This window comes from Aythya marila (genome assembly GCF_965140915.1).
Source record: "Aythya marila genome assembly, chromosome: 1".
Lineage (NCBI taxonomy): Eukaryota > Metazoa > Chordata > Aves > Anseriformes > Anatidae > Aythya > Aythya marila.
Genome location: NC_139042.1, coordinates 174,715,021 through 174,780,766, shown reverse-complemented (window position 1 = coordinate 174,780,766; position 65,746 = coordinate 174,715,021). Strand labels below are relative to the sequence as shown.

The 65,746-nt window shown below is 40.1% G+C and overlaps 1 protein-coding gene across 2 annotated transcripts; it reads right to left on the bottom strand.

Annotated features, from left to right (window-relative positions):
• Positions 1-6,428: 6,428 nt before the first annotated feature.
• On the bottom strand, positions 6,429-51,918 carry SCAF11 (SR-related CTD associated factor 11). Of its 2 annotated transcripts, none has more exons than XM_082755100.1 (15): positions 51,784-51,918; positions 37,071-37,149; positions 36,074-36,228; positions 27,875-27,952; positions 26,091-26,185; positions 25,014-25,081; positions 24,319-24,374; positions 21,798-21,904; positions 20,788-20,877; positions 19,451-19,557; positions 12,871-15,429; positions 10,831-11,174; positions 8,041-8,259; positions 7,532-7,651; positions 6,429-7,175 (listed from the first exon to the last, which is right to left on the bottom strand). In XM_082755100.1, the coding sequence occupies exons 2-15, from the start codon at positions 37,129-37,131 to the stop codon at positions 7,047-7,049; spliced, it is 4,188 nt and encodes a 1,395-aa protein (XP_082611226.1). In that variant the 5' UTR covers positions 37,132-37,149; positions 51,784-51,918; the 3' UTR covers positions 6,429-7,046. The 2 variants fall into 2 exon arrangements, with proteins under 2 accessions (XP_082611226.1, XP_082611227.1); XM_082755101.1 differs by having other exon boundaries at positions 10,942-11,174.
• Positions 51,919-65,746: the final 13,828 nt, after the last annotated feature.

The following is a 65,746-nucleotide window of genomic DNA, read 5'->3' as shown; positions in this document are numbered from 1 at the left end:
GACTGGAAACTCTGCTCATTGCAACCGGTGGGACAAGTGCTGGGGGCTGCAGTGAGCGTCAGGTCAGGAACTTAAAGAGTTGCTGTTTCAGAGTAACTCCAAGCTTCTTCTTGACGAGCAGCATCGTCTTGGGGGAAAACAAACAAACAAACCAACCAAAAAACATCAACAACAAGAACAAAACCCCACCGTCAAAACTATGTTATACTATTTCCAGGTCAGATGTGGTTTTAAAGCAAAGTGATCTCGTGTGTGTACAGTTAACGCCCTTCTTATGAAGAGTTTATGAGTGTAGCAGGGGTGCCAGTGCTGCCTCTCGCCCAGGTGCACTTTATTCCTCAGTCACCACTCTGAGTTTTCTGGAGGTTGTGAATTTTCTCAGCATAGTGGCAGAATTTATTTGCTGCTGCATGGTCCACTCTGCTGGAAACTGTTGCAGCAGGAGAGCAAGCATCGCAATTGGTGATGTGTAAATCAGCTCCTTCCCCTGTTAAGTTATGGGCAGCTTTTCTGCTTGATGCAGCGCCTGGGGCCCCCCCGTACTGGTGCTGGGGCGTGCAGCCAGCAGTGGCAATGAGCACCCACCTCCTGCTGCCTGGGTCAGAGCGTTTTGTTTCCCCCAACTGTTTGCTTTGAGGTTTTGAAGGTGCTGAGGGTGGTGGGAGCAGAAAGGGTTTCAAGCTGTGGATCCTTTTCAAGTAGTGACGGACTGGAGGCTGAGTGCTGTAGACAATGATTATCGGCAGCTTGCTTGTGCTGTTTGTGGCAGGATCAGAGATCTGGGCTTAAATCACTGGCTTCAAAGCCATCCTCACGTGTGCGTGTTACTGTTTGGTTTCTCTCACACCATCCTTGCCATTTGTGCCTTGGCTTCTCCCCGTCTGTGATGAGACAGCCAGGGAGCAGGCTGGGCTGACACCTTTAAAAAAAGCAGGGAGAACTGATGGCCTTTTGCAGTCGACGGAAAGAAACACAGAATTAGTGCAGCAAAACTCTCCAAAAGGGAGCGATGCTCATGGCAAGGACTATCCACCTGGCAAGGGAGCCTTAAGGCAGGAAGAAGGCCGGGACTACCTGCTTTTCTCTTAGGAATTAGAGCTTAGTCTTGGCCAATTTGCCAATGGCTGACCACAACACACCGGAAACGTAATCCACCTGTTTCATGCCTGCATGCGGGGCCGGGCACCTTCATCCCCCTGCTCCAGCGAAGGAGCAGCTCCTCCCTGCTCCCTGTCAGCCAGCCACGCTCCTTGTGAGCTCCCCACACTGCAGGCTCCCTGCGTGGGGGTCCCGATGGAGCTTGGGGGGGAAGGGGCAGCAGAGTCACAGCTCCTGTCAGGGAGGCGCTGCCCCACGCCGGAGCTGCCCTCCTGGCCCCGAGCTGTGAAAGTCTGAAGAACTGGTGAGTAAACTCCAAGGGTTACTTTCTTCCCTCCCACTTGCTCGTCTCCCGAAGCATCTAGGAATCCCTGGCTATTTCTGATTTATGCACCTCATAAAAACTAAAATTAGTGGTTGTAGGTTTAATTTCTGCAACATCTCAGGAGTAATTGTATGACAGCCTGCTGCCAAAAGGCCTCGGTTTTGGCTCCTGCAGCCATGTTTCTCTGTGTTGGGTTCCCCTCTGGTTTGGGTTGTTTGCTGTGTGCAATGGCATTGACTGTGTCACTGCCATGCCCTGGGCTTGTGGCACGAACAGCCTGTAAAAGCTCTGGCTGAAGTCTTACTGCTGGCTCATAAGGCTCTGGGAGGTGTAATTGAGCAATACTGGGGGATAAAGATTGTCACGTTCAGTGCTCCAGCTGGTGCCCTCTCCCAGACTCATCTCCTTTTTGTGCAATCAGTTATTTGGGCTTTTTTTTTCCCCATGGGCTAGTGATTTGGTTTTTAATATTCATAGATGCTCCACTGATTATTTTGAAAGTTGCTGCTTCTAAGCACTCTTTAATTAGTGAAATTGGTTATTTAGTATTGTCCTTACCATTGTTTCCTTTTAAAATAAACTGTTTATGAATATTATAATACTTGATAATAATGAAAAATCTTTTACGGAGTGGTTTCATCTGCAGGATTCAGAAGGCGCAAGTCCGTGGGGGGGGCACTTTTAGACTCAAACTACTCATTTTACTGATGGCACTGATGTGCCACGACGCCCAGGATGTGTCTCCTGTGCAAGATACAGACTTGTGAGTTATTTATTTTTAACTACTCTCAAGTGCAATGATCTCTTCATGGCAAAACTGAGTAAAGATTTCAATGGGATCGTACAAGCAGGATCCAGAAGGGCTTTGGCCACATAAACCAGACCAGAAGGGACCTGCCTCCTCAAACTTTCAGTCCTAATGTGCTGCTGCTGCACCTGCCTTTCACCCCCACCTCTGCCCCTCGCGTGCTGTGGGCCAGGCGCCCCCAGGACCAGTCCCTCCCTGGCGGTGCGGGGTTGCTCCGGTGCTCCTCGGGCTGAGGAGCCTCAGGCAAACCTGACGCGGGCCCAAGCGCTGCAGGAGCAGCATTGCACAACCAGCGCAGGGGCCGGGTGCCCATGAGCTCGTCTCCAGCTGCAGGCAACCAGCGGGGTGGCACGGGGAGCCACACGCTGGCTGAAGGGTGCTGAAGAGCTCTTCTGGCAGTAGATGAAGTGGCGGTTCCTGCTGTTAGCGTGCCTGAACAGCTCATGGCCCCTGGCGGGTAGGTGGGCATCAGGCTGACTTACAAACCAGGCAATTAATTTTTAATTAACTGCAGTCATAGAGTCATAGGCGTCCTTTCCAACCTGAATGATTCTAAGACCATGGAGTCCAAGCTTTAATGAATGCAGTCAGTTCCCTTACTTTCCTCTTCAAGACCATCTTTTCAGGTCTGTCTGTCTGTCCATCAGCCCCCATCACAGAGATCCTGACCTGCGTGAGGCACCTGCACACTCACCAGGAGTGACAGACCCCTTCCTGCAGCCAACGTGCCCACCGTCTCGCTCACCCAGCTTCACCACACCAACTCCCAGGCACTTCATGCCTCCAAGTACCGGTCCTGCTTCCGAAGAGTTCTTGGCCTCAATGGCTGGACACCTCTGAACCTCGCTCTCTGCAATTAACACCCTCACCAAGCCGCCTGTCTTGGCCTTCATTTCCACTCTTGCTCATCAAAGCGGTGCGTTCTTTTCCTAATCCCCCGCGCCCACTTCCAGCACACACAGAAGCAAGGCAGGGCCATCCATTGCCACCACAAATATCATCAGAGAAGGGCTACAAAGCTGGTGAAGGGCCTGGAGCACAAGTCCTGTGAGGAGCGGCTGAGGGCACTGGGGTTGTTTAGTCTGGAGAAGAGAAGGCTCAGGGGAGGCCTTAGTGCTCTCTACAGCTACCTGAAGGGAAGCTGTGGGGAGCTGGAGGTCGGCCTCTTCTCACAGGTAACCAGTGATAGGACAAGAGGTGCCAGGGGAAGAGTGATAGGCCTCAAGTTGTGCCAGGGAAGGTTTGGGTTGGAAATGAGGAGACATTTCTTGTCAGAAAGAGCAGTCAGGCATTGGGACGGGTTGCCCAGAGAGGTGGTGGAGTCACCGTCCCTGGGCGTGTTTTAAGGAAAGGTTGGACGTGGTGCTTAGTGACATGGTTGAGTGGGTGACATTGGTTGTGAGGGATGGTTGGACCAGATGAGCTTGGAGGGCTTTCCCAACCTTAATGAGTCTGTGATCACCCAGCCCTAACAGCCAGAATCTAACAAAGCTTCTCTGAACCTCACACAGCAGGCAGGCAGCCGCCTTCGACAGGAGGCTCTTGCACAAGCCCTGTGACAATGTCTGCATGTACCTGGGGAGGCACTTCGGGAAGTACAGCAGGCATAGTCCCAGAAAGTAAGGAGGTGCTTGGAATGAAGCTCCCACCCATCGCGGGCTAGGTTCCCCAGGGGCTGTTTGCACCAAGCCCTTTGTTCAGTGCTCCCACCAGCCAGCACGTGGGACAGGTTTGAGTCCTGGCCTTGCCTGGCAATAACCAGTGCCTGGAGTCACCACTGCGGCAGTTCAGTACACGAACATTTTGCCACATGCATTTATTTCTCTTCAGCTCGCAGCATCTTCAGGCAGACAAGGCAGGGTGAGGGCAGGGTAATTGAAAACAAAGAGTGGGGAAGAGGAGGGGGAGCCCAGACAACACAAACAAGATTAAGTATGCACAGGTATAGAAGTAATAGCAATTAATACTGCCTTCTGAATTAAACCACTTGAGCCAGAATCATTGAAGACCAAACACAGACAACTGCCAGCTTAGTGAAAAGAATTTATTAGAAAATGTTAAGCACTACACAAAACTAGTTCTTAGAGTATTTTTTTCAGTAGACAGCACTCCAGCCTTCTGCTACAAACACCGTATCATGGGCTTCGGACAGCCACTGTGCTCCTAAGACACATCTTTAGGATGAGACATTCAAGCAGCATGCACAGTGAGACAGTGGAAGGAGTGCAAGGAAAATCCTTATCATTTGCATAAGTTCACAGAAAGTATACAGTTTTGTCATTATTTACCTCGAGGCAATTTGGATTGAATGAATTACTGATACCCCAGGGGCAGCAGGTGCACTGTGCATTCCCATCGCTTGCCTTCAGTACTAGTGCATGTAGTACAAGGAGTTTCAATAAATAGAAATACAGCTCTCACACTATTTTAACAAAAACATGACTACAGGGTTAAAGTACGTGCCTTCTCGGGCAGTCACACCAACAGAGACCGTACTGCTCCTCAGGAAGAATAGGAGAGTCTATGTATTAAGGCAATGCATTTTGTCATTTTTGTTTTTTTAAATTCAGCATAGAAATTGTAGCGAACTGCATATTTTCTGGTAAGTTCTGAATAATTTCACTCTAAAAAATAAAGTCACTAATCACATTCTAATCTATCCCATATTCTTCATTAACGTTTTGAAATACAGAGGAGCATCACTACAGTCACTGCCCCAACAACACGGCAGCATGTGATGGCTGATCAGCCAGCCAGGAGCAGCTCTCGTTTGTGCACTCCATCCTTCCTTCCCACCCAACTTCCACCTCTCCTCTACAAGAAAAACGAGACACGAACACGTATCTGGCTCCTGAAAGGAGCTTTATAGCAAGGCTCAACTGTATAGAGTAAAAAGATATATAAAAAGTCATTAAAAATCCAAAAATTCGGAGAAGTAAAATGTAATAAAAATAAGTACGCACGGCGTGATAAACCAGGATAGACATAGCAATTTGCTACATTTTTCAAAAAGTGCTAACCAATTTTAGCTTAAAATAGTTCAAGAGATCATACAAATTGCTACCACAGTGTAAAACTGAATATTTTGAAAAATCTAAAGCCTGTCTTGACTGTAGAAAATGTATTATAGCAGTCTCTAATTTACATAGCATTTTCATTTAGGCACACAAAAATAAATATAGACAGTCAGATGCTTCGTTAAGTCTGCAGAAAGTTACAGTTAAAACCAAGTGATCAACTGCTGTGACAAACATCACATTTGTACAGATCTCTCTCCGTATATAGCCACGTGTGTGTACATGGGTGTCTATCCCTTAGCTCATCCTCAGGCTTCTGCAGAAGCTGCTTAGGAGGTAAGACTGAGTTTTCTGTCTAGAAAAGTTAACTTGAGGAACTACTGGTTACTAGGAGAACAATTATCAAAAACCTCTATCAATACTTTGTGTCAGGATGTTTATTCATGCTTTTGGGCCAGGAGACCTTTGTCAGGCTGAGCCAACACTAAAGGTTGTTACCACGCAGCAGGACTGAAGGGGCAGCGCTGAAGTTTTCACTGTACCCTCAGAGAAAGGGAAAGTCTTCCTATCCCAGAGTAAATCCCAGAGAAAGGTTTCTTCCCTACTCTGAGCTGGAAGGATCCCAAGCTATTTTTCCCAAAAGGGGCTCGTATTTGTCTCAGTATTTCAGCAATCTCCCTGCTGTGATCTCAGTAAAGCATGTGCTACATTAGGGGTAAGCATTCCTCTAGCACTTCTCATAACCCTGGATCTGCTTTTAAAATGCTTGTGGTACCTCTACGAACCTCTCTGTAGAAAAGTGGTCAGGGAAACAAAAGCTGCTGCACTTGACTTCACATTGTGCATTTTCAGTGATAGCAGTTTGGCAATCCATGCTACGTCCCTAGCTAACAAGGGCAAGCATTACACAGCCAAGCCTGGCACAACTGTCAGCCTCTGATCAACTGGCAACCTGGAGACAAATCCCTGCTTTCTTGATCCTACGTGAAGTAACAAGAAACTGGTTCGTGCATCTGAACATCCAACACAGAGCAACTCCCTACACTGTTTCACTAGCTACGGGCAGGATTAGACAGGAACTGGGGTTGTCAGTGTGTAGTGATTGAGGGCTTTCAGCACATAAAAATTGATCAAGTTCATCCCCACTACCTTGAAACAAATTGAAAAACATCACAAAGAAAACCAAGCAGCATAACTTTTATTTGGTGTTACAACAGATGGCACAGTGCCCATGATTTTGGGCACTGAATTTCACTGTTTATGATTTTTCTTTTAAAAATCTAAACAGTTCTTCTGTTCAGAGAACTCCATGTGCCTTTTTATATACACATTGTGACCCCTGCATTCAGCCTGTCCAGTTAACGCTAGAAGTATCTGTCAAGGCAATACATTATTTTATCTTTGCTATAATTAGGGAGAAATCAAAAGAAAAAAATTAATCTGACTGATTACATGTACTGTACATACCTGTTCCAAAACCAATGTACTTAGACAGAAGTTTCTAATTTAATGCACTGTTATTCAAGTCAAAATGCTGTACACCTAAGTATCCACACAATCGTACATTCCTAATGATTCTTCTTTACACCTTTTACTTTTTTAGACATCTGTTTTTAAAAAGGAATAAAGAAGTTGCCCTGTAGATCTATATTTCTTTAAACAAAACATTATATACTACATTGAAAAATAATTTTATCAAAAGCAGATATAAATCACTGTCATGTACAGATTTCAGTTAACGGTTTATGTTGAAATTGCACTTTGCAGATAGAATAAAATTAAAAACTGAAAATGTGTTCTATTTCCTGTCACAGGAGACTGCCTCTTCTGGATTTTTCTTCCGAGAATGTTTGTATTTGTCTACATACGCTTTCACTAGATTGGCCACTTTCGCAGAATTAACTTCTCCGCTCTTGCTATGACAAACCTACAACAGTTTTAAAGAAAAACATGTTTGAAATCCATTTGTTGATTTGCTGTTGCTTCATATTTATTTTCCCAATACCCCAGGTTTCTACATCTCAGAGTAACTCTGGAAATCGTCAAAACTTCCCAAGTACTTCCTAATTCCCATTCAACTCTTTCCATCAATAAATTACATATCCACAAGAGCTTCTTCAGCTTGTGGGAGAAGACAGACAAAGGTATTTTTGCTTTTCCTGTTCCCCCCCCCCCCCCCCCCCCCAGCAACCACCAGTAGTTCCCACGTGGTCAGAAAACCCACCCCAAGCCTGCCTCAACTGAAACATACGCATTTCAGATTTTGTTAACAGATCAACTTACTTTATCCACAGCTTTCCGCACAATTTCTTTATATTCTTCCTTCGTGATGTCTTTATTTTGGTAGAAAGGCTTAATAGCTAGCTTGACCTCCTGTGCTGCTTTTTCTTGAATTAACAATTTCTGATGAAAAACAAAACTGGAGTATTATTTTTTAACGCCTGCGTAAATAATCTCATAGTCAATCACAAATTAAAACTTAACAGATAAAAATTACTATAAAAGACTAGAAAACTATGTTCCCTTACTCATATTCCAGCACTTGTGAGAGCTGCCTATGTTTTATTAAGAACGTAATGTTGTCCCACAGCAATTACAGTAATATCCATAACAGTACTGCTTTAAAAACGACTACTCTAAAAAGAGTCAATTCCCTGTTTGTTGTAGCCTGGAGCTGTGACAAAAGTATCACAGAGATGACAGGATTAAAAGATACACAGAGAAGAGGTACTATCAGTCATATTTTTAGTATCTCAAAATGTATGTGCGTATACAGACAACTTTGAACTTGCCTGGTCCTTCTTTGAGCTATCTGCGGTGGCTTCCACTGTCACACTTGCTTTGTTTTCTCCCGGTTTTACAGCTGGATTAGAGCTTTTGACGTGACTCGATGACGTTGCATTACCAGAACTTGGTCCCTGAACTGTTCCCACGTTTCCCAGGACTGCTGTTGGCGCAGGCAAGGCTGGAGCACTCATGTTATTACTCACATGAGCAGCATTTTGCATACCCTGTTTTAAAAAGTTATCAGGCGTTAAAATACATTGGCCTTCAGTATGACAACATATCTTTCTGCATGTTTCAGCAGCTATTGAAAAAGCACCAAATGCTACACGCTTTGACTCATCAACTCGTTTCCATGCCGTTCATTATCGTGGAAGATACGCAAGTGATACCAGATCTACTCAAAGGGGAAAAAAAGCATGAGAAATAAGGCACCCGCTGTGTTTTCACTGTGGTTGCTAGAATCTGGCTCTGATGGAGATCCCAGCGATACAGTGTCCTGCAAGCAGATGTGGAAGGTGTTAGCACATGGGTGAAGGAACCTGATGACTGCAGAACCTTTTTGTCACAGGAGAGAATAGGAGGCCCATAGCTGTAAATCAGATTAACGTCAAAAAATAAAAGAGTCACCACCTAAACATACATACATACAAAAAAAAAAAAACCCTTAACACACACCTGCATTCATGTCTTATATTACACTGCTTTGAAAACATTCATTGTCATGTTTGTTACTGGCTTTAACTTCCATGTGAATTTCAAACATGTAAACACCTACGGCCTAACGCAAGGGAGGTGAAATGCTGGCTGAAGCACCAGGGTCTGTTCTTAAGGAAAAGCCATTTACTACACATTTCAAAACATCACCAAAGGGTACCATGAACACTGTTCAGTTTCTCAATTTCTTCAGAATTTCTTCAGAAATTGAGAAATGAAGTAGATCTTGGCAACTCAAATGGAGACTGTTTTTAGCAAAAGCCAGGAATGTTTCTGGCAGGCTACCCTAAATGCTTCTTCCCCGTCCCACCCTAAGTAATCAGCATTACTTTTTTCAAGTCTGCATGTATCTAGATGAAAAATAATGATTTGATTGAAATCCTGGGAAAAGAGGCAGATAATCAAACTGCTATAATCGGTATACTAAACCTTGCCAGTTCTCCATCTTCGTCTTCCTTTGAACAAGGCAGGAAAGCTTGGAGCCCTGAAGTATTTGTTAATCTGTAATTGTGCTACCACCACGGACTTACTCAATGCAAGCTCAAAGGAAAAGCAGCAGGAACTCCCCACGAACGTTCAGATTCACGGACACCACTCCACAGAAGATAACAGCAACAGATATACCAGGGGCTTTCTTAACACATACCTGTATTTTGGAGCAGTACACAATTGCTATACAATCGTACCTATTGCTGCACTAGATGGTAAATTTTGCAGAGGTTCACAGCCTGCACTCTGCCTTCCTACATTTTAGAAATAAAACATACTGGATTTCCAACTGTGAAAATATTTTAATTACAGACAGCAGGCACAAATGAAATCAACAAAGAATCTACAACCATTTTAATTCAAACAGTACCTTACTGTTTTACTTTCACTATTCAAGTATTCCCCATGGTACTTAGGTTTTTGTTTGTTTTTCCTATGTGGGTATGAACGGTCAACAGCAGTTGAGAGTGAAAAAAGTATGTTAGCCATTTATCAATTCATTTCAATTATTTTTTTTTCAGAGGCATTGCATAAAAACAAAGGTTTAGAACTTGTTATTCTAGAACTTTTTTTTTTTTTTTTTTTTTTAAATTTGGAAGGAAGGGGAAAGCATTTCAGGTTACATCAGGAGGCCTACAACAGAAGAAAAGCACAAACCTCAGTCAAGCCCTTAAGAACCCTTTGTACATCACAGACATGGCATTACATCTTGCATGGCCATGCATTCTCTTGGAAGTTGTTCATTTTCCTTCCCCTGATATATAAACTCCTAATATAAACAGCTGGGTACAGGAGGAGCTCACATACACAAAGACTGTTTTAAGCTATCTTGGAAGGCACAAAGAGTTGGTCTGGTCTGCCCCAAGCACAGCTGAGTTTTTGAAACTGGAGAAATGAAGCAAGAGTTAGGTCTCAAACAAAGCATACAAAACCAGGAGAACTGGGCAAGAAGCAGCAAGGAAAAGGTACCAGAGAAAACTTAGAACTTATTAACAAAAAGGCTCAAAAGATTAAACAACAGAGAATGTGGCAGTGGGGGTGGTAGTGGTGGAGCTGCTGAGACAGTGACAGCTGGAGAATGGAAGTGCGGAACAAACCGATGCCATGCAGGACTTGATGATAGTTTTACTCTGCTCAAACAACATCCCAACGGATGAGAACTGCAACAAAGAGGCTGAGGTCATTTCCTACACACTGCTGAAAGAGGATTCAAGAATTTTCTCCAGCAAAACCCCGATTTTGAAGGGGAAAACTTGAAATTACCTTTTTCTCCTTAGTTCTGGAAACAGGGCAAGGGACAGTACTGAATAAATTTTTCAGTGTTCCATTACCAGCTGGAACATCTCATTACCACAAAACCAAACAAAATCAGTTGTGGTGTTATGTATTATTTAAAAGGTACAGCCCCCAAAAACTTCTCATGTCCTTGTGTATACTTCCACTTAAAATTTGATGTGGGGTGGGAGAGAACAGGCAAGAGAGAAAGAAACTGCAAGTATAAATTTATCAAGTATATAGAACTAAATTTAAGAAACCCTTAACTCATGTGTTGCCTCATTGCTGCTCTTGCCAAGGCTTCTGATAAAGCATACCTGCAATTGTTTTCCATCTTGCTGTGAAGCAATGTAGTTGACTTGTTGAGATGGTGGGGGTGGAGGTGGAGGCGGAGGTAATCCCTGAGACAAATTTGTGGGAGCAGCTACCTGAACGAGAGGCACTCCGGCGTGGAGATGCATGGGCATCGGAGGGTGGATGTTGAAAGGACTGCGTTGCATGTTCATCATGGGAGGATGGACACCCACGGGGTACGGAAACATATTCATGGGTTGGTGCTGTGCGTTCACCTGCGGCATTACGTTCATCTGCTGCTGCATCATATTTACTGGTAACTGAGAGCCATCACTTTGCTGGTTGCCTTGGTCTTTGAGGTTTGGATCTGTCCAAAGAAAAACCAGACCGTATGTAAAACAAAATATGTATTTTATTAAGCAAAAAGTGGAACCACTTGTCTAAACTCTTCACGAAGTATAGAGTATCAAAGAGATTTCTCTATTTGAGTATTTTAAAGATACTGCACCACATCACTCATCACACAGCACTCATCACCAGACAAATACTAGTTTGAGTTTAAGAAGGTCAGCTTACTGTGGAAGCCTGCATTTTGAATTTTTATTTTCTTTACTTGTTCCCACAGGACACCTAATAAATTGGTCCATCACAACGAAACAGGATTTCTCCCGAAGAACAGCAACACAACTCAACTTATCCAGATTCTGCAATTTCAGAAGTTTAGTCTTATGTTATCACATACACTGCTTTCTGCTCCTCTTTGCCCAGGTTATACACACTCACTGTAGCTTTTTCTGGTATCTACAGAAATACTCTGCTGTGTGTTTTCACTGAATAATAAATCACTCTCAACAAACTTTAAAAACATTCATATTCAGAAAGAGTTGTTCAAAAACTTTGCAATGGTACAACAGATATAGCCTGGAAGTAAAAATAACCTCATGAGATGGCACTTCTTTTAAAAACATGGTTTTACTATCTCACTCCACCTTCAACAGAAGCTAAAATGTAAGATGTAGGTATAAACGGCGAGAAATCCAAAAAGTCAAGAAACTGGTTCTGAGAAATGGTTGATAGGTTATGGTTCAGATGCATTTCCCTTCCCTCAGAATCCGTCCCTGGAGAGCCCTCTCGCCTAATTCAAATGGACTTAAAAACTTATTCTGTGCCCCAAGTCACTGCTTTTTAGTTTGTTTTCTTTTTATTATTATTATTCCCCCCCCACACCTAGCCTGCTTGCTCCAGTTTTGAGAGAACACTGTATTGCTCTCATCTGAATTTCAGGTTCCAAAAGTTAGAATGACTGTTACCAAACTATAGAACATGTTACAAGACGCACAGTACTTGCAATTAAAGGTTTGATAAATTTTCCTGCAGCAAATTGAAGGTTGACAAAGCTTCCTTAAAACTAAGAAGCCTTTGATGCAGTTACCTTTGAAAAGCAGAATACATAGAATGAAAGAAAGCAAGATGACAATGGGAAAGGACAAGTGTTGTTGCTTTTACAACTGGATTTTATGATTTTTAAATACAATTCACTCGTGCCATTTACTTCAGAGCATTAACGATCTGTGGATGTCTTCTTAGCTATTTAGAACCTGTCTCAACTACAGTCAACTGATTTTCTACCAAAAAGTTTATTTCTATTAGGGAGCTACCTTTTAGTTGTAAAATACTCAAAAATAATAAAAAACAACAACAACTAGACTGACATTTGGAATTTAGAGGAATTTTAATGCTAAAGTAGTTTTTTAATGCTAAAGTACTTTTGCATTAGTAAACTCCTCTTTTTTAAAAAAATAAAGAGGGAAAAGCTTATTTAGAAGCAAGAAGCACAAATCTATGTTGTTGATCTGCACAGTCAATTGCAAATCTTGTTGAAAAAAAAATTCCTTTTTTAAAACGTGGGCAGATGCTATATGTACCATACACACATATTGCAAAGTGATCACAAATTCATCCCAGTTTATTTTGAAGAACTAAACAACTATGAAGACAACATGAATAGAATTTTACTTATCTACTGAATCTGCAACCAACCTTTCTTTTAAATCTAGGAATACCTTGTTCAGGTGTCTCCTCTTCTTGTCTCATTCCCCATCCAGACTGTGGGCTTGGAGAATTTCGTCCTCTTCTTGAATAATAATTCTGCACATCAGCAGGTAAAGTCTTTCTCACAGCCCAGCTGGAGGCAGATGTCCACCCAGATCTATCAGCAGGTGTATCAAAAGAATAATCCTGCTCATTCTTATGTTTGTATGGCTGATGTTCTGAGAACCTTGTAGATTCATTCCCAGAACCATTTGAGTTCCCTGAGAGAGGTTTTCTGTTTTGCCAGTGATTTTCACTCTGGTCTCCATACATGAAACCGCCTCTGCCACGTCCACCTCTGCCACGGTGACCTCTCCCTCGATTTGGAATCCAACCTGAACCAAAGTTTTTATTCCAACCGTGTCCTGAATTATCATGTCTGCTATCTTCCCAATGTGGTTTGTCTCTCTCTCTGTTCCTGCCCTCAGGTACAGAATTTATCCTTTCCATTACCCAGTCTGGACAATCATTCCTCCGCTTGTCTGAAGAACATTGTTCATCACTGTTTTTTTCTGTATTGTCCTTCTCTTTAAGATTTTCGTTCTGTTTCTCTTGATCACTTCTTCTGTATCGATCATTTCCTCTGGGACTCCTCCAGCTGTCATTTGCCCATCTCTCTTTCCGTCGAGGTGAATGACCATCCCTCTCATTTCTAGAGGACAAAAACCCTTTATTTCTTGTCCTAGATCGTGATCTCGACCTAGATCGTGACCGGGACCTAGACCATCTCCTGTTTCTTCTCTCTCTATCACGATCTCTTCTTTGACCATCTCTATCACTGCTTCGAGATCTAGATTTTTGCCTTGGAGATGAATCCCTAGTTCTTGACCGAGAAGATGATCTCCTGCTTTCCCTGACATTCTCCCTCTTTGGAGATCGAGATGGCGCTTTTTTCTCATCTTTGAGTGCCTCTCTTTTTGGAGACCTAGATAAAGATCTCCTTCCCTCTCTAACAGTTTCCTTCTTTGGTGATCGGGAGCTCCTGTCTATGGTTCTCTCCCTTTTAGGAGACGGTGATTGAGATTTCCTGCCTTCTCTTCTAGAAGGAGACCAAGTTGTTGATGGAGAGTGAAATCTAGACCTTCTTGTTCGAGTCTTTTTGTCTTTTTTGAGTTCTGACTGACACTCTTTTTCTTGAGGAACAGTTTCATCTTTTTCATCAGAAGGCCCTGAAACTGATGTACAGTTTGCTGCATCACACCCTACGGAGTCCATTTCTCCCTGCTCTGTCGTTTCAGCCGGTGGCAACTGTTCAATGTGAGGCTCGTTCTGGTCACTGCAAAATGAGTCGCAATCCATTGGTATCATTTCATTGTTATCTTCTCCAAAATGTTTGTGTTCAGCATTTACCTGAGGTGACTCCGAAGTTCTACTCTCTTCACCTTCTGGTACGGTCTTCTCATTCAAGGATTGTTCTGATGTACTGTCTGTAGGAGTATTGCTTATTAATGTATCTGGTTCTTTGTCTTGAACAGTTTTAAAGCTTTGAATATTTGTACTTGCACAGTCTTCTACTGTTTTTTCTTCTGCCCCAGAATCATCTACTTCTACAGCTTCTGTATGTTCTGTTTTTTCTTCTGCCCCTGAATCATCTATTTCTGCGGCTTCCGTATGTTCTTGCAATTTACTTCTGGGGCTCTCTAACGGCTGATCTTGTTCCAAAGGTTTAGGATACTCCAGCAATTCATTTTCTGGACTATCTATTGACTGTTGTACTTTTGTCAAAGTATCTATGTTCTCCGGTAATTCACTTTGAGGACTGCACAATATCTGATCTGATTTTTCAGATGTTGCATGGTCACATACCTCATCTGTGGAACTAGCTCTTATTTCCATTTGTTTAATAGTGTTTTCACAAATATCCTGATTCTTAAGATCTACATTTTTTTCAGTGAGACCTTTTACTTCAAATTCCTGACTTTCTCCCCCTGAAGTTAGTACTGGAGGTTCTTGGACTGAAAAACTTGTATCTGCATCGCCTGAAGTGTCTTCATCTTTGCCATGTTCTCCTGTAGTTTCCTCAGTTTCCGTATGTTCATTACAGCTTTCCAGTCCATTGGCAGATTCTGTTTCTGCATCATTTTTCTGTGGAAGGCTTGCACTACTGCTTTCATTATCTGACTGCTGGTCTTTATCTACTGTTTGAACTGCTTCAGACTCAGCAGTGTCGTCATCATCTACTGAATCACTGGATGACTTTTCAGAACGTGCAGAACTTCTCAGTTTCTTTTTAGCCAGAGGTGTTTGTTGTTTAACTATTCTTTTAGACTTTCGTTTTGGAAGAGCTTTCTCTGATTCTAAAGAAGATTTATTCAGAGGCTGGTTGTTGCCATCAGGGGCACTGCATCCAGAACTGCTTGACCGAGGTGAGCTCCGAGACTGACCCAGAGTCTCGTTTTTAGTGTTCCGTGCAGACCTTCTTCTAGGAGTAGTATTAACTGCTTTCCTTCTAGCTCCCCTAGTGCCAGATGAACCTGAAGCTTGTTTTTTCTCTTCTCCTTCTTGGGTACATGCAACAGCATATCCTTTGCCTAAAGATAAAGCAAAATACATTAAAGTTTAATAATGACCATTTACATAAACAGAGTTAAGAACATAATTTTATGTTCTCCCCTTAAACAGATACTCTCATATAATGCAGTGTAAGAGTCAGTATGAAATACCGCCAGAGCTTAAGTAGCTAAATACCAGGTGTCCCCCCCAAACCCCAGTAAAGACTGACTCTCTTTAAAGAGCAGAATCAAGCTAACAAAGTGACATGTTAGACATCTGAAGGCACATTCAGAGGCATACATACATGGACAGCATCTGCAATCACAATTAAACTACTATTGATATAAAAGTATTGATATTCAAAGGCAGCCAGCATTTAAACCATTAGAAAAGCAACAAATTAAACACCTGACATTGCTAGAATATACAAATTCCTGTCGTAACATTCAGGCCCTGTTGGCAGTCAAGTGTCAATACTACACAAGTGAAGCTCAATACTCCAGTAAGATTTTCAAATGGCCATCATCAGTGAAGGATTGCATGTTGATCAGAAGTGCCAGTGTCAATATGATTCTCTACAAGGTCTGTAATCAGATTTTGTAAACTCAGTCGCAGATTTTAAGAAAGGCTGTGCACACTCCATGGCAAAATGGACAAACTCTGCTACAAGGCAGAGTCTTAATTTAAGATTAAATCATAATAGAAAAAATATATTTAAATTTAATACTGATTTTGGAACTATATTAATTTGAGATGTCCATTAATTTGTTTTATACTTGGTGTAGACTTCAGAAAGCATCAAGAATTTGCTGTTTAAATTCTCTCTTGACAGCTTCACTTTTATACACAAATAGTAGAAACTTACTTTTACCTAAGATTAATTGCAAAATCTATAGAAACTAATTTATCACATAACACAAACTCACTCCAAATTTTATTTTACGTATTCTTAAATAGTTTATATAAAAAGAGTAAGACAAAACAGCACAAAATCCTCTTTCTACAGCTTACTACTTTGTTAGCAGAATCAAAAACATAAATCTGTCTATTAAATATAAACGCAATTTGATCATTTTAAGAGAATTAACTCCACAAGCACCTCACTAGCCTTTAAAAGGCTAGAAAAGAGCACAGTACTGTAATAATCTCTTCTTTGTCCTGTGTCTACACAGCAATTCAGATTCCCCACAATAATTCGCCTGAATATGAAAAACATATCTAATTTGGAGTTTTGGATGACTACTACTCAGATTAACACTTAAGATAATAAAAAACACTATTGATTGTATAGAAGGTATCTTGTATTTAAAAGCAAATGAGTAGTAGAGAACTCCTAAAGTAGTTTTAGATGACTGTCACTATTTAAAGCATCTACTATGACGGCCTCCCCAGTAATTACACTAGGAAGTGACTACACTATGGTTAATCAGCAGTTACTCATCCACATGTGGCAGTCTCAAACTATGTCTTCAATCCTATTATGATCGCTATGAAAACAAATCAGATATTAAATATTTGTAATGTCACTTAACATCTGTGATAATTTTCTTCAAGGGGGAAGAAATCAACTTGCAAGAATAAAAAAAAATCAAAACAGAAGTGAAACATGGAAATCCTGACAGAGCTAAAAGGCGAATTATTATTGTGGCAGTTTCAAAGGCTACTTGCAAAATACAAGCAGCTTTTTAGCATAGTTTGCTACTTGTAAAATTTTAAAGAAACAACGTTCACAAACTTTGCACTTGGACAAACTGTTTCAGCTCAACAAATCTTTATTTTAAAGTACTTTAATCATGCACAAGAACTGTATAATGTCAGCCTAAGTCATAACAGAATTTGTAGATTCAGTAATGTATTTTTAGGTCAAATTACTAAACAAGGTATTTACGTGCTAAGAGCATGTAAAAAACTGCAGCATCTACCAAAAAGATTTAGGTCATAGCTTTATGACCAGTGGTACTTGTATGCCTCTTTGGACAACTTTGCAAGCAACTATCAACTACCACTCTGATGCTAAACTGCCTATTTTAGATATAACTAAGAGATGAGGGGAGTATAAACAAGCTACAATTTTTCATGCCTGAATTACTAAGAGTCGCAAGGTTATTTTCTCATTTTTTTCCTATTACCTATTTTTTTCATTTCTCTCCTGTTTTTCACCTTTGCAGAAAGTCTGTGTTACCTGTTTCCTCCATCTTCTGCCTTTTTTTTTTCCATCTCATATATTTCCTGTAAAAGGAGAGCTTGCTCCCTTCTTCTTAATGTATTTCCCATGCATCTCTTAACAGTGTTCAGGTTATGTTTCTCCTTGCTTTTGTCCTTAGCATTTGTTGTGCACCTTTATCGTCTCCTAAGCTGCTATACAAAAAACTGAATGGGGAAGGAACACTCACTCACAGAATGTGACCAAATCCTGAAAGGACATCTTCACATCCAATATCCACTAGTTTCACTAGGGAATTTGAAGACTCTGCCTCTTATTCCTGTATACTCCTTATTGGTAGGAAGTCTTCAAGTCAAATCTGAATATGACTTAAAATTTTAGTGTGCACATATTTTAGTGTCTTTTTCACTTTGTCCACAGTATAAGTGATATACTTATATACATCAAACATCTGAACTCTGGTTCAGATGTGGCAAAAACATTTGGAAATATACAAAATATCTTAAGAATTTATTCGCTTTGTCTTTTTAGCATGGTAATTTTACATTTAAAAAAATCACACCTTTGTAAGATAAGCATTCCATTTTGTCTTTTAAGTATTTAAGTTCTAACCAAGAAAAATGAAGAATTAATTTCAGTTCAAATCTAAAATATTTTTCTTTTCTTTCCCTGGAAAGATTCAGATTCAAAATCTCCTCCTCCTTTCAAAAGGCAATGTAAGGGATTTATTTTCATGTTCTGCATTAGGAATTGACAACATTATCACTATTTGCACATCAATTACAGAAATTATCAATGGCAATTAATTATATGTTCTAAGTAGTCTAATGTTGCAAACTAATTAGGAGTTAATTTAAATACTCTTCATCTAGCAAGATTTTTCTTTTCTTCCGGTACATACTAACAAAGAAGCCTGACTGTATAAGTGAGAATGGGAAAGGAAAAATCAAGTTGGAGGAGCTAGCATATACGCTTATGACTACTAAAACCAGAAACAGTTAAGCATCAGTAAATTGCACTGCCAAAACTCAGAGGCCTGAGGAAGTAACCTATCAATTTTTCACTGGCAAATGGGGAAGTGAAACAAGTACCTTTAACAAGAATGCATAATATTAATTAATAAAGTATCTTTTCCATTATCCTTCTACTTCTTTCCCACAATTCACTTCCTCAATTCAAGTAGGCCAAAAGAGACCCAAATCTCTCCTGCCTCTTTGCCTACTAGTAAAATGAAAGTAGTATAATTCCAAATTCAAAGAAGGCATTATCTCTGGCCTTAAAAACAGCACCCCTTTGTTTCCATTTCTTTGAATTTGTGCAGCCAGTGGGAAGAGAATCTACATTCTTGATGAGTACGGAGAGACAGGCAGTTAAAGCAACTGGAGAAAGCTAATTCTTTCTATATCTTGTCTTCTACTACATTCCTGCCCGATCCTGGCATCCTTCACGTTTTTGCCCTATAAAGCTTTCAGGTATACTGAAACAGATGCATATACTGCAGCTTCCTGACTGTTCTTCTCCATCAGGAAATAGTTTGTTACACAGTATACCACAATGTATGTATGTATACTACTTCGTATACCACTAAAATATGTCAAGCAACTCAAAAGTATCAAAATGTAATTTAGACTTAATAGGAAGAATTGCAACATGAAAGAAAATTTTGAATTTAGGAAGAGAACTAAGTTAAATAAAATACTTGTTCTTGGAGTGGCTGGTTCACGTTTTATATTCTGATTTCAGAAATAGGTCAGCTGGTTTTCAAATACCAAACTGCATCAAAACATATTTTTTCCCCTTTTAACTATAACTACATGCTTTGACTTCTGAGAATCATGTTGTAATACTACTCCACATTAGCTATAAATAAAACTTACAAAAAAAAAAAAGTTTACCAAAGTTTTCCAAAGGCCTAATATTTGCTGGAAGAATTGTCCCTGCCACTGTAGTAGAAGTAATAAGAAAGGTCTCAGCTTCAGCTCCGTAAGACATTAAAGGAATTCTGGAAAATAAAATCATTAACATTAGTTGTTTTAGTTGTTTGTAGGAAGTTTTAGAAACAATGCACAAAACCATTACACAAGCATGACACTTCCTGCTCCATTACAGTTGAAGAGACAGTCAAAGCCAATAGAGAATAAAAGTCTCCTTCTTTCAAGCTTACATTAAGGCCTAATCTACTTAAACAGTTTGAAGAAAGTATGCTATGTCGAAGGAACATATATTTGGCTTTCTTCAAAGTCAAACTGAACTGTAACAAGCAGCCTACTCCAAATCAGTAGGCTATACCTACTGGAAATAAAATCCTGAACACTGATCTAGCACTTCAGTGGAAGAACTGCCTTTTCTGCAGAAAGAATGAGAAACAGTCTACAGGTCACATTAATTTAGTCACTTTTTTTTTTTTTTTTCTTTTTAAGCACACTAAATATGTGTTGATTCAGACTCCCACACCAGAAGAACAAACCTGGTGGAAAAAAGAATTTTTAAGTTACCACTAAATTGGAATGGAACTTCCCGTAAAGAAAAACATCTGTAAAAAACAAACCCACTCGTTATTTAAATCCTACATGCCATTTTAAATTTTAATTAAAAATCTCCTTTACTTACTCTATTTTCTTTAGTCTGCTTTATGCCAGAGGTATGTAATGAAATTAATATCACTGACTGAAACATTTTTTTTTTTTTACATGTTTTTATGCTTTTGTCTTATATTCACGAAAACACACTCAGAATACTTTTTAACACTCATCTGCTCTCTGACAAAAAAAATAATTTTATGTTCTGTTTTATTTGATAAAATTCCTCTTACAGAAGAGAGTCAAAACCAACCCATGAAGGAAGTGTGGGTAAAAGGGAATCAGAATCAATCTTCAAGTAATGCAAATATAGTCTGATTCTAATGATAGAAATAATTTAAAAAACACATTTACAGTACCTTCTAAGTAACAGAAAATACATTTAAGCTCTCATTTCTGTGAAAAAGTGTCAAAGATGCATAAGTAGATGGAGTTGCTATGCTCATCATAAGTATCAAAAAAGCACAATATACAGAAACTATTTACATAAAAATAGCATGCAGCAAATACAAAAGATTAGCAACTTACACACAAACATAGTTTAGTTTTACGATCAAATGATATTCTACCTGAAAAGCAATTTGAATTTAATCAAATTCCAAACTTGAAGTAATACATTATAATCCATTGCACTATGAATACAAAACTTGTACCTTTCAACTCTAGCAAGCGCAGATGAACATGACAATTCCAGTTCTTGTCTCTTCTGCCTGATCACTGCATTGACTTCTGTGAATTCTGTACTAAAATACAAATTTCATGCCATTTAGAATAACCTTGTCTGATTTTGTATTTCAATAACTTCTTCCATCAGTTACTAATTTTTACATCTTACAACTTTCAACAGTTACCATGAAAGTATACAGGTATATGGTTTAGAGGGAAAAGTAAATATAAGAGAAGTCCCAAATAAACTTCTAGTCAGAGTGAATGCAAAACAGCAGATGAAATGTGTCTTCTGGGGGGGAGGGGGGGGTGTTAAAAGATGAAAAAACTTTGTATCCCTGACAAATTAATACTGTCGTGTGCATGGCAAAAAGGATTTTTCATTTATAGACTGTTGAAAACACATAGATTATTTTTTTCTGAGTCTGTATTATCCAAATTACATTATTCCAGACCATTCTTTGTCTGTTCTTTTTCTTCTACCTTCTCAATCATAAATATTTGCCATGCTCCATCTTAGGTATTAGGTTCATTAAGCAAAATTACTTCATGTACATTTAAAGTGCTCCTTTTGGAGTCATGGAACAACAGGAACACTTGCTTCTGCTACAGAACAGGAGGTTTACTGTTAACAATTTTACTAACTGCTGTTGTAATACCAGGACTAGCACTTTCCTATTCAAGGCCTCAATTTTGCAAGGACTTTAAATATCAGCTAAATTCCTATTAAATCGATGAGATTAAAAGCACATGCTTAAGTATTTGAACCTGAACACACAACAGATATTGATACAAATATTGAAGAGATATTGAGATGTTGATTTAACTGTACCAATTTTCAAGTGTTTATCTTTTAAATTCTGGTTTACCATGACAAAAAAAGCAGTTGAACTTCAAAATATTTCAAGGCAGTAATACGCAGATAGAAGCAGAAGGAACTATAGTATCTACAATACAGTAACTCATCACTTCATATTGCATGCTGGTATAAACTAACCAGTCATTCCTACAGCTAAGAAAGGATTCTTCATTGCTACCACCGGCCGGAAGTGTACTATAGAAATTAGTCCTGAAGCACTCGTTCCAGCAGGTCTTTCTTCTGGGCTACAATTCGAAACATCCAAAATGAAATAATTAGCATTTAGCACATAAAGATGCATTGAAATTTAATGTCAGCTAGGCTTTAGCTCACAGAATGTTGGCACCATAGTAGCCCCATAGTTTTATACTGAGATTTGCCATTACATCAAACAAGTTTGCTCTATTCAGTCTAAATTTTCAACACCTGCTCTTTGTAGATAAACATTTTTTTTTAATAGTCTTTCAAAAGCAAAGATCTTTAATGCTTCATAAAGAAATTACACATAAATAAGCCCAATCTTCACTATTTCAGAATTCCCATTTCTGCTACCTAATGAACCACAGTAAGTACAATGCTAGCACATTCAGACAGACCCCTTCAGAGCAATTCATTGCATGTTTGGTTTCAAACTAACAAGAAAACCTGATATAAGAGCTGGGATTCTTCTTTGCCTTCAGGTAGAATTAGAAAATCCAAGGTTGACTGGTGTGTCTGTTTACTGCACCCTCACACAAAGAGACAATACTCAGAAGCAGCTTCACATTTCAACAGATACCACTTTCTATTTCAGTTGCTAACAATGTCTAACAAAAACATTGTATGCTAGTGCATCGCCTTTTCATTGTATTCAGAAAACAGCTCGACTCTGTTGATATTGCTGTGCTCTGGGCTGCCTGCAATAGAAAAAAATCTGAACAATAACCCTCCAGACGCTGCTTCCAGACTATGAAACTGACACAGTTATCTACAGTGACCTGTTTTTGCCACTTGTATCATATCACCTAAAGGGCTAATGTCAACCTGAATTTGCCTGAAACGTTCCTGTTCGCTCCCTACCAGTTGTATTTTAAGATGGAAACTTACAGGGTCTTTCAGCAAATATTTACTCTGAAGAAAAATAAGCTTTGTAATAAGACATATGTAAATGTGCACTCAAGTGTCTAGTCATTTTCTACAAGCTCTATCAAACCTCAAGCTTTGGCACAGAGAACTGGTGAGACAGGGCCATGCCTTATTTCATCACTGTAAATAATAAAGTTCATCCTAAAATGCTGTTTTCAGAAATGCTTTATTTTAAAGACATCCTGAATTTGAACATTAGTATTTCCATCAAAAAAGGATACCCAAGTGTCCTGTAAATACCTTTATGAAGTGGCTATTAGTAAATCAGTGCTTTCTTTCAAATTTTGAACATATATTGTATAATTGAGCTCTGTACCTCCTCCCAAAGGTTTGTGGTATTTATCTCTACTTTTTTATGTACGTTTTCTGTAACAGGTCCTGTTTGAGATATTGATGCTATTCACCTGTATAATAAATCACTGAAAACAAGATATGAAAGTTTTCATCAATCTTGAAGCTAAATGAGTGCTCGATCTACCACTCAGCCCTATCTTTCCAGTTCAAAACCTCTTGAAATCAATAAAAGCTTTACTTTAGCTTTACATGGTGACAGAAACAAAATTTCTAAATATCTGACTTAGAAGAGGAAGGCTAGAGTTAAAGGTAGCCCTGAGAATTATGGTGTATAAGCACCAAATAAACATGACCACTCAGGCCACCAGCTACTGAAAGTCACCTGACAATGTATGTGGCCATAATATTACATGAAACAAGGCAGCAGGCAAAATAAGAACTTGAACACAGACTTCCCTCCTGTTCAAACTTAGGTAAGAGAAAATACTGGACAGCAACATTTACACTTCAAAATGAAATCAATTACTTACAACTATTTCATGCAAATATATTTACAGGTATAACTATATACAGGTAATACAGGTATAATTTTCCTGTGATCAGGAAATCATTGATCACCAGCTCATGTCACAGAGACCTGAAATATTTCTGAAAGGAGGGAAAACAAATCAAACAACAGAGCCTTTATAGCTCTTTACTTGTTGTAAGTGGAATTTATATTACAGGTTAAAATTTATGAACAAAACAAGAAGCCTGGGAATGCAAACATTCCTAAAGTAATCTCCCGTTAAAAGCCACCTTGGCGTAAATTAGAATGTCCATGGCTTATCAGACAAATAATATTAACCAAATTACATGGTTAATTACATCTAAGCATTTTCATAAAATGAATGAAAACCTTCATATCCTTTATCTAATGATACTTAGGTTAACAGCTTGCAGCTGATCCCACCTTCAGTTGATGAAGGAAGATGAAAAGAGGTTACAGAGTCTTAGGTAACAATCTAATCTAAATGAAAATACATACCACTACAAAAACATCTGGGAGAGAACCTTATATAACCTAGCACTATATTCTATGAGCTTCCTTCAAGACAAAACAAGACAAACTAAAAAGGTTTGGATCATACTAGAATTAACAAATAGAAAAAAAAAAAACTAACTAAAAATAAGCAGAAAGGTAGTTTAAAAAAATGCTTATGAGAAAAATGTTTACAAACGTCTCATCATCAGAACCAACCTTGTTTATCTTCACAGACAAAGCTTTCCTGTTTCGTTTGTCATACAAAATATTACCTGTGAGAAATAAGAAGCAAAATTTTTGATCCTAGCTTTAATATATTAGTTCTTAATTGCTTGTCAAAATCATTAATGAAATGAGATGGTAATTAAAATGTATCTGAAGTTTATTTACAATGTGTTTACACAAATTCAGTAAAATTAAAATATATGCACCTTCACAATAGCTTTTTATAACATCAACCATTTTTTAACCTCTTCAGATACTTGCTTAACTTCAGGAGTTATGAACACACTTAGAACACAATACCCCCCCCCATCAACCCTCTCAAACTGTTCCCCCCAAAATACTGCCAAGTGCTTCTTCTTCCTGAACCATCAGCAAAATCTTCTGTTTCTTTGCTTATCATTAGCTGTGCATTAACTATCTGTCACAGAAAATGATTCACGCTGAAACCAAATCCAATTCACTTGTGACTGAAGTTGAAGAGGTAGTCTTGCCAGTAAAATGAGTATAGCAATGCCAAATATTGAAACTTTATTCTCTTAATCTCCAAGCTTCTATTCTTTGGCATTTGGTTTACAAATGCAAATGTAAACAATAATACAAAACATTAGCCCATCAAGAAAAGTACTTCTAGAGTTCCCTAATAAAAAGCAGCTTTTCCAGCAAATGGAGAAAAAATAATGACTTACTGTATTTTTTCTTCACAACTTTGCTCAATTTTGCTGTTAAAGGCCCTCTGTTTGGACATAGAGCTCTTCTGTGAGATTAACAAAAGATATTTCAAAAGCAGCAACATTTATGGGCATACCTAAATTATGAGTATATACACCCAAACAAAAACAGTTCCTGTTTCAAGGAAGTTTTACCGTTTTACTTTACGCTCATAAACCAACATTCTGACTGCTATTAAAGCCTGAACTTGTATCCAGTATATCATCTTCCATGACTTAAATGCCTCGAAAAGCTTTAGGATGAAAAGAATCTATGTACACAACAAAAGTTAATTTCCTGTATTAAACCTGAATGCTTAATTTTGCTTTATTTCATGGCAACTTGTGACATGTGTCACAAACTGCTTACATAAACATTAAAAGAATACTGAAGTTAATGGTGATTCAGAGAGTTGCAAAGATCAATCTTATTTATTTTCTAATAATAGCCAAAAAAATGGTAATTTACTTCCAAGTTATCTTTTCTGTAGTGAAGGGTGATTCAAATTTAACCTCAAGGACACTGCATACATCATATACACAATTAAATGCTGGCTTAAGGTTATCACTATTAGTAAAATTTATCTGTGTAATCCTAAACTATTTTATACAGTACAAATGTGACAAAATCTTTCAAAACATGAATGGCATTTCCATACTTCCATCTCAAACTCACTAGACTGAAAGCCGTAGTTGACTACAGCTGTTTTATACTAAAACTTGGAATACCACCATGGTTTATTGTAACATGCAAGAAAAAAAAGCAGTTGTCCCTTTAGATAATTGAAGACTGGTATTACTAAACCATGTCCTAGCCACAAACGTATTAATAAAAATTAGTATGAAATTTGTCAGATGTGCTTGATAAAAATGCTACTTCCAGGTCTGAATGCAATAAATATGTTGCTCCTTACTTCTTGTTTGCCAGAATATTTGTTGGAAATAAATAGATCAGTAAACTTTATTAAAAAAATCCAGGCTATAACATTTATAAGATTTTACTTAACTTTTTGGATATTCCAAATTAGAATGTTTTACATTAAGCGTGCTACCAACCTCAGGAAACTTCTCATCTTTGTATGGCTATACTTTTCCTTATTGCAGGCACAGTTTTCCTCTTCTTTCTTCCTTTGCTGTTGTTTTACCTGAACCTGAATTGAAAAATAAAGTTGATCCAGTCTAGAATCTCAATAAACATGGGCTTTTACTACATTCAAAGTCTTTTAAGGTCTACAGAAAAATAAGCTCAAGCAGAAGGACTTGAAACTCTCAAATCATAGATTCGTTAATTTCTCAATGCACAGATTTCATAAAAAAAAACAAAACAAAAACAGAACACACCTTGATACCTATATTGACTGTGCCAGAGATGCACATTAATTCCACAACTCCAAAACTCCCTGAGCATTCAGCCTGCCATGGCAAGTATCTCAAAGCTATGCATTTTCTTTGATAGTCTGGTAACTGAAAAATTTTAAACTAAGTTGGTTGACCTGAATACCTGAAGGTCAGCTTTGGAAAATGCTGAACTTACATTCAATTTCAAATGCTTCCTCATCATTAAAACAACAACAACAAACAAAAACAAACAAACAAAAAAACAACAACAATTATCCTCTAAAAATAATGTAAGTTACGGATTTCATATAACATTCCCCCTCCAATTTTAAAAATTCTGAGAACATACAACAATCTTTATTACACACTATGAAGTTGCTTTAGTAATTACACTTTCATTAGACATTTTTTATTTCCTTATTCTAGAATCTTGACTTTATATGCAATTTCTGAAGCTATTAGCGCTGTAATTATGAATTCAGTGGCTATCACAGTGGATAAGCTGTCTGTGTGCTGATATTGCCCCTGTGCCAATGTTTCTCTATCCCTACAGCCCCTTTTGACATCAGGACCCTTGTTCTTTGTCTACTTTTTATAGTGTACTTCTGTAAACAAAGAACCCTTCAAACTAAGTTTTGATACGGCCTTGAAACTTCCAAATTAAAACCTTAATTTATCTGGTTTCAGCTGCTTCTGTGATTCTTTAGAGCACAATATACTATTTTTGGTTTTCCCTGAGAAGGAAATATCTGTGGCTGCCAGTCTGGTTGCTCTGCAGCTGACTACCTGGGGCTTCTTGTTCTGGAAGAACGAGAAATGGCTAGAGGGAGCCAGTTTGCTAAACACAGCAAAATTCAAAGCCAGCAGCTTAGGAATTACTTATAACCACAACTTTGCCACAGAGTCCCAGAGCTGAGCAGAGAAATATTAGCATTTTTCTATACATATTTTCAAGATCATCTATCATAATTAAGTTTTATTTTCCTAATCAATAACCTGCTCTCCACAGCAGTGTTATTCAGAAGAACTGAAAGATGAAAAGATTCAGAAATTTACATTCACCAAGGCTTAGCATTAATTGTTTTCTCTTGTTTTAACTAGTTTTTCTTCTATGAATTGAAGACTATGGATGTACAAGATTACATAGTAATTAATCCAGCAATTACTTAAAAAATCTAGTTTAAAAAAAAAAATACTTTGAGACCAATTACTAAACTTCTATTCCTGGATATATCAGGAATGCTCAAAGATAGGAGCAATAGCAACATTATTATTCCTGTATCACTATTACTTCTTGGCACTGATATTATTATACTGTAACTTTTATACAATATTGCATACGTTCTGTTTGAAAAAAACAATTAAGAATAATTCCTAGCTTCAAATATATAATACAAACGTTAAAGCTACTATTATTTTATTAGGAAACCTTATTAAACACAGACATATTAGTAAAATCTTGCAGCATATTTTCTTGAATAGCATATAAGTCTAAAACTTACCTTTATCTGATCTTCTAACGCATTAAGCCTACATACTGCTTGAAATGGTCTGCGATCAATAGGACACGAAGCCTGTGTCTGAAAAATGATTTTTCCTATTACAAAATTTATAGTAAACTGTGAAAAACCTCAATTTTCTGCACTTTCATTCAATATTATAGTGCCTTACAGAAATACAGAAGTTCACAACTTGTTCACATTAAGAACATATTTGCACAAACTACCCATACAATCCAGTACTTTGCTTCATATAATAGATTTCTCCTTATGGGAAAATTCAAAAGGAAACAAGAATGTAATTGAGAATTGCATTAAAAAAAATCATTTAACATGAAGGTTACATGAAATATTTTACATGAAGGCTTGTTTTTTTAATCCCTGTTAAGTAGTTCTGGTTTTATATCAATACACAAACATTTATTTCTTAACGTCAAACAAACAAAACAGTAGCACACAGTATCAAAAAAAAAAAAGAACAGTTCCTTGGCATAGGTGAGGTCAGATGCCATATGAGCGGTTTCACTTCTCCATTTTAGAGTTCTGACAACCGTGGTGGAACTCACTGGCTCATCTCAACGTCTCAGCTACTAACCTTTTAAATTCACCAATGTCTTTTTTGAAAGAAATCAAACATGGGACTCCCTACAAGTCAGTACTGCTTTAATCCCTGCTCCAACTTCTCAATCTTCCTTCCTCTCTGCCACCAATGTATTGTTTTCACAGTTCTCTGCTACCTACTAGCAGGTAAAAGAAAAGTCTTTCCATATTTAACCTTTGACTACACTGCAGCTCTTCCAGTATCAACCCAAAAGCATCAACACAGCCAGTTTCCAAATACAGCCAAAATTCCCAATGCACTGCTTTTCTGTTGTGTGTTGCCAGAAAACATTCTGGCATTTTTGCTGTATGCAGCTTCAACAAATAATTACGTTTTTTCTGCTTACCAGCTTCTCCCTCAAGCCTAACAAACAGAAGTGTAAACTGACATTCTATTATTAACAAGTAATAGCATTGGCAGCAACATAATACCAAAAAAACACAAACAAACCAACAACCCACCCACCAACCAACCACCCAAAAACCCACAAGAAGGGAGGCAAAACAGCAGAAAGAACCCAAGCTAAACCCAGAGTTCCCTCCCACCCCCTTCCTTTTAAAAAATCACAGAACTGCGCAGATCAACAGCCAACACAGTAACACCTTCCCTTCTCTGACACATCTATTTGAATATATACACCTCTCATCTTTGCAGTCAGCAGAGCGAAAAACCTCCCACGTTTAAGACAGTGGAAGTTGTACAAAGCACTTTGCAACAGAACAGAATCGAAGGTCATCTTACCCTACAGTCTGATGGAAATACAGATTTACCCCCCCCTTTTTTTTTTTTTTTTTTTTTTAATATATCTAGCCACCCAAATGCCCACTCATTTAAGCTGCACTACATCAGAATACACAAACAGAGAAAAATAAAACATTAACAACCACAAAAAAAGGAAGCTTCAAGTGAAGCTCTTATCCAGGAGGATGATGGCATCAGCTTTCAGAAAACTCCACAGGGAACTAGATGCTAGTTTTTGCTGCTATACAATTACTTATTCATTTTAATTCCATAAATGTCTGTTGGTCCCGTCCCCCCCTTCACTTCAATGGTTCAGTTTAGAAGTCTTTTAAAAAAAAAAAATAAAAAAACACACAATAGACACACAAAAACACGACACCAAAACCCCACACCCAGCTTCTAATTCACTCACTGAACAAGAACCAGTATATGAAGCGTATTATTGCTGCACTTAAGAAAACTATCTGGGAATTAGGATTTTTATTCATGCAAGCAGGATGTAGTGTTAGAATTGCATGAACAGCTATGAAAAATTTGTATATGAACTCTGCCCTAAAATTCAATGATGAACTTAATTCTTGTTTTTTCATTAGGAATTTTTTTTTTGTTGATTCTGTTCCCTTCTCAGTTTTTAAAGAGTGCCCAACCTTCTCATTCATCTACTCAGTCCCCAAACCTTCAGCCTTCAGTTGAAATCAGAAGCTTCAGGAACAAGAACCAGAGCACAGCTGTACTGATTTATAAACCAAGAACAGCAGGACTTGCATGAACAAGTTGTTGAACGATAAAGGTAGAGGCATTACCTCTCCTTTTGAAACTGTAGTATTTTACCTCAACTAAAAGCTTAGCCCTAGTGGAGGATTTTTGTTTGTTCCCTGAGGTGTCATGGCCTGCGTTAAAATAAGCCTGTTGGGCAATTAAGCCAGTTCCCTAGAGGCTCAGATTATTTAGACAGCTGTTGTCCTACAGTCAACACACAGCTACCCTACAGCAACGTAGAAAGGTGTTGTTCAACTGCCGTATTTGATGCTATGAAATGCACTGCAACTGCTGAACCAGCTGCAAACTTCCAGGTAAGTACTTTGATTTGCAGATACATCAAACTGTCAAAGACAGGAGGAAGCATAATTTACCTAGTAATTCTCACTCCCATTTCAGGATTTAGCTTTACTGAAAGCTAAGCTTTTCCAAGACAATCTGTTTCTACATTAAATTTACACATGAATATTATGCTCCCAAATTTAAATCCAGTTTTTATTCATAGCAGTGACACATCATAGAATACTAAGTGTTACTAACAGCAATTCAAGTGACAAGCATTTGACTTCGTTAGGACAATATTCACATTGACATGTCCAGTTCATCTGAAAAAGCATTTAACAATTACATACAGTTATACATGGCAAGAAGAGGGGAAAACAATCCAGGAGAATCAAAAGCTACACCTAGGTTAAGGTATGTGTCTACTCCTACTAAGTTACTTTCCATACCTCAAGCATTATCCCTTAGTTTGTAACAAATCTCAGGAGAAATTCTAGTAAAGACAGGGCAGTCTCATGTGCATCCCTGCCCCATGACCTCTGCCATAGTACAATTGCTGGGGACCCTTGAGGACAGCTAGAGGTTATTTTGTCTATACTATACTACATCTAAACGTTAAAGTAGAAATGGAAGAAAATTCCCCTGCCTCTTTTCCCAACTGGGAGACTGAATTTGGAAGGAGTGGGAGTAAAAAAAGCTGTCTACAATTCTACAATAAAGACACATGAAGTGTGGTGGCCTTCTACTCATCTCTTTCATCTTTTTCGAGGAGATGGTTCAGTAATCAAAGAAGGTGTGTTCTTTCATTCAAGGTAAATGAACAGGTTCTCTCTGCTGAAGCTTTATCCGGAAAACACTGTAAGTAATACTGAATGTACACTGTCCTTTTGGGAAAAAGGTTATTTAAAACAAGAAAAAGTTCACACAGCAGCTATCACTTTTATTGTGCGTAAGAGGGCATGCATTTGTCACAGCCTGACAAGAATTACAGCTCCATACAGTATCTTCATTTAACATAGCTATCTAAAAATCAGAACAAAATCCAGAACATCAGATCATTTAATATAACGATCACAATCATTAGAACTCTGCGGCTGATATTCAAGTTGTTTTTCTTTTCTTCTCAATACCACCTTTCTTGGAGGGTAAGTACATGGAATCGCTATTTTTAGGTCTATTTGAAATAAAATAATAAAACCAAAACAAACCCACGAGATAAACACTAAGTTTTTGTAGTTGTGCTTGACAAAAGCTATTTCTAACAAAAGAAGCTGGTTTATTTTTTCTAGAAATAAAATAGCTGGATAATAAAGATAGAGAGCACATGAGAACAGATTTTAGACTCAATATGTAATCAACAAACTAATTAGTTAGAATTTGAACAACTGTTTCCTCTCTACCTACAACATTCAGGTTAGGTAGCTTTCACTTCTTATCCAAAATAGCCATCTGTTGCTTCTATATCTCATAAAGCATTGGCATGTTCTATTGAAATTGTGTCTGTCTTTAGGAAAGGATGAAATAATTTATTACCGGTAAGGATTTGTGAAATTATGCTAAAGGAAGCTACTGTGTGTCACTGTACTTCTCTTAATACCATCTTGTTGGGAAAACTTGGACCCAAGCTCAAAAACATTCACACCGAGTTTTACTCCCTAACACAGATTTGTAAGCTGTTGCATGAATGCACTTCACTTGATAAATATGGCACAGAACATGTAATTTGAGAAAATGTATCTAAACTCTAGGTTTTCTAAAAGACTTTGATTAAAACAGTTCTCCTGTGCAGCAGTTCTCAGATGCATTGCCTGTGTATGCAATACCTTCATCAAGAAGACTTTTTTTTGTATTTCAGTTTTTAAGTTCAGGGTTTCTTTGAACACCTTGCATACTTCGTTCATGAATGTAACCCTAATTCAGCCTGCAGTGCTTTGTATTGCAGCAGATCGCTGTGGAACTTGTTGCAACATAAGCTACTTCCTTCCTCTATCCTTTAGGACAAAAGAAAAGCAGATCAAAAAGAATAATACAAGTTAAGAATTCCAGTTACCATACCAAACTCCGTACCCACAGAGAAAATATACATGCACAGTCAATGATCCAAACTTTACTCTAGCACAAAGGTAATGACTGCTGTAAGATCAGAACATCTACTAGAAACGTAACGCAAGGCAGCTCTTTGTGCCAGTTGCTTAGTTTTATTAAGTCAGTCCCTGGTACTACACAGGGCCTGCCTGAATGTGCCTCAATGCTTCGGAGAATTTACAGTAAAACATACTCCCCTTCCAAATCCTCCCAGTGAGGAAAAATGAATGAGGGAGGCCAAGTACAAAGATTAAGAGAGACATGTTTAGCAGGGAAGGGTCATTAAAATCAAAGTTATTGTGCAAGAGATGTTGATGAAACAGACAGTGTGCTCAATCTTTTCTTCAGCACTCTTCCTCTTGTGATGGTTCATAAGAGGAAATACTGGAAGAACAAAGACAGAGTTCTCTGGTGTATTTATTGGCGCTCAAAAACAGAAGGGAAGTTAAGAAGTTAAAATGCCTGCAGCACAGAAGAATAAGTGTTTTATCTCCTCTAACTTAAGATTGTCATTTTTGACGACAAAATAGTTTTCCTCTAACGCGTACAGACAAGACATTTGCTGCTGGAGCAGCTGCCTTAGCTGAGGTTTTTAGGCTACTCTTCGTATCTGTTTCTCATAAAAAAAGTCAACCTCTTAAGCTTTACTTAAATGCTTTCAGACCTGCTTATAACAAGCTAGAACAGGTGTGCCTCCCAGTTCAAACATGAAATACAAGCTTACCATGTATAGTTTTGACCTGTTACATGAGAAACACATGTAACTACTTCCCTTGATACAACACTGCAGTACTGAAGGTGTTTGAAGACTCCAGAGCAGTTTTTACACCCAGCAATGGCCAAAGCTCCCTCTTCATTCTGCCCACATAGCAATGTTATGCACGTGTTCCTTATATTGAAGGTAGCCCTTCTGCTTGCCTTCAGCACTCTCACTGAAGGCTGTGCCGAACAGCCTGAGCTCCAGATTTAGACAAATGTTCCTCACCATTTGTGATCTTCTAACACCCCTTCCTGAAATACAAAGTCTCAAGCATGGAAGGCCACATTATGAAGTTACACGATGTCAGTTTACAGAGGCGGATGGGTGACAGGTAGCACAGGATGAATCCCATTCATGCTGATCTCACTGAAACCATTCCCTGTCCTTTCACCTGCCCAGGAGTTCTTGGGAGAGCACAGGTTAGCATGGCCAAAGGCACACAAGATGACAGTCTAATACCACAGGAGAGCTTAATAGTACAGGCAACAGGAACCTACTGCACAGCAATACTCTCAGGTGCCACAATTAACTACAGTAAACATAGCTATGGAGGACAGAACAGTTCAGGCAACATTTTAAAACAAGAAAGTTCATTTGAAGACTAGCTTCTTAGTGGGGATTTTAATCTTCCCTTCATTTCTTCTTTAGAAAGTGGACACCTTTTCTCAAAAGGAATGAAAATACAGCACTAACTCAACTGTAATGCTACTAAAATCAGCAGACACTCACTTAAAAGCCACACATGTATATCTTTTTACAAAAGATCTTCAGAGTGCTGTTGCTGCTGGTTGCATCAAGAAAACCTGTGGGTACAGGACACTTCCCTGTAATAGTAATACTGGAAGTCTTCCATTGCTAGAGAAGGGAGCAAAACGGCAAACACATTTACCATCTACCTAAACTACCCAGGTTTTAATTAGGACATACACAGTTACACATAAGAGCCATAAAGTCTCAGAAAACCAGTGATTTTGCACAAGTTAAAAACAGCGATTTAAATAAATGGTTGATCCTGTTATATTTTGAATTGTGGATGCAACATGGGATAGAAAAAATGCCCAACTTGAACACAGATTGCTGGCAAAGCCTTTGAGTATATGAAGCACAACTGTAGTTATGCAACACAGCTCATCATGGAATGTAAACACTAAGCAAAATCTTTAAAAATAAAACATCGAGACTCTTATCCTCTGTTTTAATATACTCCGACACCTACAGAAACAGGAAACTGTTTTAAAAACCAGTTTATTTATACCCAAGAAAGAATGCTTGAACAACAACACTTACTTACTAAATACTAACAGTGGACACAAAAAATACATGGCACTAGCGTGCTTTATATGGCCATGTGTTTGTAATGTTTCTATCAGTCCAAGCTGTAAAACCTCATCTGTTTCTCAGAGCTGAAACCTCTTAACGACTTAGACAGCTTTCAGAACAATAAAAAAATAATTAAACTATGAGATTAGGCAATAGTTTCATGCACTGAGCAGGTCCAGCCATAGAGCATCCTCTAAAAGATGGGTGGTTTTACCCATCAGATCTCACTAATGGAAAGAAGCAGTATAAGTCTTAAGTAGCTTTAAAAACAACCCCCCATTATTTTTTATATTTAGTTCACTTGTAAACTCTTAAGAGCAGGATTTATTTTATTCTATTTGTATAGTGTTTCATGCCAAAATAAATTTGACACGACAAAAATTTTCCTGTCAAAAGAGTTTGCAAGTGAATGATATGAAAAAGTTTTCCTTTCTTCTTTGGGCTTAAAAGCATCTGTTAGACAATGTGAACAAGCTTAAATCCAGCAGCAAAGCCTTCAGTCTACTGTACTGCTTCACTTCCCTGTGCACGTTACTGTTTATTGCCTTTCAGCTGCCATAATAACAATCAGCTAAGCAAGTTAGGATAAAGTCGAGGATGAGAATTTCTCATTCACTGCTAAATAAAAGCATCATAATCATTTGCAGAACAGAAAATCTGGCAATAGGCAATTTAGTTAATTATCTGTTTTGTAAATATAAATTAAGTTTCATCTGATAGCTTTTATCACTGTCTGAAGATTTTATGTGGGCTTCAGAGAAACGATTTTTCTTACTGCGTATCTTCAGTAATAAAAGAACACAAAAATCAAGGTTAAAAACAAAAAAGTACATAAGTGTATTGTATATGTACATACGCACACACAAGTGATAGCAACCTCCTCAAGGAAATACTGAAACCAAAATAACAACTTCAGAAGAAACTTATAAAGAAACCACGTAGCAATCTCTCCTATTGATTCTATAATAAATAACCTATTCAAGTGCACAGAAGCAGGACAAAAACCAGCACCTCATTAGAGCAAGCGTTGCGTCCCCCACCACAATATAGCATAAAGTAATTCTAATTTGGTGTTTTATATTGATAATTGAAACTGCTACAGGAAAGTTAAAGATCCTAAAGACTTGATGCAATGACTACAGGACGTGTGAAGAGAGGTTAAACAGAACAACAAATAATAATTAGTTCAACAAGTCATTCTCCTTTAAAGCTCTAGCACTATCTACAAAGGTATCACTATTATGGGATACATGTTAATAATTATAATTAAAAAACCCAAGGTTTTATCAGGCTTGCTTTGTAAACTAACATGAAAACCAATTGGTCTCAGTCCTAAGAGTTCACAGGTGAGAAACAGCATAGAGGGTAAGTAAGATTAAGTTAATGGTACTGCAGTATTATGACATGTCCGTAATACTGTCTGATCTTCTGAGCAGCCATCACAGTTTTTTAATGATCCCTAAACATTAGTAGCCATTAAAGAGGCAGGATGGTTGGTGAAAGAAAACACAAAGTACTTCATTACACTAAGGAGAAGGTTTCTCATGATCTACATATAAAAGTGCTTCAATAACCAGTTTATATCAAGTCAGAATGTGCACCCTATTTTCTTATGCTTAGTAAAAGAAAAACACACTTTGGTTCTCGGTCTTACCTCAGCCCATTTAAGAATACAAGTCATGCAGAAGGTATGACTGCAGCTCTCAGGAACACCGATCTCCTGTTCTAGAAGGCCGTTCAGACAGATGGGGCACGTGCTACCGTCATACAATGAGGTAGAACAGGAACAGCTTTCTTCCTTTTCTTCACCTGGTATTATGAACATTGACACTTAGAATTTCTGACAGTTTTTGAAACAAAGTCCTTGTAGATTTGAATGATAAGGCAATAAAATATATTTTTCTGTAGTTAGAAGCATATTAATCAAGTTTTCAGGTCCAATACAGTCAAGATGCCAGAGGAATAGTTCCAAGCATATACTTCAGGTGAAAAATACTGTGCAACGTATTCCATAGAACATTGTCTCACGATTCGCTGTTTAAGGAAATCTAGCTCCAGTGTTATTGGTGTCTATTAGCTCTAGTGTTAAATATGGAAGCATCACGTAGTATTTCCTACTGCCCATGGAGTCATTTACTCATTGCTCTTCTGAAATCATAATTCCACTCTCTCCATGCAGTAATTAGCCCAGCATATCCTATACTCATTATCTTCACATATACGTAGTCTACTTTTATTCTAGTTTTCCAGTCTCAGAACTATTTTAATCTGACCATGCTCAAATTATTTACCTAATCAAGTACATTTAACAAAATTGGGAGCATTTTTGCATAATGAAAACAGATCCCAATTTAAACAGAAAGAGGCGAGCTTTCCTTCAATGAATTTTACTTCAATTATTTTTCTGAATAGCAATTGCCATTTCCATTTTTGTTCTGCCAGTAGAAGTCAGCACATGAAAAACAGAATTCATGGGAAAGGATACAGGGACTCCACAGGACAAAAAAAATATTATGATGAGATAGCAGTTATGTTTACACAACTTCTTTCAAAACAAGCAGCATGCTAATTGAGAGAACAAATGTAAAATCTGACCTTTCACAGCTCAAACTTGAATAACATACTTGAACGTTTTCAGACACAGACTTTACCTTCCATGCCTTCATGCTTCTGACCCTCTGTGTCTTGAATACACTGCTTTCTGTTCCTCATCTTCTTACAAAATAAGGTCTGGAAAACATAGAAAGAGTTTACACAGTTCATTTATATTGCGACTTGAAGATAAAACTGACCACTACGGACTTAATGAGTGCTCTCCAGCACTCTCCATTTCATTGTATCTTTGTAGAGTAGAAACACCTGACATTAGGAGTCAGATACGGATCTTTTACAGTCTGTTTGCAATTTATGGGTATCATTAATGCTGTCTAGCAACTGATACTTGTAACTGAAAAATTGTCTTTGTTCAACAAATGCAAAGTTCTTGCAGTGTTTTAAGACCACCAACAGTGCTTTAACTTTTAGAAGTTAAATGCATCGCTAAGTTCCTATGCAAACCACCCCATTTAACACTGCAGTAACTAACCTCTTGTAAATTGCTCTTCACAAATGGTTGAAGCAACAAAATTAAACACACAAAAACCAGAAGAGTTGGTTGCTTTCCACTCCTAGCATCCCAGCGGTAGTGGAAACCAAAAAATGAAAGCAGCTTACGTTTGCTTGCTTCTTGCTTTTGCCGTACAATTAGAACTATTAACACCCAGGAGAGAGAATAAAGGGGAAGCTGCAATATCAAGCAAGAGAGCACTTCACCTGTGCTTGTCAGTGAAAAGCGAGCAATGAAGAGGATGTGCCTTTTAAATGTTATCCAAGGTAGTTGTACGGAGTAAGAATAGCAAGGATAGAGAATATCCTTGGGATCAACACCATACAGGTCGAAAGAACTTGGTATCATGTAATAAACAGCAAGAATATGCTCTTTGGATAGCTCACCCACAACGTGCAGAATGAAATACGTTTGGAAAAGCATCTACACCTCGGTCTGAATCTCTTGCATTTCAACCTGCTGCGGTCACACCAGAGATCCCATGAACACCTAAAGCTCCAACCCACAGCCCTAAAGAAACCAGCGCTTTTATTCTGAACTCTATAAGCTTTTTCAACTATTATTAATTGAAAGAACCAATTAAAGCTTCACAAGGGATTGAATGAATGAGAAATTACTAAGATTTACTACGTAAGCATTCAGACCCGAACCAAGCTGACTGAGGTTTCAAGCCCTTACTCTTTAATGACTTTACTAGAAAAAGTCACAAGAGCCCAGAACACCACAAGCATGCTTGTCAGCTGAACTTCCTTCTATTTCACTTAAAAACTGTATTTTTTTTCTTTACTACCTGGATTCAGGAGGGTGGGGGAGGCAGAATTTGCCTCCTAAAACTTTTCTTCTGCTCAAATCTTTATTGCTTGATCTTGGCAGTAGGAAGTGTTTCAATGATCACTTCTTTTTACTGGGAAAAGAAACTCCTGCATATACCCGTCACACAGCACCCGAGAAAGCAGGGCTCTGAGCTGTGCCCCAAACACAATTCGTTAAAGAAGTGGTCAAAACTGTGAAACTAAGTAGAAATCTTAGTGCATCAGCATTTCCATTAGAAGCTGCTTTTCAAACACACACACACACACACCACCCTCCGCGAAGGAGCACATACATCAAGTCAGCTGGGGGAAGGAAGGAAGGAAAGACCCCTGGTGGAAGGAAATTCCACCTTTTGGTAACCTAGAGCAGTTATCAACACTAATATTAATACAGGCTGTGCTGTTACAGTCAATGCCACTAAGTTGCAGACAAGCTCTGTTAACAGCCACCATTGACAAAGCCACCAATAAATAACCTTGGCAAGCTAGGCAAGGATGAGACTAAACATAAGCAGAACTGCTACAGTAAAGCTTCATGTCTTGAACACGTGAAATCTGCAAATCTGCATCAAATTAGGACAGATAAGACCATAAAAAAACCATATCTGAACTTAAAATAAGAGATCAAGGTCTTTTGTTTTCCCATCTAGACTTTTAAGTGGCTTTGGTTCCAAAAAGCTTAAATCGGGTGACAGCGTGCAGTATACATGTTTTATGCGTAAACAGAGACGATCCTTCTGTATGTAGTATGTGTTCACAAAACCTCAGCAATGCTTTCAAAAAAGCAAAAAAAAATCCATAAAAAAAATCCTCATTCCTAAGAGCCTTAGGATGTATCACGTAGACAAGAGAACTCCACATTGTGCATACATCCGCAGAAAAAAAAAAATAAAATAGAGTTTGGATGCCAAATTGTAGCTTAAGGAGAAGCAGCAGAGTTCATACTTATTATAATAGAGGTCTTAAGATAACTAAGGCAGCTCACAGAAACAGAACCTACAGAAGTTCTTTCTTTTTATTTTCCACAGAAAGAGCAACCTGTTCTTTGTTGTACTCTTTCTAGACTTTCTAGACACAAAAATCTCAGAAATTCTTGCTGTGACAGTAATTTGCAAAAAACATCCTAAGATTTTGACAGAATATCAGTAAATCCAAGATGTGCAGCGACTGCAAACATTTATGCTGTGTTGCATCATTCTTCCCACAAACCTCGTATTTAAACAGGTCCTGAGTGCCACCAACACATTTCACAGATCAGCTTTTTGCCAGTTTGACACTGTACATTTCTCACAGACACAGGAATTTAATACAAAATATTGTAGCATTAAGTATATATTAATTTATATTTATAAAGTATAACACCTCACAAAAATCCATATGGTATTTAACAAATGAATTTCAGAAAGACTATTTTCTCCACTCTTTTAAGAGGGGCATCACAACCAGTAGAGTACCAAGAGTTAATACTAAAGACCACCATTATATTTATAAAATTAAAAAAAGGAAAAGAGAACTTAGTGGTTTAAAAAGAACAGTCAGTACAGAAAATAGAGGATTTTTTTTGTCCCTAGATGTGACATTCCTTTAGATTCTTCTAAATTTAAGCAAGATTTGGAAGTATTTCTAAAATTTTTCATCACAGTTGCATGCCACATAAGAAATCTGTAGTCTTGGCTGAGGACAGACAGTGAAAGAGTCGAGATTAATTTTTATGTGAGATTCTCCCAGTCAAATTGTATGACCTTACATGAAGATCCAGTCATATCCATGACCAGTCATGTCCAATAAGGCTGATATATATATTTGAATGCCAATAGCCAGAGTACTTGCACCAAATTTCCTTTGCTTATGACAAACACATTTTTAACTTAGTTACAGCTATTCAGTTGATGTGAGATACTAGAAAATACCCCAAGACCTACATATGAAGGGTACTTAACAAGACAGAAACAAAAGCATAACAAAAAAAACAACACACACACACACAAAAAAAAAAAACAACTCTGAAGAGAAATACCTTTTAAGAATGTGTAAAGATAGGACAGCATTATAGCCAAGATGGTATTTTTCTGGTTTTCAGTGGAATTACCGTGTAATGGAAACAGCTTATTTAATCCCGCTGAATCTTATTTAATCTATTTAATTTGAGATAAAGACAAGAATACTCTGGTATATTAAAGTGAAAATAGTGAACAAGGACACTGTTACTAGTACCCCTCCTCTCCCCATTATTTTAATTGAGTTAACCACTTCAATTCCTAGGTTATTACTCATAGGAAATCCCAGTTCTTGTCTTCAAAGAAGGCAAACACCAAAGGCATTTCTCAACAGAAGCGCTTAAAGTTAATTGCTGACTTGTTACCATCAGCCTGAAGAACATGGCTTCGTGATATACTTGGACATCTCCTCAATATATTACATCTCCTCCTTCTATATCACAAAAATTAAAGTGTAACTTCACCATTTATATTAACACAGACTACTCCCGCGAACTCAACCTAAAAATACAGATGTATTTCAACACTAATTCACTGTGCATGCAGAAAAACAACTTGGTCTGTTTGAAGTTGTGCAACTGTCATGTAACTGTCCCACTGAACTAAAACCTATCACATTAAAGTCTTAATTTTAGGTAGGCACAGAAAAATCATTGGACAGAAATGCACAGCAGTGCAGCAACTGACAAATGAAATTATGTCTGCTTTTTGACTAACTACAAGACAAAAGTCTTCCCAAGAACTCTTCATGCCCAGTAAATGCAACATTTCAATATCCTCTTCCTCCAATACAGCAGTGGTCCAGACCTGTCTACACAGAAGTAGACTTGTTCATTTTAGAAAGAGGGATAAAAATTAAAAGAGTGTGCAACAAAACCCCCAGTAAGCAAATAAAAAATGATGTCCAATACTGTTTTATTCTTGTTTCCTTAAGGGACTTAAGAAACATTTGTATACAACTTTCCAACTTCGACACGTGTTGCATCTGAATTTAAAGGAGTGATTTGTTTTGACTGTTCTGTTTCTACAAAAATATTTTCTGTTATTTTACAAAGAGTATGGCATTCTACTGCTTGCATTTTTATTTCTTCACTAACTCAAAACACAATCTGTTTCGAAACGGAAACAGTCAGCCATACATTCAGTGTACAGAAATGTATTTGGTTAATAAAGCTACAGTAACACCCTTTACTCACATCGATTTTTTTTTTTGGGGGGGGCCAGCAAAAAGCAGGGCTCTATCCTGCCCTATACATTTTGTTGATCTTTAATAAACCTTGGAAGGAGGTTTAAGACTCTCCCTCTCAGCAAGCATGTTTTTAAGGAAAACAGATCTTGGATGTGTACAAAACCAAAAGAGTTTTAGTATCTAATGACAGAAGACCAAGAAACTGCACATTGAGAACCCTCATAGTTCTTTTCATTTGGAAAAAAACTTTTAAGTTGTCTGAAGAGCCTGGAAGGTTGACTTGTTTCAAGTGACAACTCAGTGATGCTGTTTGCCCTTCAATAAAGGAGGACTATACTGAGGATCTGGAAGCAGTTATCCTGGATTTGTTCTTAGTGTAAAGGAATCTTGTGGCCCAGAACACCAGAGAGAATAGAGTCAATTGGTGCACTCCAAGGAGACCTTTTAAAGGGGATCTTTACTCTTTGTGTGGTCAACTTGCACCTTGTATGCATTCCCAAATGGAATGCTAAAGAGAAAGAAAGAGACCAGTGCTAAGCTTTGGAGAATGAAAAAAACCCTTCTATTGGTGGTTTAAGCCTATTCATGTGGATCCAGTCTCCGAAAGAATCAGTGCTATTCAGCCAAGGAGACACTGCTGATTTAGAGTCTTTGCAAACCCACTGAGGATGCAATTACCCAAGAGAGTTAATCTAATCTAACAGCTTGATGCCACCAAAAGCAGACACATGCCAAAGAAATTACAAGACAAAAAAATGGGTGAGGGAAAAGGCAGAACAGGATTGCCCCTTTTGACAGCAGCAAGGTGCTGGAATAGCTAGGACTTTTTTGTCAAACTGCACGGACATGCCAGTACCTAGATTACCTGCCAACTCCACGAAAATGGAAGATAAAGCTGGAGGAACTGGTGCAATGGCTTGGATCTTGCAGCCTGACCATCAAAAGAGCCATGGGTTTCAAGGCAGATGTAAAACCTCACAGTGGACACACAGGGCAATCATTTCCTTCCTGCATCAAGTTTGTAATCACAGACTGGCTTAAGACATGCCATATGGACCTTTTAAAGTCAGGTCTAGGCAGCAGGCAGTATTCTTTACTGAAGTTTAACAAAAGAGTACCTGTAAGACACAGCTGAAACACACCAGGGCACGCCATGGCTTTTACAGGTTGCTATGTGCTGGTACAGACCAGATGGAGTTCTAGCTTCTAGACCTTCAGTCTGCTGGGCAGGATAAGCAGCTAGCCCAGCAATGCCAGAACTGCTGTTTTATGTACAACTGTCCTGACAAGTCACACTCACCTACAAGTTCCTCCATTGCTCTACATTTCCTAACAGTAACAGGAGGATACTTTTTTCATTATACATTATTCACATGCGTAGCAGAGTGTAATCATGTTATAGGCCGACTAGAAAAGTCACCATCCAAAAAGCTTCGGTACAACAGAGAACTAAGCCAGGCACGCTGCCAACTTCAAAAAAAGGGAAACATTTATATCATAAGGCTCGCGTTTTGCCATTAATACCTGCATCAACAGCATGATGCCAACTTAACAACTCCTATTTAAGAGCATTATCAAAGCTAAAAGAAACCCCAAACCCAGCAGTTTTACATACATCTAGGCTAACAGTAGAAAGAAAATTAGCATCACCAGCAGGTATCTATTAAGGAACATCCCATGTCTCCTGTACTGGGAAACTTGTGCACAGGCCAAGCACTCCTTCGTGCCAGAATCCCAGCCATGCAGCTGGCCGCCTGATCTACCAGCCTTCGTGTTCCTCCTCGCAGTTACCAGATCTCATCAGTTTGTATCTTGTGCACTGGGACAGGCTCCCCAGGGCAGTGGTCATGGCTCTGAGCCTGCTGGAGTTCCCTGAAGTATTTGGACAATGCTCTCAGACACATGGTCTGGTTTTTGAGTGGTCCTGTGTGAAGCCAAGAGTTGGACTCGATGTTCCTTGGGGGTCCCTTCCAACTCGGGATATTCTATGTTTCTAATAAAGAAAAGCAGGCAGGCTGCAGGAGAAATTCAATATTAGTACCGAGGAACAAGAGATAACACAAGGACAAAGTCAAAGGTCTCGTGCTAAACATCAGTTGATAAATATCAGAGTCTCTGGCAAAACTCCAAATACCACCCCAAGAAGCCATCTCAGTCTGAAGTATGCAACTTAGGAGAACATGGGGCACTAAGACCCATTAAAGTGTTATACCTCTGCCTCCTCCAAAAAAAAAGCAATACACACGAGGGCTCTTTTGGTCTCCACTGATTTGCTCACCAAAAACATAAAAATCTACACAACTACCAGGACAACCCACAGAAAGACTGGCATTTCTACAAGACAGGGAAGGTATCATGCTTGACTAAAAGACGTAAAACAAAGAGATATTCGCTCTCTTCCAAATATCTCTGTCAGAAACGCACTGAAGAAAGTTACCTCACACACATCTGTCCTGACCATTCTACCACACAAGGCTGAGACCCATTTCTGAGGAAGCTCACGAAGAAGTGAAGAGCAGGTAACAAGCTTGCACGGCAGTTAGCAGCTCAGAGACATGACAAATTTGAGCTGGGTACCAGACTAGTTACCTTCCTGGCACTGATGCATAATTACCTACAGAAAGCAAATTTCATTTCTCATCTTTCTGCACCGCCAACCGTAACACACTTTGTTCCACTAGGATAGGTGGCAGAAGTTTGGGCTGTGTCCCGAGCTTACGTTAAGAGTTCACACCCAGTAAGCAGCAATGAGAAACACTGTCTCAGCAGATTCCCCCTGCAAACAACCTAAATCGATTACCCAGCATTACACATATCTGTGAGGTTAACTCAGACCACGTGAATTTACATACAGAGGTTATGGAGAAATGGCACCTCTGCACCATCGGTACATGCGGCGTGACCACTGACAGCCAAGACGGCCAGTGCTTAGGCACGTTTAGTTCAGACTAAGAACTAGATGAAGCTAAGCTTGTTAATCTGCAAGGGAAAAATGACTTTTAGGAGTTGTTAAGGGCGCAGTCTCATTTGATTCAAAGTATATATTCACAGCTGACATCTAACCTGCAACTCAAAGCTATGCTTGTCTCCCTACCACCTTCTACCGAGTTCTCCCTACCGATTTCTCATTTGTGAGAAAACACTTTTCTGTTCTGAGAGGGGACAAGCCCTACTCAAGCTCCGTTAGCTCCTGAGGATGCAGAAGTGCTGGGGGACGAACCCGCATTGCTTACCTACGCGTTGAAGTAAGGTTATTTTGCAGGGTAGTTGCTCAGTAGGACTGCCACTCATAACGCTGGTTTCCAAAAGCTTTCTGAATTACCCAAGACAAATCCCAGGCCTAGTCTGTACAGAAGTTTATGGCTGGGCCCACGAGAACCCTAAGACAGAACAAACACTCATTGGGTTTAGCACGTGTCATGGAGCCACTGCCCCCATGCAAAAGCCAGTTCATTTATACAATGGTCAGGATGACCAGAAGCTTCTGAAGACCGATACAAGATTAAGTGTACACCCACATAAATTAAGAGGACCTCATTTTGCTTTCCAAAGCAGACATTTTCAATACAAGGCAATAAGCACAGTGCCTGTCATCCTGTTCCACGCGTAGGGTAAGAAACCCCCCAAAACAGGCACTGTGCCATGACCACCCCCGCAGGGAGGACACACCTGTGTGCCAGGGCGAAATCACGCTGCTCCATGCAGGGCTGATAAGCAGGCAGGTACCACAGCCATTAACAACACACAAAGAAATACGCAACAGAAAACTTGAGGTCCTCTCACAAAATGTACGATTCAGCACTTAGGTGTTGCTTCTAAGTAGCCCGTGGCTGAGCTGTGTGAAATTGAGATTTGCAAACAACAGGAACTAATTGGGGATTAGATACTATTGTCGTGGCGCACACGGTCCAGGCAACTAAACCAAGTCAGCATAAACTCACGACCCCATCTTCCGCTGCTGAGGGTCCTTAGTCACACGTACACTCGTGCAGCTGGAAGGGCTAGCACTGCATACCAGAGTCAGCAAAAACGGCTCAGCCATTTCCAAGAACAGTTAAAGCCTTCTTTTTTTTTCTAGCCACTTGGAAGCAAGCACCAATGTTTTCATGCTTTCCACCCAAGAGCAGATACTTGGCAGTGGGTCACTGAGATCAAGAACATGCCTTCCACACAAGTAACCCTTCCAGACCTACCAGGGCACAAATCTGAAAAAAAAAAAAAAGTTTGCATTTACTCAGGAAAACTTTGCTACTCACCGCATTTATTTTCTCCCCATAAATTAGATCTGTGCTCAGCATACGCTAATAATTTCAAGTTTCTATCCCATTGCTACTCTGCACATGCAGCATTCCCACAAGATGAATGAGCATACTTCAGCCAGTGCTATGGCAACACAGCAGGGCTTGCTGCAATCACCTCTCCGATGCTAAAGAAACTCGGAAGACCATCTTTATGTTTCTTAATACCATCCTAAACATGCCCAAGTGGCGGGGCTTACACACCAGGGATGCAGGAGATCAACCAAAAACACCTTGCAAAGACAGGGAGAAGTGGAAAAGCTAAGACCTTTTAACAGGGGAAGGAAAAAGCATGGCAAAACTGGTAGAGTAAGAGGCAGAGTAAGACTGACCTCAAATGAAAAGCTCCAGGGTCACAGCAATGGTGAGAATATTTAACAAGTAAAAAAAAAAATAAAATAAAAAACACAGCAACAAAACCAGAGTGGTAGGTGATTAGAATATTATATTAAGCCAAAAAAAAAAAAAAAAAAGGAATGAATCCAGCAAAGGAAGAAATAACCTGTAATTGTCCATTTACAGATTGCCATTATTTTTTCCTTCCACCTACATTATGGTAGTCTTACTGCTCAGCTTCTGAATCTTGAATTCCTGCAAACAATGCCGTCCCTTGAATAGAATTACGCAGTCCAGAGGCTCCTGTGTCATTTTCTGGAGTTAAACTGAAAAACGCACTCCAGAAGATCACACAGAACCATACCCACACCCTTGTTAAAAATACACTGAATTTGAGTCCTCTATTAAAAGCCTGCTGTTCTTTCATTTTAAACATCAAATAAAGAGTTCAGTGATACAACATGCTCTTTTGGAACCTATGGAAGCCTTCATCTCCATAAGAAGTAATTTCAGCTAGCTTACATTCAAAACATACAGGCATTGATTTACAAACAAACAGGACAAAGAAAGTAGCGTGGCCATTTATAAGTGTTTTGCCTCGCTGAGGCATACTCTTAAAGAAGTACTAGATGAAAGCTGTGATGTCAAAAACCATGGTTCTCCAGCTCCTTTTCCCTTTGAATAACAGTATTTTATAAGCTGAGGTCAAAGACCTACACTAACCACTTATAAATAAATGTCAGACATAAAACGCTGTATTTTTGGAAAGTGGTGTAAAAATACGGAGCTTGCACAGGTTTTATCATGACAATTGAAACAATCTTGAGCATCTTATTTTGCACAAAATCTCTTACAGCACTTGTAGAGCAATGCATTAGATGCCATTTGAGAAGTAGCAGATAGACGGGGAGTAAGCAGTTTCAATTACTGTTCATCTGGCTTTCACGGTTCTTACTTACTCGGTGATCACTTTCAAGATGGCTAAAATAAAGCTAGAAAGGTATAGCCAGGAATGGAAGATGGGGATTAGAGAGAAGCTTTCCTTGACACCGATAGCAACAGACAAAAGGTGACAAAAGCTATTAGCCACGAAAGGGGGAAAAAAACTGATCTGGGCTTGAAAAGGTATCTTGAACTCCATAATCTTTACCTTCAACTGAGGACAGTCTGCTAACAAGAAAACATGTAAATCACAATTTTGAGTTACTTTCACCCTAGCGATGGCATCAAGAAATTCCCTATAACAAATACTTGGCTGTGAGCTCTTCAAAAAATCAACATAGCTTTTGTTGTAATTATTGTATCTCATTACAAAGCTTTCAAGAGAAGTTTCCCATGTCACCTCTGCTAGAATCTACTTAGAGTGATGAACTCTCTCCTCATTCACAGCTTCTTGCCGCAATAGCAACTACCAAGCAAGTGCTGGTGCCAACTGGTGTTTCTCAGAGTGGGATTAGGTACCTTCTTGCTCAGACTTGGAAAGTGCATTTAAAAAAAAATAAAAAAAATCCCAACTGCACTGGTACAGAGAGAAGGTTATATGTTACCTTCATTGCTACAGGAATCTTTCATTTGAGGTGCTACCAAATAAACTCTAATGAGCTCAAGATACTAACACACTGCTTTTCTCATAGTACTTGCAATTACTTCTTGTACACCTCTGTCCACAGGGGCCACTACCTCTTGTATCACAAGCAGCAAACTAAGAACATTTAAGACAAGCAGAACTGCACAGATGTGATTATTCAGTGGCAGAGTACAGAAGGCAGAGTGTTTCATTGTCTCTCCTTGTATCTTCAGAATCACTGAAGTAATTTGTTCTAGGCAGCGAACAGCCTAATTAACACCGCTCATCTGTCTTCAGATGCTACCTGAGAACGCAAGTGTCAAGTATTATTATGGCTTAGTTTCATGTAAAATTCTCCATTTCAAAGGCAGAAATCTTCCCTGCTGCAGCTCTGTCCTGCGGTGCTATCAAAAGGTACGGACATTCGCGAGGACTTCTATCCAGATGCTGATCTCAGGGATTTCCCACTCACTGTTACTGTTGGCAGCCTAATAAAAGCCAAGTAGCAAGAAGAGAGACATGTGTTAATGCACTTGACGTTTCCAGGCGATTTCATACTAGTTTGGAAAAGTTCCAAACGCCGAATGCGTCAGTCAGGTTTACTCGCAGATAGTATCCTTGATGGAAGATCACAGTTAAGCAGTGCTTACAGACCTGATAGCAGATGAACAAAGACTGCATTTTAATGGGAGTTCACCAATCCTTAAATAACATCTGCATTAAGACAGAGATTATTATTAGCATCTATTAGAAAAAGTGACCAGATACTGCTATTTGCCACAGCATTAGGCTTTAGATAACAGCTTCTGCAAGACTTATTTCTTTAATATTCTGCTTGAGAGCAAAAAGCAAGCTTTTTCTCCAGTTCTCTCTACATCCTCATTCATACATATTTTTATTGTACACGTATGTGTGTGAAAGAAACTGAAATAATCTCAGAAATTTAAGAATACCACTAGTCACAGAGTCAAAGACAGTTGCTGTGATGATGGAATAAGCACGGGTTGCACGCTGATTATTCCCTGTACCAAACTGTGACCTAACACAGGGACCATCAACCAAGTCATCCTTACACCCCTTCAAACACAAATACACTATGGTATATATATAAAAAAAAATGCTTTATAGAAGATTGACAAATAATTTCTAATGAAAATAATCCAATATCTGGATTATTATTGACATCAAAACTCAAATTTTGCATTCTTGTGGGGGAAAAAAAAAAGTAACGCTAGCATTACATCAAGATAATTTATAGAAAGTGTTACTTAATAATAAGAAGTGAAGGGGTAAAAATATTCATTTTATCACTATGTACACAAATGCAACGTGGAGATACACATATGCCTACATGTGTACATGTATTTGTGACCTTACTAAATGCCTTTAATACAAGTTCATTTTAATCTTGCTACTTAGTAGATAATTAGATGCAGTATTTTGATCCTTTGTCATGTCAGCTAACAACTTTGCCAGCCCAGAAATGACAACTTTCACATTTGGTTAAGTTTAATTAGTTTTCCTTAAGCTTTTTAGTTGGAGAAACAATCAGAAGTGCCATAAAAATAAGCAGTAGTAAAGCAGTATGTTTCTACAAGCAACAGGCTTTTAAAACAACAAAATAAAACTGTCAGGGAAAAACTGTTTGTTGCATCTGGTGTGGGCCACAGAAGTACAGATCATGCATATTCAGCCTTTGAGAGTCCCTCCAACAGTCACTCGGCCTTCAGCACGCCATCAGACCTAGACGTGGGGATGTGAGGGACAGCTGAACGTTAAAGGATGCACGCATTCACCTCCCACCAGCCACAGCCCTTCATTTGTTATTTCATGACTGCACACTGCTAACTTCCTACCGAAGGGAACATCCGTGCTCAGGTGGTTCAGGACACCAGAAGCAAGCAGCTTGCAGACCCGCAAAGAGATGTTCACAGCTTTCAGCTTGCAAACTGTACCTATAACCTCACTTACCAACCTCACTGCTGGCTTAAAAAAAAAAAGTCGCCACACTCAGATTAAGGTTGCTCCTCATCAGGGTACAGTGGACTAGTACACACATATGAAATAAAACGTGTCTATGCTGCTGAAAAGCCACGAACTAGTCCTTGTTCTGAGGCACTCCACATAACACTATAGCCATAAATATCAGAGGTTTCTAATGCGCATGTTAAACTTATACCTTAAAGCTCGTTCTATCTCGAAGTTGGCAAAGTAGGCAGAAAAGAGAACAATGTTGAGACTTATAAAACCTACTTTAATCTCAGATGCATTTCAGACTTCATTCATACAAGTTGTCAGCACTGAGGAATCTGCTTGGATGTCAGTACGAACTAGACCCCACGTTTCTGTTACTGTTAACTGGAAGGACATTTCTTACCCCTCGCCTTTGATTGCTGGCAAAAAAGAACACCACAGTGCTGAAGCCGTGGACTCAAGAGGCCAGGTTTCAGTAACTCTGGTACTGGTACCACAAGTCAGCCCATCCAGCTTTTTCCAACAGCGTTCTGCCACTCCACCCCATATACAACATTGATTGAAACAAACCACCCTTATGGTAATTACTATATATAGTAAACTTTAACTTCAGTTTTTGCACATTTTATAACACTCAGGGCAATGGGAAACTGCAAATATTCAGCAAGGAATCTCTGTGACAGGTAAAAGCAGATGTTTGTAACCAGAGCAGAACCATTACATATCACAAGCAGAACCATACACAAGTTTTATAAAGCCAGAGGCTAAAACTCATGCATGAAGTGTGACTCAAACTACAGTCAGTCAAGAGCAAAAAGAAGCTCTTTATCTCTTGGGTGGTTTAAAAGTGACAGCTGAGTAATTGTAAAACAACAAACTTACATCTCCATGTTGAGTCAAACTCAAGATCCTTCACGCATTGTGCTTGAGCTGTACAAATTAACGCTGAAAAAAACTCACCAAATTCCTGGAGAAGCATTCCCTGTCTTAAAGTGATCTGAGCACAAGATAAACTAGTGCCTCCAGTTTTACTTTTCTTAGAGAAGGCCTGAAAAACATTCTGTTTTGAGACCATTTGGATGAGAGAAAAAGAAAGAGATGTTTTTCTGAGGCCATGGAGTTCTTGCCCATTCTGTCTATTCAGAAGCAAACTTCCAGTCACGTGGACCATAAAAGAAAATTGGTGTATTTCTGACGTGGGCCATCTATCACTCTGGAGCTCAATGCATCAGCAACTGTAAACTACTGAAATAAAACCTGCTGAAGCTTGACATTGTAACTTTTAGTAAAAACCTAAACAGTACCCACCCTGCCCTCCCCCCACATTTGTCTTGTCTCCGCTAAGGAAAGCAAACAAAAGCCATTATATTCATAAAAAATTCTAAAGGAAACGTTTGGAAGTAGTTCTTGGGAACCTTTCCAAGATTTCTCCATATGGAGAAAGAGGATGCTGTTTTTTTGTGTGCATGCACATCTCCAAATAGAGCTTCCCAATTAAAAAAAAGAAAGAGACACGGTTTACCCTGTACGATCAGCCAAATAACAGCAGATTGTAGTCGCCGACATTTCATTTAGGAATCTCACTGTTATGTTAAAGAAAGAAGAAACCAAGACAAGCTGACTGGAGACCTCCCCGCTGTCCCATGCAGGGGAGGGTTTGAACAGGCAAGCAGTAAACTCCTAAGTGCAACCGCAGCTCGCTCACAGCTCCGACCCGACGGGGAGCCAGCGGCTCGGTGCACGAGCACGACACCAGCCGCTAGAGTCGGCTCCGCGTCCCTCCGAGATTAAAAATCACAACACACAGCGCGCCGCAGCGCGGCTCTCAGGCAGGCAGGGGCCAGCCCAGCCCAGCCCAGGCCAGCCCGGCCCGGCCCCGCTCCCGCAGCCCCCCGCCCGCACCCAGCACCCCCGGCACGGGCAGCACGCGGGGCACAGCGGCCCCGCCAGCCCCCGCCGGCCCCGTTCGGCCCGGGCCGGGCTCGGGAGCCGCCCGGCGGGGCTGGGTCGGGCCCTGCGGCAGGGGAAGGCCCCGCCGGGCCCGGGCCGCCCCCCGGGCGCTCCCCACCCCCGCCGCCGCTGTACCTGGCGCCGCTGAACCCAGCATGGAGCGGAGCCTGCGGCCGTCCCCCAGCCGCGCCGCCGCCGCTCGGGGGCCTCGCCCGGCGTCTGGCCGCTGCCTCCCCGCGGGCCGGGCGGCGGAGCGGGCTCAGCGGGCGCCGGGCCACATGGCCGCCGCCGCCACGGGACGGGACGGGACGGGGCCAGGCGCTGCCGGCGGGGCCCGCGGGGGGGCGCTGCGCGGGGAGGGAGGGAAGGAGGGAGGGAGGCGGCGTGGCGGCCGCCAGCGAGACGCCTCCAAACCGGCCCGCCCGCGGGGGCATTGTGGGAAAGGTCCTCCCGGGGGCGGGGGGCGGCACCGGGCGGGGAGGCGGGGCCGGGGGCGCGGGGCACGTGACCCGCGGCCGGTTGGCGGGGCGGGGCGGGGCGGCGGGGGGGGGCGGGGCGGGGCGGGGAGGCGCGGGGCGGGCTCGGGCGCCCCCTGCTGGCGGCGCGGCGGAGGGGCGCGGCCCCGGCCCGGGCGGCGGTGGCGTCATCACTGTGCGACGGGGGGGGGCAACCCACTTCTTCCTTCACACCAATCCCCATTTCGTTATTTTAATAACCGTGTGGAGTCGTTATTTTAATAAACTTGACCCATTTCGAGCCGTCCTTTTAATAAACTTACCCCAAACTTAACCCAAAGCAGCCTCTGTCTGTTCGTTATCCGCGTACGGTGTGGGCAGGGCGATGAGCGCAGCCCTGCGCTCACGGGGGGGCCATGGCCATGGCTGTGGTGATGGCGGTGAGGGAGCAGGGGGCTGTGGGGTGGTGGCCGCACACCCTGCAGGCTGCCCGGGCAGCAGCATGGGGTGGGTCGGGGCTTGATGGAGCGTGGCGGCGGGTCTCCTGGGGCATGGTGGGGTAAGGTGCGTGTTGGAGTCTGTCCAGCGAGAGTGGTGGCACCTCGTTAGGGAGAATGTTAATTTAGGATTAAGTCAGAAGAGCTTGAATGAAGTAAGAGCAGCCTGTAGGGACAGCATGTGAGAAGAGGCAGGGGGAGAAAGGGAAGGACTGGCTTCATTAGCAGGCTGCAGGGAAATGTAATAAGCAAGCCGCTAGTCATAGGTAGGAAAGCACAGACAGAAGAAAGATGATGAAATGTGTAAGGTAAGCCTGACTTTAAGGGTTATTAAGGTTAATGAACTCCATCATCTGAAGAAAGGAATGAGCTGTTTTGAAGGATGAGATTAAGGAAAGCCCTGTTGCAGACTAAGACAGATGACTTTCGGTGCTGCATCTTGAGTAGACTGAAATCTTGAATGACCCTCAAACCAGACACTGAAGCAATTAAGAAGGGGCAGTGATGGGGGAACAGCAACACCGTGTTTGGCTATGGCCACAGAGGTGAGGTTTTGTTGTAAGGAGGCCGTGCTACACAGAACTGCTGCATGCTTTTACTTACTATTGAGTCTCGTAGTTAAAATGACTCCTGAGTCACTTGAGACTCAGAGATGTAGTGGAAGCCTTGGTGTTTGCTGTTTCTGGCACAGGTCATGAAGACGTTGCTGTCATCCCCTCGTGCTGCACAGATCATGTTGCGCAGAGGAGCCAGGGAAGCTGACGGGAGGTTTCCGTGACACAGAGGAATGCAAGGAGAAACACTCATCACATCTGAGGTGCTGTCTGTACTTTTGTTTGATCCTCTGATCGGGTATCATACATGGGTAAAAATGTGGCATCCGTATCCTTTCCAGCACTGACCTTTATACCTACTCATACAACTTCAAAAGTACGCTGTATTAGCAGAACTGCTTTGGCCCTTTCTCATCCACCTTTGGAGATGAGCACGCTGTCTGCAGTTGAGAGAAAATCCTGGGACTTCACTGCTATCAGCTTCTGAACTTTTCTGTGTGCCCACAAAGTTCCTGCCCTCAGAGGTTTCAAGTCCTACCTAAGCTGAAGAGATTTCAATAATAATATGGTAGATCAAGGGGAGGCGGTGGATGAAAAAGCAAGGATGAGGCAGGGCATGGTGGAGAGGAACTCTGTAGCTATCCGTGAGTGCAGAAATTAGGATTAGCATAGAGTGCAGAGGGGGAATGCAAATACTTGTGTTTTGGTGTTGTAAATCTGAATTCTTAACTTTGAAGTATCCTTCACCGTTTAAATGATCCTGTGCCATTTATCATCTGCAAACCATTGCAACGAGGGCAAACAAGAGATGGGCAAAACTGACCTTATGATTATTTCTTTCTCAGTGTAATAAACCCAAATGAACCCGAAGTGGTATTTTTGTAGTCTTGAAGCTGCCAGTACTACACTGTGTCTCTGAAAGAGATAGGGTGAAAAAAAAATAATAAAGTAGCAAGCTGTTCTTCCTATAGTGACATTTTTGGGATTGATTGATTAAAGCTACCAAAATATTCAATATCCAGGGAACAGAAGAACCATTGATGACATGATGTTTGTGCTCGCAGTTTTCAGATGCTCGTTTGAGCAATGAATGATTCATCTCTTTGGCTCTTGTACTCTGAGCTTTTGAGGAATGTAGGTATATTCAAATGACATTAAAAAAAGTCTGAAGTGGACTCAGAGTTGATTCAGAACTCATTCAACCTCTTTGCCCCCATGTAGGATCAGTCATGTATCTGTTACTACTTTGTTCACTTCGTGCTTCAAGGCCTCTGGAGGTAGACTGTCTCTTCCAAAGCCTCCTCGGGCAAGCTATTTCTCTGGTTTAAAATTTCTGCTTTTGTTAAGCTGCTCCTAATCCATAACCTGGATCCTTCCTGTTGCATCAGAAGCCCCTAGTTAAGTACTGTCCACCACTGGCGCAGGGAACAACAAATTGTTTCCTTTCTCTTTGCAACATATTTTTATCTGGTCTTAACTTTTAAAAATTCCTTCTCAGCCTTCTTTTTTAGGTTAAACAGCATTGAAAGGCCTACTAAAATCAAGTACATCAGTGTCTACATGACTGTCTCTCCTGTCCAAAGGGCATGTTACTCTGGTATAAAATGAATTGTGATTGGTATGATATCATTTGATGTTGGTTCATATCTCTGAGGTACTTATAAGAGGGTTGCTTTATCACCTTTTTTTTTTTTTTTTCCTTTTTTTCTTTTTCCCCAGAAGGTTTCTGGGAATCTTTTTCTCCCCCTTTCCAGCAATGAGTTTTGATCTTTGCTTTAATTTCAGATTCAACTTTGGCTTGTGTTTAGATATGATGAAAAAAAAAAAAAAAAAAAGACAAAAGCAACAACATCAAAAAACTTGGAAATAAACTAGGTGGCTTATCTCATTTTTCTAATAAGGTAATAGTCAGAACTCCCTGTCTTTAGTACTTGTATTCTCATTGCTTCTTAGGGAATTTTTAATTTTGGGGTTCTGGAGCATATGTCTATATATCCAAGTAAGTAGGTTGTGTATTCTGTGTGTCAAGACGCCTTGGATACTTGGCTGCACTAACAAAGCTATTTCAGTGTTTTTAATTCTTTAGTCGTTCTAAAAGTTTGATTGAGATATTGTGCTTTTTATTTACAGGCAACATGTCTTTGCTTGTAAGCTTCATTGTTTGGAAATGCAGCATAATATTATATAAATAAAAGTAAGCAGAATGAGTCAACAGGTACTAATGAGGAATTACAGACTTCTGCTTTTTAGCCAAAGAGAATGCAAAAGGCTGGTCTGCAAAAGTTTGGTCTAAAACATGAAAAAATCTGTTTTGGGAGTGCAGCAAATTTAGGTAACTTTTTGTTTTGTTTTGTTTTCCTTGTATTTGTTTTAATAAATTCTAAGGGCTACGCTGGAAATTTTTTACAATTGTCAGTTATCAAACATCTGCTTTGGTTCACTGTCCATTAAAACTCTTCTCCCAACAATTCATACAATGCGCTCATCCCTTTCAGACATTGATACTGGACTTTTTTTTTTTCCTAGCCACAAAAGACAGTAAAGACTGTAGCCTTTTTTATTATTATTATTATTATTCATTAGAAGGGATTAATCAGCCACTGCTGATTCTATTATTGGTATTCGAACCAACCATTTAGTAAACTAAATATAGAAACTCTGTTGGCTTCATCTTTGACAACATTCATCTCCAGAAGGATCTTATGGGTGTGATCAGATACGATAAGACTTGGCAGCACACATTTTAGAGTCACAATATTTCCATATCCAGGAACCACGCATCAGCTCCTGAGAGTTTCCTGTTCAATTAAAGCATGTTCTGGCTCTGAAGCTGAAGGGGAGGATCTTGGATAAAACCCTAGAAAACAAGACTCTCTCAGTTCTTTGTGGATAGCACCAGTCCTTTTATATAGGATCAGAGGAACTTTATAATGCTCTTGGCCTGGGTTTTCTTCTCCGTATGCTGTTAGTGGTCACACTTTGATTGTGCTCCATGGAGATGGATTGGAATCTTCTGGAATAAATCCCACTGTAGAAATAAAAGATGTTATTAACAGCAAGATTGAATATCATGAAGAAGAAAAGGTTTCTTGTGTTTAGGGCTATGAGGAAACAGGATGTGAGATAATTAGCCATAATTTATAATATATAACCATATTGTTTCCTTGGGAAGGAATTGGGATGGGTGTTATCCTGTCATGGAGACACCATTCTTTAATTATTCCAAGAGTTCCCATGAGCATTTTACAAATATTCTAGCAGTGAGCTGTGACAAACCACATTCTTTCGCAGTCTTGAAACAAAAAATGCTTGGAGCTTTTGACACCAGCATATATTATGTACATACCTTGCAAATTCTAACACAAAACCAACAGTGCACTCCTTAGGAAAAATAGCTTGCATTCTTTTCCTGTTTCAAATAATGTTTTATAAGTTGTGGGATGTTGACTCGTCTAGCTAAACTAGCACTCTGGACTTAAGCTGAACCCCGTTATGCAATGGTCCTCTCTGCCATCCTCAAAGACTTACTGGTTGCATTCAAACTTGCTCAGACAGGTTGTGATAAATATTATTGAAAGCCCTGGGTGTAACTACCGCCCTTCTCTTGGAAGAGCCATAGGAGATAGCTCAGCAAAGCCAAGTTAAACTCAAATCAAAGGCATCCACAGGCTTGAACTCTTTGGGTGGAGAGGTTTTGCCACGCTCTGTGTTGAACTGATCCCTGAGTGTGTGCGTGACAGAGCAGCAAGAGGGAAGATGAGGGGGAGCGGAGTTAATCAGTAACGCCAAGGAAAAGCTGACAGTTCAGCTGAAGTATTTAGGGAAGTAGCGTCTTTCACATTTGTGCAAATAAACAGCATAAGCCAAAATGTGACACAACATTCCTTACCCCCCTATCAGCCTCTCCTCACACGGAGCTGTAAGAGCTCACACTGTTATCCACCCACTTCCATCGAATGGTGCAACGGCGCATAACATGTGTGAATCAACCACAAACGTGCTTTAGGAAAGCTTGTGACAAATGCAGCATGAAACACACGAGCAAGCGATATGTTTTGAAGCTACGATGTTTACTAGGAGCTGGTGGTACTACCAGCTACAGCAGGGGATTGCACCTTCCAGGCTGTAAGTGTGATTATGATTACTTTCAGATACAGCCCAAGGATGTGCGACATGATTGCAGCTGCGGAGGTCACTCCTTTAGAAACCTTACTTTCTCAAAAGACTGAGGAATGACAAAAAACAACCACCATTTCTGTTTTTTTATTATTATTATTATTTATTTTTTACTATTCTCCCCTTTCTAAAAGCATTGCTTTTGTTTTATATTTCTGTTTCTTGATTTTTTTTTTTCTGAATTAATCTCTGCATATTATTTACTTAAACAGTGGCTGACTAGCATTTTTAAGATCAATCAGTGCTCTTTATCATTTAATGCTATTTAAATATGCTGCTTGGCAAGGGTTGGCTTTTGATACCTCCTTCTCACCCAGCACTGAAAGTGTTTCTTAACCCATATCTGTTGTAGATTCAGCCTTGTCTTTGGGAAACTCTTTGCTGTAATTGTCTTGAAACAGAAAACATATAAATTAAAATAATTTGTACTTCTCCCATCTGGCAGTAGGAAAAGGTACATTTAAAACTACATGATGAATTTTAAATGACTGATTCTTAATATATCTCATGTAAGGTCTTGCCTTTTCTTTCCTTTTGACATAGGAACATATCCATTAATGTTCTTGATTAATGAGAGGATGGGTAAACTGCAGCCTTCTGGTATATTTTACAATACTTCAGCTACATAAAGCAATTGTTAAGTGCAAATTCATCAGTTTGACTTCTCCAGCTCATGTCTTTATTACAAATGAGTAACAAATTAGGCATATCTAGGTGTTACTGAGGAAGTGAAGGAACCCTATGAAATTATATGTCTCAGAGGCTTGTCACATGGTAGGATTGATTGGTATTTTGTTATTTGCATGTTGACTCCTAATGTTTACCATACAGCTGGAGTCCATAGACAGATGCGTTGCTCCCACTGGATAGCAATGCTCTCTTATGTCTGAAACAATAGATAGTGAAAACAATGTTCCTTCGCTATCTTTTTTTCTTTTTGTGTACCCTAAGGGATGAAAACATCTCATCTATCAAGAGTTTATGCAGTCTGAACCATTACTGGGGAATATTATAACAGTGGAATTTAATAGCCTTGTTTTACTTGAATCAATATATTTATACTCATATGAATATCAAGAGGATTTTATTTTTTAAACAGATGCAAAAGGGTCAATAGTTGATTTTTTACATCACGAATAAGGGTAGGGTGATTTGTCTGTTCCTTTTCCTTGTATTAGCCTCAAGATGTTAGGAACACTCTTCTGACCTTTGCTGGTTCTACTGCAGAAGAGCCCCATGAACTTTATTTAAAATGCTGAATATTTAGCACAGACATTTTCTCTGAAGTATGGATTAACTACTGCATTTCAAAGGTGCTCATAAACTAACTAATTATATAAATAAAAAAATCTGGCTTTAAATCCTTTTTCTCCTCAGTTGTCCATCATTTTGAGTCTTGCAGTGTTGTTTGCCCTTTCTCGAGATTTTGAATACACCAGACTTCTCAAAATTTCCTGCTGTTGCAGTTCCCCCACTGAGGAAATCTGTATCTGTAATTCCATTGTTTAGCAACAGCAGTAACTGGAGAGTGAAAAAGAGTCTCTGAAATTCAACCTACAATGCCAGCCAGATCTGATCTAAAAGAAGTTAGAGAACCTGATGCAGAAAACATCTGTCTCCAGAAACATGTGTCTCCAGAAAACATGTCTGTTCATACCAGGAGAACTTACCTTGCCTTCCTGTCTAGACTGTTCATCTCCCTAAAATTTCAATGTCAGACAAATCCAACAAACAGACTAACAGATCCCAAACTGATCAGTGTTTTACATTAATAAGCAGGGTGAAACACTGATTCTGATGACTGTTATGGGATGGTAACCACTAGCAAAAGAGGAGAGCAGATAACTAGAGGTGGTAACACCCTCTTTGATTGCTCCACATGAGTGGTCCAGCCTTGTCTGGAGATTCATGGAAGAGGCACGAGACGTTCCACATTCACTTTTGGTAATGCTGATAGAGCTGGTTAAGCAGTAGCAAGGAAAGAAGATTCTACTGAACTGTTTCTCTCCTGAGATGGCTCATTTCATGGTTTTGGTAAGTCTGTCTCTTTGTAGACAGTTTGTGGACTCCCTTTGTTAATTGCATGGGTCTGTCACAGAGAAGGCAGAAAACAAATCTAGTTCAATATCACAGAACTGGAAAGAGTAGCTGTTCTGAGGTAGTGGCTCTCAGGGGACTAACAAAGCATTTCTTCCGTTAACTTCTAATAACTAGCTTTAAAGTGGTGTGTGTTTCTTTAATTCATTCTTCAAATGCATTCCCCAGATGTCAAGTCCTAAGCACAACAGGCAATAATCCAAATTACTAAATTAAGAACAAAACTTGGCCATAACTTTAGGAAAAAAAATCAGACTTCAGATTATTTGCAAACAGCTCACATGAATGCATCAATGCCAAAACCACCATCATCACCTTTTCCAAACAGCCATTTAGCTTTGTATTATTATCAAATACTTTATGTTGATAACTTAATTTGGACTTCAGTGATTTACTGCACCAAATGTGGGCTATGTTATTGCAGTCCCTAGGCAATAAAACCCAGCTGATCACCCAGAAACAGCGGTAGAGTCACCCATGAGGTTGCTAGCTAATGGTCTGACACAAACTGAAGTGCTGTTAGCTACCTAATAAACACATTTTTCATAGCAGATTTACTAATAAGGACACCACTAAAAAGAACATCTCTTAATCGTATATAATACCACTGATGTATTTTTAGTGCAAAATAAACAATCTTTTTACCCAAAACAAAAATTAAGTATCCACTCAACTAAAAGTACAACCCATTTAATACACTCTAAGAATAATTGTACAGTATGTTCAAAAGTCTGTTGAAATAAATAAATTCTGGCACTTCCCCCAAAATAACACTTCAACGAGCCTGTGCTTGTCGGCAGCTGCTTGCATTGACATTATGGAAGGAGGCAGCTAGGTGGAGGAGTTAATGTTATAGCGTTCAAGGTAATGCAGCCACCATCCTGGGTGGAAGAGGTCCTTACCTTTATGCTCTGCAAAGAGGTTTGTTGAATCACTGAGATTACTCACAGGATATAAAGTTGAACACCTAAGTAATTATTTGTAAGTCCATCACCACATGCCTCAGGTTTTTCTAGGCTGTTCTGTTTTTCTGCTATGGTTACGGTCAACAATGATTTTCAGCAGTTAAGCTAGGATTTTTTTTTTGTCCTGTGGGGCTTTTTCCACTAGAATTACCTTAGTCTTAGAGATCTTACCAAATATGTAAGCACCCTTAGACTTGTAACTCATAACTAAAAGTAGTAAAACACCCTTTCTAACAGTACATCAGTAAGTCGGGCACATTCTGATGCCCCTCTCTGCTCCAGTCTTGTGGGCCCCTTGGCCCCCTGGCCACAGCAATCCTTTAGTGAACCATTGCCCTTGGTGGTCTGTGTGTAATTATCTCACTGAAAGTATCCTTCTGACCCACACAGAATTGTTGTGTACCCATTTGTTCCTCAGAAAAAATCCCCAGAACCCCAGCATGGCTGAGGCTGGCAGGCCCTCAGGAGCCCAGCAGCTCCAGCCCCTGCCCAAGCAGGGACACCCAGAGCAGGCTGCCCAGGGTGGCTTTGGAAGATCTCCAAGCCTCTCCTCATGGGAGAGGTGCTCCAGTCTATCATCTCACAGCCCTTCATGGGGGTGTATGCCCATGTCTCTGTTGTAATGGGGAGCCCAGAAGTGGGCCCAGCATTGCAGGTGAGGCCTCACCAGCGCTTGGCAGAGGGGAAGGATCACCTCCCTCAGCCTGCAGGTGATACTTTGCCTCACCCAACCCAGAACACCATTAGCCTTCTGGGCAGCAAGGACAAGCTGCTGGCTCATGTTCACCAGGACCCTCAGGTCCTTTTCTGCTTTCGAACAAGTACAGGAAGAAAAGAAAAGAAAATGCTATCAGATTAGATGAGCTTCTTTATAAATTTCCAAACTGGTAGGCTGGAGAGCTAAGTAGATTGTATAAATGCCATCCTCACAGGTTAGTGAGAAGGAAATGGTACAAAGTTTTAATAAAACAGAAAGCCACATTTCTGCTGAGGGAGCACATTACACATTTTGTGGCTGTTAGTAACATTAAGCTGCTATGGGGAGTCAGTAGGGACTTGCTCAATCTGACATTAAATGTGTGTCAGAGTCCATACCCTAGGTGTGACAGACCTTGTGTTTCAAGTGCTGGAGCATGCTGCTCAAAGGGAATGTTTTAAGCACGTAGTGTAAGGGTGATTATTTTTGCTTACCAATCTCTTCCAGCTGCTTTAAAGCCTGTAATGGAAGTGCTAAAAAGACTCCAAATACAGTTTTGTACCTTTTTAACAAAAATGAGATCCAGCACCAAGACTGCACGTCTCCAGCAGAGGCAGGCTGGACGCTCTGCGTTCAGCCCACTCCTCCGGAATAAGTTGGAGAGTTTGAAAAATTTCTAGCCCTGTAAAAGCAATGTTTCCTTGATGTCATCTTCCCTGTCACAGCATCGACGTACCAGCCCACGTGGGAGGCTGGTGGCGTGATGGCCTGGAGGGTGGTATAAATTTATCAGAAGGCAGCTGTTTGCTGCTGGGTGCTGTTTTTGTGGGGGGAGAGATGGGCAGTCCTGCAGCTGCCAAGCCACACCACTTGCTCCTTGCAGAGGCTGTCCCCGAGGTGGCCGTGGAGCTGGCTGAGCCCTTGGGCATGTGAGCGGCAGGAGGACAGCTCCGGGCAGCCAGCTTGCAAGCGGCCACACCGGCTCTGGGGAACGCTGCCTGGAGCGGCAGTGTTTGGGGATTTTTAAATTAGCTTTAGCAAAGCAGATTTATGATTTTTAAAGGGAAAATGTGGATATTTCAATAGTCTGTGGACTAGCAAATAATTCTTGAAAATTTTAAATAGAAACAAAAACTGTTTGCATTCTAGCCACTATAGCCCATATTTCCCCAAGCTTTAATTGCTTAGATAATTGTGGGAAAAGATGTGAAATCCTCTTTGAATAGGGCTTTTTCTCCAAATGAGTGCCAGGATGAGCGCTAGGAAACCCCCTTCAGTCAACCTTTCTGGGTCAGCTCCTGCAAAGTAGTCCCCAGGCAGCTAAGGACATGACTCACGTTACAGCAGCTGCAGAGTAACTGAGCTAGACACATGGTGGAGCCAGTTTTGGGGAGAGGAAGGTCAAAACATCCCGAAAGGTGCTGCTGGCGTTAGGAGGAGATGTTGCCCCCCAGGCTGCTTGTGCTCTCCCAGACAGAAGTGAGCAGCAGGCCTGCACACAGAGAATGGGCCCAGTTCTCAGCAGGGGAGGGATTTAGCAAAGGTGAACAGGAGGGCTTGGATGCCGGTGGGCACACGACCCCAACCACATACCCAACAAAACCGGAAGATTTGTGAACTTTTTTTCATTTTCTTGGTGCATGAACACCAGGGCTAATTTCCACCTGGAAAGTATTTCCCCAGGACTTAAGACACAGAGCAAGGATGTGCTTGTGACGGCTTCTACAACCACCACCCTCTGTGACCACGAAGCATCTGCCCCGCAGCATCGCGTGTTCCCAGCAGGAGCAGATGGCTGCAGCAGCTTTTGGGGGGAAATTTCCACATTCACTGGGGGAAAATCCTCCCAAGGCTGCTGGTTCTCAGGCAAGCAGTACGGAGCCGCCGTTTGGAGGCTAGGCCCGCAGGTGGCAGCACGGCACCATCGCAGAGTCGGAGAATGGCTCGGGTTGGAAGGGACCTCAAAGATCATCTCTTTCCAACCCCCTGCCATGGGCAGGGATGCCACTCACCACATCAGGTTGCCCAGGGCCTCATCCAGCCTGGCCTTGAACACCTCCAGTGCTGCAGGCACCGCGCTCCTTTCTGCAATTGCCCATCTCTGTCTTTCCCCTCGAGGTGACCACGTATTCACACCCCTGTCCCAACCAGACACTTCATTTTAAGGGAGCAACACTTGTTTCTGCTGAAGTCTCATTCCAGTTATCCTTTTTTTTTTTTTAGATTTTTTTTTTTTTTTAGAGAGAGGACTAAAGGGCTGCGAGCCGTGAGTGAGCACAATGGGCATCCCTTAGGGAAAGGGAGTAGCGGAGATGTTGTTAGTTCCTATTGAGGGGCGATGCCAAAACTTCACAGGATCGGGCTTTATATGACCGGACATATTTAGCATTTCAGCAGTACTGTAAGTGAGGATGTGCCTTTTCCTGTGATTGTCAGACTTTGATGGAACTCTTGGTATGTGATGAATAATATTACAATACTGTACTTTCTTAAACGTAGAGGACATAACAAAGGCCCACCCACAAAGGTCAGATGGGTCTGACTCACTGTTGTTAAGAGTTATGAGACTTCCATTTATTATAACAATGACTTGTTTAAATAATGAAGTCAATGAATTTCTTGCCTTTGTGGAAGTTGTCATTTTACTATGGAAGGGACAATGCAGAGTTTTGGAGTCTAGCTAAAAACATGGGACAGATACTATTGGATTAGATGGTCATTTAAGATAAATTAAAGCCACTGATGGAAACAGTGGAATATTATTTACATTCACTGATTGTGTGTTTACTAGCTACCCCGTATATTTGGAAACAGAAATATGTCTTTAAAGTATGCTTGCTAATAACCAATAATCTTAGAGATTACATGAAGCGATAACACCATTAAAATTAAATATTGTTAGATATTTTGCTTTCTCATTTTATCACAGTGAATCACCTTAGACAAAAATTACAGTTCTCATTTTTATATCACTTTTACTCTCCAGAGCTCTTGGAGAAGCACAGTACAGGTCCACTGTATTTGTATCTACATTGCATTGGAACATTTATGGGGATCTCATCAGGAGAAAAAGAGCTTGAACGACCATCACAAATAGCAATGAAATCATTATTAATGAAAGAAATTAACAAAAAGCAATCTCTATTTTTTTTTTTTTTAAAGATAATCTTATGCATTTGAAAGCCATTTGTGTGTAATTAGGTTCCCAGTTTTACTGATATGTTCACTTAAACCCAGATCTTCATAGAATCATCAGGGTTGGAAAAGACCTTCAAGATCTAACCATCAACCTGACCTGAGTCCCATTGATAAACCATGTCCCTTAATGCCAAGTGCACACATCTCTTGCATTTCAGTTTTGAAATCTAGGGCAAGTCCATGGGCAAGTACCTAAATATCCTGTTGGAGTCAGACATTCATCTCCTGATAATACAAACTCATTAATCTCTACCTAACTCTGTTACAGTGAAAAGTCTGTTTGTCAATCTATAAAAGAAAAAAGCAATGAAAGGCTTCTTTCTCACCTTTAAATAACAAAAGTGGGCAGAAAGCTTACATCCAGCAGTGTGAAAGATATCAGCCAAGTCCAGATTGATTTATTACAGAACAGCCTGTGAGTAGATTTAAGAATCGTCTGGGACTGCATGTGTGTATTATATGACTTTTCTTTCATGCTTGCGTGAGAGAACCATATCAGCTCACATTACACTATGTGGTACTGATGAAAGTGCTGCATAACTGAAGCAAAAGATTTCAGCAACATCTATCAGTTAACAGAAAAGCTCAAAAAAGTAGGAAGAACAATGCCTGAAAGTGACTTCCCAAATTATTTTTCAGATCTCTGCCATTTTTTCTTCTCATGCTGAAGGGGAGAGGGCAGGGTTCAATACAACATCAGAATGAGTCTAAATCTTGTTCACGATTGATTTTGCTGTCTTACTTACATAACCCACCTAATCCTGCCACTCAGCTCTGTAAATCACAGCCCACAGCCTTCTCCTTAGGCATCAACCCCAAGGATCACGATGAAAATAAAATCTCATTACTGATCAGCAGAGCAAGTGATAAAGAACGGAAAGTAAAGAGAATTATAACTTTGCCACCTAGATTGAATCAATTTTATCTTCATTTTTGTCCCATGTTTATTCTTACACACACAAAAAGGTAGTGCCAGGGGGAAGGGGAATGAAGCAGAACTGGGATACAGTGACCAGAGGAGCTGGAGGCCTGGACACCATGCTTATTCCTGTATCCCAGTTAAACCCACACATAAATATAGAGGATTTACAAAGAGATATTAAAGTCTCCAAAAGAGAGGTCTCATGGGCATATCCTGGCCAGTAATAGCAACGTGAAACACTTCTAAAAAATCTACCCTTATTTATTAGACCTAAGTAGAAGCTGAGTTCTTCTGACAATTTATCCCTAACTGGGAGACTGAGCATCTGGGAAATCTGACCCTGCACACCCTCCCTTGGCACCTGGGAGGTGTGGTTTTGTCTTTGACTCTGTGTGGAAAGCAAGGGCAGTGCTGAAAATATTCACAGGGGGCAGAGACAGGCCTCAATTCAGTCACCCGGGCACTGAAACTGGCTGGGGTTTTATGCAAGCAAATTCGGTCTTGCTTCTTCAGACAGTTGCTTTCTGGAGGTAAATT

Coding starts and splice junctions, on each gene's coding strand:
- SCAF11 (XM_082755100.1), bottom strand. CDS start 37,131: ATGAGGAACAGAAAGCAGTGTATTCAAGACACAGAGGGTCAGAAGCAT. Junction 21,905..24,318: donor TGTCTGTGAAGATAAACAAG/GTTGGTTCTGAT, acceptor TTCGAATTGTAG/CCCAGAAGAAAGACCTGCTG. Junction 8,260..10,830: donor AAGATGGAAAACAATTGCAG/GTATGCTTTATC, acceptor TTTTTAAAACAG/GGTATGCAAAATGCTGCTCA.